The following is a 72,089-nucleotide window of genomic DNA, read 5'->3' on the forward strand; positions in this document are numbered from 1 at the left end:
AGTTGCATGTTCGCTATGCTAGGGACGTGTGATAGACGAATAGAGAGCGTATCCGTATTCGTCTCGTTTTTCTGAGCAACTTTCATGTACAAAGTATTTTCATCCGAGATACGGTTCATTTTATATTATTTTTCAGAGTTTTAATTCATTTTTGGAATTAACAGAATTAATTTAAATCAAAAAATATGTTTACTGCATCAGCATGACGTCAGCATGATGTCAGCAGTCAACAGTGTGTTCACTGGGTCAAACTGACGCGTGGGTCCCGTTTGTCATTGTCACATATTAACTAAACATAATTAATTAGTTTAACTAAGTGATTAGGTTAATTAAACAGAATTAATTAAGTTAATTAGTTAATTATTTGTTTTCCTATTTTTATTTTCGTTCTGGGGCTGGGGCGTGGGCCCTGAATGTCATAGGCTTGGGGCCATCCGGGGCGGGCTACCGGGCGCCCGTTCAGCGGGTTAATGGGGCAGACGAATGGGTGTGCACCCGACTCGGCGCCAGCCCGTGGCGAGGCAGCCAGCGACGGCGACCAGGTGCATGCGTTGGGGCGGGGCGCAGTGGCGCTAGGCAACAAGGGTGGAGGTGGTGGTGGGGCCGCGGGGGCGGAGCATTTGTCGGGGGTGGAGGGGCGATGCCGTGGCCCGTGCACGGCTAGCGGCCACGACCGGGGCTCCGGCGCGGTGGAGGCGCACGGGGCCGCAAGCAGGACGAGGCGGGGCGAGTGCGCGGGCTGGATGCGGCCAGGCGCGGCGGGCGGCACGGGCAACAGCTCCTAGTAGCTGGCGGCGGGGACGGGCGCGACCGAGGCGAGCAGCAGCGACAGCTAACGGCGCTAGCAGGGAGGAGCGACAGCGGCTGCCGGGGGATGCGGCGCGGTGCAGCGAGGAGCAGCCGGCAGCGGCCGGCGCGGGGAGCGGCATGGCGCAGGGGAAGCGGGTGGGCGCTAGGGTGGCGCGGAGCAGAGGCATGGAAGGGGAGAGGGCGAGGCCCTCACCGGCGTTGAAGGGAAGTGGGGCAGCGAGGCTGGAGGCAGCGGCTTGGGGGGAGACAGGGACGCGACGGGTGACGGCGGCCGTCAGTGACAAGGGCGGCGGGGTCGGGGCGCCAAGGAGCGGCGTTCGGCAATGGGGATCGGGGCAGTTGCCCGATCCAGATGGGGGGAGTGGGAGTCGTGGGTGGGGATTAGGGTTTGGGAGAGTGGGAGGGGATATGTAGTGGGGCGGGGCGGCTGGGCCAGTGGGCTGGCTGGCCGGGCCATTTGGCTCAGTTGGCTAGGGGGTCTTTCTCCTTTTATTTTTTTGTTTTGTCTTTTCCTTTTTCTTATTTTTCTTTTTCTTTTATTTTAGTTATACATTATTTTTAGTTTAGTGAAATATGACAATAACTCCTAAATTAATGTTTCACAATAACCCACCGCCATAAAAAGTTTTACCCCGAAATAAAATAGCTCAGTATTTTATAAAATATCAAAGGCATTTAAATCATTGTTTTTGCTACTGTTTAAAACATTTTAGTGCATTTAAATATTTTAACAAAGTTTGGTTTCTCCACCATAATTACCTATGCATTATCTAGCAAATCTTGAACATTTTAGTTTTAATGTTTGAAAACTTCTACCGTTTGACTTGACTTTGAATTTAAATTCGAATTGATTTTGAATCAACGCGAGTTTAACTACAGTAACCATGGTGATGTGGCATCCTTATCAGGGAATTACTGTAGCATAAGTATCCATGCGTTACAGCCCTGACCACCCACCATAACCGGGAACTCCGCGAAAATTTCGTCGCCCTCACTCCTACCATGATTATTTATGTCATGGACGGCCCAAAGAATGTCATGCAGGCGCGTCCCCGGCCCGCCTAGGACGAAAAGCCCATTTTCTGTCATGAGTTTTTTCATAGAAGTAGGAGCCCACCACATCTATGATGATACGTGTTTTCGTCACAATTTTCGTAATAGAAGTGTCATAACCATCACAGAAAAAATCGTTCGGGCCACAATGTCACGGATGTGTCTTTTTTTGTAGTGATAGGAGGCACATAAGGGTTAAGAGTATACTTGTTCAAATTATATTCATTGAAGATCTCAAGCATTTTAGTTTTCCAAGAGCCATAAAACTCCACATCAAGGATAGACACTCTATGTCTAATACTCCCAAACGTAGACACATCCATCTTCCTCCAATGGTGATTAAACCAAAGCAATGGAGACCAAAGGTCTGATACTAATTAAAAGATCGAAAAGAGGGGTCTAGAGGGGGGATTAGACCCTTAACAAACAATCGTGGTCGTTTTTAAAAATTCTTCAAGTTAAGGTTGAGTTTAGCACATGTTAAAGGGCACACAATACATTTTACACAATCATAGCAAGAGTATAGGCAACAGAAAGAGTAAAGCATGCAAGTGCAAGAATGTAAAAGGGATGGGAATTGGAATGAGAAAACACAATGGAGACGCGAATATTTTTGGCATCGTTCTGATAGGTGGTGCTATCGTACGTCCACGTAGATGGAGACTTCAACCCACGAAGGGTAACAGTTGCGCGAGTCCACGGAGGGCTCCACCCATGAAGGTTCCACGAAGAAGCAACCTTGCCTATTCCACCATGGCTTCCGTCTAGGAAGGACCAGCCTCACTTGGGTAGATCTTCACGAAGTAGGCGATCTCCTTGCCCTTACAAACTTCTTGGTTCAACTCCACATGATCTTGGAGGCTCCCCAGCGACACCTAACCAATCGAGGAGACACCACTCTCCAAAAGGTAATAGATATTGTGTTGGTTATGAACTCCTTGCTCTTTGTGCTTCAAATGATAGTCTCCTCAACACTCGATCTCTATCTCTAAGAATTGGCTTGGGTAGGAGAAGGATTGGAGCAGAAAGCAACTTGAAGAGGCTAGAAATCAAGGTTCAAATGGTAGGAATGGAATCTCTGGATCTCAACACATAATCAGGTGGTTCCCTCTCAGACAATGAATGGTGGAAGTTGTGTTTCATTCTGATGGATCTCTTAGACAGTAAGTGGTGGTGGAGGGGTATAAATAGGCAGCACCAAAAATCCAACCGTTACAAGCTTTTGACCTAACTCGGTGGGACCAAAGTGGTAACCTCGGTGAGAACGACTAGTGCAAAAGACTTGATTGTTAGCGTTTTTGGTGAGACCGATTATACCATCTTGGTGGAACCGAACTACAATGGAAAAGGCAGAGCCTCATTTCGATAATTCCGATCAGTTTCACTCGGTGATTCTTAAGTGAAGTGATTTCATCACAGAAACTTGGCAAGTCCATCTCGATGGACCGAGAGCCATTTCAGTCAAACTGAAATGTTAGAGTTTAGGTTGTGGCTATAGGAGGGTCATCTCGGTTGGTCCGGAAAGGATTGAATCGGTGGGACCAAAATGACGAATTAGGGTTTTGGAAATATGTGTTTTGGGAAAGTGACCGAGGGTTTTTGGAGAAATATCACTGAGCACTTTTGAGCAACAACCTCATCAACAATACCTCACCCCCTTTTAATAATATTGGCTTTCCTAAGGGACTCAATGTGATCTTGGATCACTTAACCAAAAATGTAGAGTCTTGGGGTAGCCAATTTTGTTCTTCACATCTTGAAAGCGCTCACATCTTCATGTCCTTGCCACACCACCACTGGACTTATCTGAAATATTCTAGGTAAAACTATTACTCCAATAAGGAATATGTTCACATTAATTACCAAAACCACTAAGGGAGCAAATGTGCTTTCAAAACCTCTTCCAAAATAATGGAATCATCATTAAATAAAGTCATGACCTCTCCAAATCGACTTCCATAATTATTCAAGAATATTCAACACCCTCCAAAATAGTGGGGTCATTACTTCCTAGGGTTGACACTCTTCCAAACCCACTTTCATCATTATAATCATCATAAATAGGAGGCATGCTATCATCATAATAAACTTGCTCATCAAAACTTGGGGGACTAAAAATATCATCTTCACCAAACATAGCATCCCAAGCTTATGAATTTGCATATCACTAGCATCATGGATATTCAAAGAGTTCATACGAGTAACATTGCAATCATTCTCAACATTCAAAGATTTTATGCCAAATATTTTATTGAATTCTTCTTCTAATAATTGAGCACAATTTTCCGATCCATCATTTTCAAGAAAGACATTATAAAGATGAATAATACGGTTGAGGGGTCTGTTCCAGAGGTGGTGGGTGCTTTCACCGTGCACCGGTTTTGCCGGCGGATTTTCTGCTTGTCTTCAGCGGTAGGGCAGCACACGATGTTGTCATGAATGCCGGCGAGGTTCACGGTCGTGACTTCTCCCAGAGGTTTTCCCCCTGGAACAGGCAACTGCAAGGAACTCGGAGGCCGTTCAACTACCGCATCCTCATCGACATGGAGGGAATCCCTCCCCATGTCTGGAGCCGTGATACAGCACAGATCGTTCTTGGCTCTCTGGCATGGGTGGAACGGCTGGGCATGATGACAGTGAACGGGGCAGATCTCCGGAGCTTTAAAGCTTATGCCTGGACCGACGATCCGTCTCTGCTTCCCAAGGACAAAATCATTCTGGTGGAGGAACCTGGCAAGGCTATGGAGGTAGAGCTTGCTGACGATCTAGTGTTGCCGGTGGATGCGCTCGTGCCGCTGGAGAAGAGCATGCTAGAATATCGGATCACCATGCATTTGGTTTCCACCGAGAACACAGCGAAGAGCTCGGGCCCATCGTCTGGTGACGATGAAGACGAGGATGAGTTTGACTACCCACCGGCCGACCCAGATGGGCCCGGCGGTGCGCGCCACACGCGGCGTCGGTTCACATACTACCGTGGCGAAGTGGATGGGAGAACCCAGACTGGCAGGTGGCAAACGCGGCGAGGGCGTGTGCCTGGACATAGGAGGGTGGCGGTAGGCTTGCCAATGGCGGTGGAGCCCTGGACTCTAGTGGCTGAGGGCGAGCGTGCCATGCAAGCTGGCGGTGGCTGATACGTCTCCATCGTATATACTTTTCCAAACTCTTTTGCCCTTGTTTTGGACTCTAATTTGGATGATTTGAATGAAACTAACCCGGACTGAAGCTGTTTTTAGCAGAATTGCCATGGTGTTATTTTTGTGCACAAATCAAAGTTCTCGGATTGACCTAAAAATTTATGGAGAATTTGTGTGGAATAAATAAAAAATAATGGCGCAAAAAGATACCAGAGGGGGGCACCTAGAGGCCACAAGCCCTGGGGCGCGCTTACCCCCCCCCCCCCCCAGGGCACATCTTCCTGGCTTGTGGGGCCCCCTGGACCGCCTCCGACCCTAATTCCAATTCTATAAGTACCTATTCACGGAGAGAAAAAATCAAGGAGGAGGATTCATCGCGTTTTACGATACGGAGCCGCCGCCGCCTCTTGTTCTTCATCGGGAGGGCTGATCTGGAGTCCGTTCGGGGCTCCCGAGAGGGGAATCCGTCGCCATCATCATCACCAACCTTCCTCCATCACCAATTTCATGATGCTCACCGCCGGGAGTGAGTAATTCCATCATAGGCTTGCTGGACAGTGATTGGTTGGATGAGATTTATCATGTAATCGAGTAAGTTTTGTTAGGGCTTGATCCCTAGTATCCACTATGTTCTGAGATTGATGTTGCTATGAATTTGCTATGCTGTCACTAGGGCCCGAGTGCCATGATTTCAGATCTGAACCTATTATGTTTTCATGAATATATGTGAGCTCTTGATCCTATCTTGCAAGTTGTAGACACTTATTATGAGTTATGATCTACATACTATTGGCAAACGTAGCATGCAATTTCAAAAAAATTCCTACGCTCATGCAAGATCTATCTAGGAGATGCATAGCAACGAGAGGGCGAGAGTGTGTCCACGTACCCTCGTAGACCGAAAGCGGAAGCGTTTGACAACGCGGTTGATGTAGTCGAACTTCTTCTCTTTCCGACCGATCAAGCACCGATCGTACAGCACCTCCGAGTTTTGCACGTTCAGCTTGATGACGTCCTTCGAACTCTTGATCCAGCAAAGTGTCGAGGGAGAGTTTCGTCAGCACGACGGCGTGGTGACGATGATGGTGAAGTGATCCGCGCAGGGCTTCGCCTAAGCAATACGTGAATATGACCGGAGGCGTAAACTGTGGAGGGGGGCGCCGCACACGGCTAGGAATCAATGTTGTGTGTTCTAGCAGTGCCCCCCCCCCTCATATATATAGGTTGGAGGGGAGGAGAGGCAGCCAAGGGGGCGCCCCAAGTAGGAGGAATCCTACTTGGGCGCCTCCCAATTTGGCCTCCCCCTTCCATATTCATCTGAAGGGGGAAGGAAGGAGGAGGGAGGAGAGAAGGAAGGGGGAGGCCGAATCCCTCCCCTTCCTTTCCCAATTATCCTCTTTCCTTCCCCCCTATTTCGGCCTACATGGGGGGCACCAGCCCCATAGGGGCTGTTCTGTCCCCTTCTTGGCCATTAGGCCCATGTAGTTGCCGGGGGGATGCCCGGAACCTCTTCCGGTGACCCAATACGTACCTGGTACCCCCGGAACACTTCCGGTGGCCGAATACTATCATCCGATATATGAATCTTTACCTCTCGACCATTTCTAGACTCCTCGTCATGTCCATGATCTCATCCGGGATTCTGAACAACATTCGGTCACCAAATCACATAACTCATATAATACAAAATCGTCATCGAACATTAAGTGTGCGGACCCTACAGGTTCGAGAACTATGTAGACATGACTGAGACACCTCTCAAGTAAATAACCAACAGCGGAACCTGGATGCTCATACTGGTTCCAACATATTCTATGAAGATCTTTATCGGTCATACCGCAATGACAACATACGTAATTCCCTTTGTCATCGGTATGTTACTTTCCCGAGATTCGATCGTGGTATCTTCATACCTAGTTCAATCTCGTTACCGGCAAGTCTCTTTACTCATTCCGTAATACATCATCCCGCAACTAACTCATTAGTCACATTGCTTGCAAGGCTTATTATGATGTGCATTACCGAGAGGGCCCAGAGATAACTCTCTGATACTCGGAGTGACAAATCCTAATCTCGATCTATGCCAACCCAACAAACACCTTCGGAGATACCTGTAGAGCATCTTTATAATCTGTTGGGGAACGTAGTAATTTCAAAAAAATTCCTACGCACACGCAAGATCATGGTGATGCATAGCAACAAGAGGGGATAGTGTTGTCCACGTACCCTCGTAGACCGACAGCGGAAGCGTTATCACAACGCGGTTGATGTAGTCGTACGTCTTCACGATCCGACCGATCAAGTACCGAACGCACGGCACCTCCGAGTTCTACACACGTTCAGCTCGATGACGTCCCTCGAACTCCGATCCAGCCGAGTGTTGAGAGAGAGTTTCGTCAGCACGACGGCGTGGTGACGATGATGATGTTCCACCGGCGCAGGGCTTCGCCTAAGCTCCGCAACGGTATTATCGAGGTGTAATATGGTGGAGGGGGGCACCGCACACGGCTAAGAGATCTCAAGGATCAATTGTTGTGTCTCTGGGGTGCCCCCCTGCCCCCGTATATAAAGGAGCAAGGGAGGAGGAGGCCGGCCCTAGGAGGGGGCGCACCAAGTGTGGAGTCCTACTAGGACTCCCTAGTCCTAGTAGGATTCCACCTCCCATATGGAATAGGAAAAGAGGAAGGGAAAAAGAGAAGGAAGGAAGGGGGCGCCCCCCTTCCCTAGTCCAATTCGGACCAGACCAAGGGGAGGGGTGCGGCCACCCTTGAGGCCCTTTTTCTTCTTTCCCGGCCCAATAAGGCCTAATACGTATTCCCGTAACTCTCCGGTACTCCGAAAAATACCCGAATCACTCGGAACCTTTCCGAAGTCCGAATATAGTCGTCCAATATATCGATCTTTACGTCTCGACCATTTCGAGACTCCTCATCATGTCCCCGATCTCATCCGGGACTCCGAACTCCTTCGGTACATCAACATACATAAACTCATAATAAAACTGTCATCGTAACTTTAAGCGTGCGGACCCTACGGGTTCGAGAACTATGTAGACATGACCGAGACACGTCTCCAGTCAATAACCAATAGCGGGACCTGGATGCCCATATTGGCTCCCACATATTCTACGAAGATCTGTATCGGTCAGACCGCATAACAACATACGTTGTTCCCTTTGTCATTGGTATGTTACTTGCCCGAGATTCGATCGTCGGTATCTCGATACCTAGTTCAATCTCGTTACCGGCAAGTCTCTTTACTCGTTCCGTAATACATCATCCCGCAACTAACTCATTAGTCACAATGCTTGCAAGGCTTATAGTGATGTGCATTACCGAGTGGGCCCAGAGATACCTCTCCGACAATCGGAGTGACAAATCCTAATCTCGAAATACGCCAACCCAACAAGTACCTTTGGAGACACCTGTAGAGCACCTTTATAATCACCCAGTTACGTTGTGACGTTTGGTAGCACACAAAGTGTTCCTCCGGTAAACGGGAGTTGCATAATCTCATAGTCATAGGAACATGTATAAGTCATGAAGAAAGCAATAGCAACATACTAAATGATCGAGTGCTAAGCTAACGGAATGGGTCAAGTCAATCACGTCATTCTCCTAATGAGGTGATCTCGTTAATCAAATGACAACTCATGTCTATGGCTAGGAAACATAACCATCTTTGATTAACGAGCTAGTCAAGTAGAGGCATACTAGTGACACTCTGTTTGTCTATGTATTCACACATGTATTATGTTTCCGGTTAATACAATTCTAGCATGAATAATAAACATTTATCATGATATAAGGAAATATATAATACTTTATTATTGCCTCTAGGGCATATTTCCTTCATAATCGCCCATATACGTTGTGACGGTTGATATCACACAAGGTATTCCTCCGGTATCCAGGAGTTGCATAATCTCATAGTCGAAGGAATATGTATATGACATGAAGAAAGCAATTGAACATATAAACCCTGCTAGGGTGCTAGGCAGACTCGCGCTATCCACGTAAGCTGTGAATAGTTGAGCGAAGCGAGGGCGGCATCCCCCCTCCCCCCCTCCCCCGCATCTCGTCTGCCCCGGGTACGGACGCGAGCTTCCCGGCGACAGCGGCGACGCTGGATTCGATCTGCAGGAGAGAGAGAGGGAGGTGTGCGGCGTCGGTTTTCCCCAACCCCATAGCCGTCACACGCCCGCGCCACTCCGCGCCCCCTCTTTGCTCCACCACGCAGCCTCCTCCTCCCCGCTCACCTCCGGTGCAGCTCGTCTTAGTGGAGAGCTATTATTTGGCGGCGGCAAGGAGAAGGAAGGGCGCCGAGGAGGTGACGCCGGCCGGCATCGTGCCTCTCTGCATCGTCGCCTCCGACCTCACCATGTAGGTAACCTCACCCATCTCCCCTCCGTGCCTCCTTCCACTCCATCCTCGGCCATCCCCTTCCTCTCACCTCATGCCCATTGTGGTGGCCTGTAGCTCCTGTGACGAGTAATGGGGATGGAAAATTATCAACAATGGGGTGTGCATTTGCTGCTGTCAGGGTTTTTTCTTTGACGCTGCCGCTCCTGGAGCACCAGCTCGAATTTTTCTCATACTGCTGTTCCCCGAGCACCAGCACAAGGCGAAATTTTGCAGGCCGTCTTGTTCAACACCCGCAGGTATGTAACCTGTTTGATGGAATGTTGTACCAACAGTGTTCTGGGATTTTTCATTGCTGTTTGAGTCGAGACATTGCTCGTCAGGTGGCAGCTGGAGGTTCCTTGGCAAAAGGGCTTACGTGAATGAATACTTCTTTTTGGCATTTGAAAAAAGTAGAGCTCCAAAGATGCTTCCATGGCAACATGGTGGAGCTGTAGGTGAGGGGGATGAGGCCGGCAACAGGAGAAGGCGCATGCCAGCGAGGAGGGAAAGCAGAAGGGCATGGTGGAGGATGATCAGGGGGAGGCGTACGTGCCATCGGGATTGGTCTCCTCCTCTTTTATATCGCTTTCATATCGAGCTTGCATGGCAAATCTAAATAGATGAATGATGGAGAAGGGATACATTTGGAGTTCTGAAGTTAATTGTTCGTGATGCTTGTGTTTTTGAAATATAATCGCTTGTTCTTTGTGATGTTTTTTAGGTGAGCGCTCAGGCCTGGGTTTGTATTGTTCTCGGCTTGAGTATATGGGACTCGAACTATGATGGATATCATGTGAGGAAAGAAGGTTTAGTATGCAATTATGGTGTACACCAGAGAAACATGTGTGTTTTTCCCTATGAAGACAACTGCTTCTTCAGATAATTGATGTTAGTTATGCACTTGCAATGCAAATAATCTCTCTCTAATTAGTAACTGTGTTATCCCAAATGATCCCTCTTTTTTTTGCATGTTTCAGGTTTCTGTACTAACCATCATCAAATAAGGTGAGAGTACTTTAGGGTTGAGTCAATGTTTCAGTTGGATGTTGGATTACCCCATCAAGAGAAGCTGGACAAAGAAGAGTGTTGTGGTGTTGGGAAAGTCAAATTTTGCGGCGCCTGCTTCAAACCACACTGGTAGGTTGCCGATCCCTGATACATGGATCAACTACACAGAAACATGCCAATTAGACCGTGCCACATGTATGATAGAAGCTCAGTGGAGCGTCGAAGCCATAAATTTCATGTTTGGTTTCTGTAAGTGTGGATGCTTCAATGTGGTAAGAATGCTATCATGCTACAATCATGGGGATTTTTTCCCCTAGGTTTGCTCTTAAGAGCTGATGTGTTGCATATGATATTTTTTTAGAATGTGTTGCATATGATTTTGCTGTCATTGAGATTGTTACTTTCATTTGGATCAATAATTCCCTGTCTGATAGTTTGGTTTCTCTTCTTTTTTAAACTAGAGGGGATCACACTACCATTTCCATTATAAAAATTCAGAAGTCATGCTTGTTTTGTCACTGTGTTTTCAATAGTTTATACTAATTTAGGCACCTCTACAACCATTTTTGGGAAATCAAGCGTCCGCACTATGGTTTCTATAAAACTGAGAGGATATTCAAACCCGTAATCGCCAGGCAGCTTGCATCCACAAGCGCCAAGCAACCCATCAGCCTAACAACGAACCATCGCCGCCTGCAAAGAACACCGGCAGAGGTTGCCACAGTTGACTGACGTGCCGTCGAGGTACGCCAGCAGGTCCAGCCCAGACAGCCATGTCGCGTGCTCTGCGGTGGCTCGGACGGCGAACCGGGCTCGCGACGACTGAACATTGTGTCCAGGCATGGTGGTCGTTTTTTTCGAACAAGGGGATCTCCCCGGCCTCTGCATCAGAGTGATGCATACGGCCATCTTATTAAAGAAATAAAAGGTTCCAACAAGGTTCCAAAGTCTCCAACTGAAAGTAATAAAAAGACAGCTCACACAGAGCTAAAGAGGCTGGCCACACAGCCTAGCCAAGATAAGACGCCACAACCGGCTGGCTAAAGATAGATAGGTAAACTAATTTCCTATCCTATTACATGACCGCCATCCAAACCGGTTGAAGATATCCCGAGCTACCATCTCCCAGCGGATAGATCCAGTAACCAAATGCTCCCTGGCCTCCATCGGAGTGAGTAGCGACCATGAACGGATCACGGCCGTGGCTCAGAAAATAACCTGCAAAAAGTGAATACGTGATGTTCTGTTAAAAACCAAATCATTTCTGCAAGTCCAGATAGTCCACAACAATGCGCAAACTCCAACACGAATATGTCTCGCTAATGCAGGCTCAATCCCAGTGAGCCATGTCCCAAATAACATAGTGACAGAATTCGGTGGAGTAATATTAAAAGCAATGTGAACCGTCCGCCAAAGAACTCTGGCAAGCGGGCAATCAAAAAAGAGATGTTTGATCGTCTCGTCCCGATCACAGAAGCTACACCTCGTAGGTCCTGTCCAATTACGCTTAATCAAGTTATCCTTGGTTAAAATAACCTGTTTATGGACAAACCACATAAACACTTTTATTTTCAAGGGAACTTTGACAGCCCAAACATGCTTGGAAGTAGGAATGGAGCTCGAATTAATTACATCAATATACATTGATTTAACCGTGAATACTCCAAACCTAGTCAGTTTCCAGCGTAATTCATCGGGTTGTTGAGAAAGATGGACATCCATTAGTCTCCGAACTAGACGGAGCCAATCTTCCCAACGATTGCCCACTAACGACCGTCTGAACTGAATATTAAGGGGGATGGATTGAAACACCGTAGCAACGAACACCTCACGTCGTTGAACAATGCGATATAAAGAGGGATATTGAATGGCCAAGGGTGTCTCGCCGAGCCAAGTATCCTCCCAGAAGCGTGTACTAGCACCGTTGCCAATAACAACCTTTGTCCTATTAAACAAAGACTGTTTGACTTTCATCAGGCCTTTCCAAAAAGGCGAGTCAGTTGGCCTGACTGTGACCTGGGACAAGGACTTTGTCTGTAAGTACTTGCTGCGAAGGATTTGGGCCCACATGGCATCAGTCTCAAAAGAAAGCTTCCACAGCCACTTGCTAAGAAGGCATCTGTTCTTAACTTCAAGATTCTCAATACCAAGACCCCCTTGGTCTTTCGGTCTACAGATGATATCCCATTTTGCAAGTCTGTATTTTCTTTTTAGATCGTCACCCTGCCAGAAGAAACGCGATCTATAAAAGTCCAGTCTTTTCCTAACACCAACTGGGACTTGAAAGAACGATAAGAGAAACATGGGCATACTCGTAAGCACCGAATTAATCAGAATTAATCGGCCTCCATATGACATGAGCTTGCCCTTCCAGCAACTCAGTTTCTTCTCAAACCGGCCTTCGATGCACTTCCATTCTCTATTGGTCAGCTTTCTATGGTGGATTGGAATACCTAGGTAAGAGAAAGGTAATTCCCCCAAATCGCACCCAAACAATTGCCTATAAGCCTCCAGTTCGTCTTTGGCTCTACCAAAGCAGAACAGCTCGCTCTTATGAAAGTTAATCTTTAACCCAATCAATTGTTCGAAGAGGCATAACACCAGCTTCATATTTCTCGCCTTGGCCGGGTCATGCTCCATAAAGATGATTGTATCATCAGCGTACTGTAGGATGGATACACCTCCATCAACCAGATGAGGTACCAAGCCACCCACTTGACCATTCTCCTTAGCCCTTCCTATCAAGATAGCTAACATATCAACCACAATGTTAAACAAGATAGGGGACATCGGATCTCCTTGTCTAAGGCCTTTATGTGTCTGGAAGTAATGACCAATATCGTCATTCACTTTAATTCCCACACTCCCTTTTTGCGTAAATGATTCAACCTGACGTCGCCAGGCTTCATCAAAACCTTTCATACGCAATGCCTGTTGGAGAAATGGCCATTTAACCTTATCGTACGCTTTCTCGAAATCCACCTTAAAAATGACTCCATCTAACTTCTTGGAATGGATTTCATGGAGCGTTTCATGAAGGACGACCACCCCTTCAAGGATGTTTCTATCCGGCATGAAAGCAGTTTGGGAGTGCTGCACCACAGAATGCGCAATCTGTGTGAGCCTATTAGTCCCGACCTTGGTGAATAGTTTGAAACTAACATTGAGTAGGCAGATGGGCCTGAACTGCTCAATTCTCACAGCATCCGTCTTCTTAGGAAGCAGTGTGATAGTTCCAAAATTCAATTGAAATAATTGAAGCTGTCCAGAGAACAGATCCTGAAACATAGGTAGCAAATCCCCCTTAATAATATGCCAGCACTTCTTGTAGAACTCCACCGGAAACCCATCCGGTCCGGGAGCCTTATTATTTTTCAACTGTGCTATAGCATCAAACACCTCCTTCTCCGAAAACGGGGCAACCAGAATATCATTTTCAGCAGCCGAAAGTTGAGGCACATCGTCAATTCTGGACTCATCGAGAGACACACAACTGTCCTCCGGAGGTCCAAATAACTGCCTATAATATTCGGTTATATATGTTTTTAGGTTATCCTGTCCTAAAATAGTGCCCTCATCTTGTTCAAGTTGGAATATTCTCTTCTTTCTGTGCTTACCATTAGCAATCAGATGAAAGAATTGAGTATTTGCGTCCCCTTGGACTACTTTGCGAACCTTAGCCCGCAAAGCCCACTTCAATTCTTCTTCACGGAGAAGTTCTTTCAACCTCTTCTCTGCTTCAGTTTTAACCTGGAGCTCAGCAGGCATCAAAATCGTGGATTCGGCCCTGACGTCCAGATTCTGTATAAGAGAGAGGAGCCTGTCCTTCTCAACCTTATATGCCCCACTAAGATGCTTAGCCCAACCCCGTAAGAAACTTCTCAAACTCCTAATCTTATTTTGCCAACGCTCGACCGCGGTCCTACCGCCTACACCCTTCGCCCATTCCCTAGCGATCAGGTCTAGGAACCCTTCGCGTTCAAACCAGGCCATCTCAAAAGAAAAGGTGTTTTTATTTCCCACGTGTTTCGGCTCCCCTGAGTCAACGAACAGTGGTGTGTGATCGGAGAAACCCCGCGAAAGAGCTTGAACCGTCACAAGCGGGAACTTCTGTTCCCACTCCACACTCGCAAGAACGCGATCAAGCTTTTCGTACGTCGGGTTTGGCAAAGAGTTAGCCCAGGTAAACTTTCTACCAGAAAGCTCAATCTCCCTCAGATCCAGGCTTTCAATAATAGTATTGAACATGAACGACCATCTGCCGTCAAAGTTATCATTATTCTTCTCCTCTCTTCTCCTAATGATGTTGAAATCTCCCACAACTAAGATTGGAAGCTGCTCGGATCCACAAATCCGAACAAGATCAGCCAAAAAATCCGGTTTAAGCTCGGGCTGTGCGGCACCATAAACCGCCACCAACGCCCAGTTGAAACCATCAACCTTAGACCTGACTCGAAACTTAACCGCGAAGTCTCCCATGACTACACTCCGGACTTCAAGCGAATCGCATCTCACACCCAGCAAGATACCACCTGATCTTCCTCGCGGAGGAAGGCAATGCCAATCAAAATCGACACCACCCGCAAGAGAGGAGAGAAACTGGGGCGCAAAGTTGCCTCTACCAGTTTCCGATAGAGCAATAAAATCTAAACGATGCTCCAGAGATGCCTCAGCAAGAAACCTTCTTTTAGCCAAGTCTTTTAGACCTCTGCTATTCCAAAAGATACCTTTCATCACTCATCATGAAATTTTTTAGTAGTCCGAATCCTAGCACTCCTACGAACTGCAGAATCGGGGTAAATTTTCCATTTCCACTTACGCTTGGGTTTACTAGGTCCTGACGCCCGATCCTCATAACCGGGCTCATCGGAGCAAACAACTGCATCAATCTCTATGGGCATATCATCGTCCTCAGACTCATGATTGGATGGTGCTAAATCCACACACATATTATGAAGCACTCTGACCCCTAATGCATCAATCTCATTGTCATTCATGGGTTTAACCGCTGCAAGATTACGAATAGTTTCTAAGGCACGTTCCACCTCCAAATCTAACAAATCATTCACCGAATTGGAAATCTCACTATCTGTAGCCCCGAGTGAAACTCCTAATTGGTTTGCATTATTTATAATCTCCTCATTAGAAAAATGCAATAAAGAGTTAGATATGTTGACTGACATAGCAGAAGAGGCTGCAGCATCCTGAAGCTTGGCCGCCCTCATAGCGCACCTCCGCTGCATATCATCCACCTCCGGGAGCTCGTGGAGACGAGCACAGAACCGTCTCCCCGACGAGACGGGGTCTGGAATCCCGCCAAAAGCAACGACCTCCTCCCTAGTAAAGCCTCGTGCTGAGTCCCTCAAAGGATCAACCAAGATTACCGGAGAAGGTGGCTGCGCGCTCCCAATCCCCCCGGCCACTAACCCCGCGCCGGGGTCCTTGGCCACGGGAACGAACGGATAAGAGAAGGCAGGAGCCGTCTGCCCGTGCCCTCCTCCTATCCCCCCTGCCGACGCAGAGGGTAGAGCCGTCGGCGTGAAAGCGGCGGTCCTCCTGACCGCCGGTGAAGAAGGGAGAGCCACGGCCACCTGCCCCAGCCCCCCCCCCCCAGTGCGGCTACTGGATCGGGAGTCACCGCGAGAACCGGAGAGGCAGGATCCGAGGCCGCCTGCCTCGGGCTCCCTCCCCCGGCACTGGCCAACCCCACCGTGACCGGCGTCACCACAGGAGAGAGGGCCAGGTCCACCTGACCCATGCGGCCTTCCCCACAGCCGACCATCGCCGGCGCCACCGGTGTCCCTGGCGCCAGACTAATAGAGGGAGAGGCCGAGGCCACCTGCCCCAAACCCCCCTCCCCAAACCGAACCTCCGAGACCGTCGACGCAATCCGGCACGAGACCACTGAGGTGGTAGGAGAAAGCAGCCCCATCTGAGGCTCCACCTCCCTAACCCCTCCCACAGCCGTCACCGAGAGTGTCTCCAACAAACCATCGTCCACAGGACAAGCCCCATCATCAAGCTCCAACGGCGGAAGCATACACTCAAAACTATCAGCAGACTCCACCCTGTCACTCCAGAGCCGGGGAGGAGCCGATGCTGGCTCGAAGGATCCGAACCGCAACGTGTTCATCGGTACCGCTGGAGCCGATGGAGACTCTACTCCAGAACCAACACCAGGCAACTGAGCAGCCGGACTCAACCCATTGGCCCTCTCGCGTCCCGCCTCATTATTCGGGCTCCCACGAGCATCGGGATCATCATCCCCCTCGTGCATATCCATATCAGCCCCGGGAACCTCATCGGCAAACAGCTCTGAATCCTCAAACTCTATCTCCAGTGGAAACACCTCTCCCCGATAAAACCAGTTGACCCTATCTGGGATAAAATCGATGTCCAAAACACCCACTAAGAGCCATGCCACCCCATGTGCACGGGTGAAAGCCATGTCCACATCCTCAGTCTTACCAACCAACATACCCAAACTCGCCACAACTCGAGCATCTGACAAGGACTCAGATGGGGCCCCTGAAAACCGCAGCCACACCTGAGTGAGCGGCTTTCCCTTAGGCTCCACCTTCTTCCACTCGTGAAACTCCAGGACGCACTTAGTACCCGGCACCTTGCACAACCCAAACTCAGCAGCTTCTGCAAATCTTCCACCGTTGGGAAATCAACCCGAAACACATTATCCTCAATCGGGACGAGCTCCCACTGAAAATCACCTGGAGCCAGTTCCTGAAGTCGCTGCACAATTTGAGCCTCAGAAACCACTTCTCGTGTAGCCTTCACAAGCCCAGTAGTCAAACTCTGAGGTTCAGCCAGAGTCTCCCTCGCCGCCGGAGACTCAAAGAACGTGATCTCGGCACAGTACACTCCATACATCGTGAGAGCAGGAGCCTGATCACGCATAACCGGGCAATCCCCCATGACATGAGCAGTCTTACCACACGAGGTACAAAGCTCCGCCATGCACTCAGCAATAAAGTGGCCCTTCTCCCCGCAGCGATAGCACAGCATCTTTTCTTTCTTACGCGCCCATTTGGACGCCCTCTCAGATTCAGCCCTGTCCCCTGCCTCCGCAGCCACTCCAGTAGAAGTAGCATCCACGTTGGCCAGAGCCGTCACGACATCCAATGCCTGGCTAGGCAGCTCAGTCGACTGCACGGGATCAACAGCCATATCCGAAGCCTGATGGTCAGCCACGACCGGTGGCGGGGGCTGCTTGCGTGCCCGACCACGACCGCCACCACGACCACCACGATGGCCACGGAATCCACCTCTCTGCCGGTTAATCGGGCCAGTAGTCCCTTCGACAAAACCACCCGTCGGACCAAGGAAAGGTCTTTCGGCAGAACCATCACTCTGCCACGCGTATCCGCGTCTGCCTCCCGTAGACGACGAACCACGGTGCTGACCCTCCCCATAAGCATCAAAACCATCATCCCCCCCACTGTCCTCTGGGCGGTCCATTAGCTCCACCATCCCCCGCGTCGATCCTTGTCTGCGATGTGCCCGAACGCTTTTGCACCGGTCTCGCGACATAGTGAGGCGGTGGCGCAGCTCGAGGCACCGTCGGCGCGACACCCCGCCCCACGGAAGCAGACACCGGAGGTCTTGGGGGAGGGGTCCCGCTCCCCGGAGCCGCAGCTACCGGTTTGAGAAGCCGCAGTCCTCCTCGCCCAGCGGTGGACAAAGTCCCGGTCGGCACCGCCGGACGCTGGATCGGCAGCCGGACACCATTGCCACCGCCCCGACACGTGGCAGCACTTGTAGCCGGATTTGGCGGGCGGAAGCCACCACCTCTACCCGCGGCACCGACAGGGGCCGGAGCTGGCGGCCGGATAGGAGCACCGCCACCGCGGCCAAGGGCGACAGGATTAGCGCCCGCCGGAGCAACGCCCCGGCCCGCCGCCGGCACTCCACGATGCGCCCCGGCGGAGCCAACAAGCGGTCCTACACCAGCACGGGCCGACCCGGCCGGCTCCGTCGAGCTCTTCCCCGCGACCCCCTGACCCGCCATGCGCAGTGGTGGGATACGACGGGCACGCCCTCCAAGATCAGTTCGACGATGAGGAGCCCGTCGGCAGGAAACCCTACGGCGCACTACGAGACCGGCGGGGTTAGAGGAATCGTTGCATGCCTCTCGCACGTAAGCGATGCTCTCGTCCACAGAGCCCTCCGAATCCGGCCCAAGAAACACTGGCCCACCTGCAACCGTTTCGACCTGGGCCTCATACCCAGCCGACGACGGCCCAGACTCGACCGGTGGCCCTGCAGCGCCAATCAAGGAATTCAAACGCGCCGCCCGAACATCAGCGATCGGGATCGACGCCGCCGGCGCCATCTGCTGCCGGCCGGCAGCCGCACGGCCGCCCTTCTTCCTTCTCACTACCACCGTCCATGCTTCCGGAGGGACTAAATCGAGAAGAGTAAGTTTTGGGAGACTTACCTTGGGAATAGGCCCCTTCCATGGCCGAAGAGCAGACGCAGCCGTCCTCCGATGAACCACCCGCCGGAGCACCTCCATGTTCTCGCCGGGCGGCAGACCGGACCTCGCCGGATCCTCTGAGGGGACCATCGCCTCCACCATCCCCGCCACCTCATCCTCGTCGTAGCCGATGGCAAAAGCTTCGCAAATCATATCGGAGGGAGTCGGAGAGTATTCCGCGGCGCCGCCGGACCGCCCGCCGTCTTCATCCTCATCCCCGCTCTCCTCCTGCTGAAAGGTGTAGGTGGCCTGGAGGAGAGGGTGCAGACTCTTCCATGGGTGTTAGCTGCTAACGCCATGGCCGCCGCCGTCGGACTTGGCTGGTTGATCCCTTGCTCGCCTGACTGCAGCTGGCGAGGGTCCTTCTTGGCTGCAGCTGTTTTGGTTGGGGCGTGTGGGTGGTGCGTCGGACGGATCAAAAAGCCGTGGATATGGAACTAGAGGCGTTCGTACTTCGTAGCTTCAGTGGCTATCAGAGTCTGCAGCTTGTGTTCTTTTTTTGCTTTCCTGAGGGGATGCAGCTTGTGTGCTGGCCGGAGTGTATTGAATGGTTATAATGCAACTACCGAACTAGGTATACCTATTTGTGCTTATGTGATCTGCGGAAACTTGCATTCGTACTATGAATCGGCCAGCCTACCTACAACATTCAGATGTTGTATCTGCTCGTTTCGAGGTAATGTTTTTAACTTTGTCCTACAGGCTTCTATAGTTCTGCATGTACATTATTTATTCGATGTTTCAGTCTTTTTCTCTTTGGGTTTCTACAGAATAGAGATATCTATGGAGCTTGGAAACAGTGTCTTGGGTTGGAGTGGACTGATACTGCAATAAAACGGCCTATACAGCCCAGTAAGTATGCAGTGGTCTTGCTGGGAGGTGAACATATCTAACTTTCGGATGCCAAGTTTTACCTTTACCCATGCTTGGGCTTAGATATGTCGTACCCATGCTTTGTTTTCTATGTACCAGAGCTTCAATTGCCTTTACAAGATTTTCTGTAGGCTTTGCGTTTTTTCAGACAGTAATGAAATCTTACTTTTTGTTTAGAGATATGTATCTCAATAAAACTTTGCTCTGTTATCGTGGTTTTATGTACCTGCAGTCTGTAGAACATCACACGGATGAGAAGACAGTGACTTCAAACAAAAGGGAGCAGCGTCGATGGTCGCAGGCACCAATGGAGATCGAGGTTGCTGCCTTCCCGACGACGATCTTCTAATCATCCATTAACCTTCCAACATGAATAATGTTCAGCATTCTTTCCCTTGTCAGCATCTTGTTTTGATATTAGTTGATGACCCAACTTGAGAAATATATTATGTTCTTTTGTCTCTCTGTTCCTTATGGTTTGTTATTACTTGCCTGACTCTATAGGAACCACAAAATGAAAAATAAAATGGCAGGTGATTATATCATTTCTTTGTTTTTAATCACCTTGTGATCTCTTGGATGTGCACGAGCGTGCTGAAATCATTATGGGACGTCTAGGAGCATGCTTTTTTCGAAAAGGAGGCGTACCCCCGGCCTCTGCATCTCTTGATGCACACAACCATTTATTAAGAAAAGGTATCTCGAAGGTTCCAACAAGAAGTCTCAACAAGAAACAAAGGTCTTACTAAACAAAGAAAAGCCACAAGCGGCCAAAAATAAAAATCACAACCGGCGCCAGAAAGACTAGGAGATGAAACGTCTATCCTATTATTGGACCGCCATCCAAACCGGTTGTATGTATCCCGTGCAACCATCTCCCATCGGCTGCACCCAATATCCATATGCTCCCTGTGGTCCGCACGGCTGAGTAATGACCACGTACGGATCCAAGTAGACGCTCTGAAGATGACCTGCAAAAAGTTGATAATGGTTTGTCTGTTAAAGGTAACGTCATTGCGACAGTTCCATAAAGACCAAAGTAATGCACATGCTCCCACTCGGATATGTGCCGCGGACTTTGGCTCCACTCCAGCCAACCAGTTATTAAACAAATGTGATATCGTGAGAGGTGGATTTATGTTGAAGGTAGCGTGGATAGTTCTCCAAAGCAGTTTAGCAAGCGGACATTTGATAAATAGATGTTCTATTGTTTCATCCTGATCACGAAAGCAACGTCTTTTACTTCCTTCCCACTTACGCTTAGCTAAGTTATCTTTAGTAAGAATGACACCCTTATGCACAAACCACAGAAATACTTTTATCTTCAAGGGCACCTTAACTTTCCAAATATGTACCGTCCTCGGGATAGTCCCGGTATTAATCAAATCCGTGTACATGGATTTAACCGAGAAGACACCTGACCTGGAAAGCTTCCATTGCATAGTGTCTGGTACATGCGAAAGGTTAACCTCCATTAACCTACGCACAAGATGTACCCACCTATCCCAACGCTCACCTATAACAGACAGCCTAAACTGTATGTTAAGCGGAATAGTACCCAACACTGTAGCAACAGAAACCTCTTTCCGTTGTGCACTGTTGTATAGGGATGGATACTGCAAGGCCAGCGGTGAATCTCCTAACCAAGTATCCTCCCAAAATCTAGTATCCCGTCCATTCCCGACGATAAATTTAGTCCTGTTGAAGAAAGCTACTTTCGTCCTCATAATCCCTTTCCAGAATGGTGAGTCAGACGGTTTTGCCATAACCTGGGCTAGTGTTTTGGCATAGAGATATTTGTTACGCAATAGCTGAGCCCAAACTCCATCTCTTTCTATGGATAAATGGTACAGCCATTTGCTGAGTAAACACCTATTTTTCACCTCCAATTTTTCAATTCCCAAGCCTCCCTGGTCCTTTGGTCTACAAATTACATCCCATTTTGCCAATCGATACTTATTTTTGTTCTCATCAATTTGCCAAAAAAATCTAGATCGATAAAAATCCAATCTTTTTCGTACCCCAACCGGGACTTCAAAGAAAGAGAGGAGGAACATGGGCATACTTGTAAGTACAGAATTAATAAGCACCAATCTTCCTCCATAAGACAAAAGTTTGCCCTTCCAGCAACTCAGCCTCTTTTCAAACCGATCCTCGATACATTTCAATTCTTTATTAGTGAGTTTGCAGTGATGAATCGGAATCCCTAAATACGTGAAGGGTAACGTGCCTATTTCACACCCAAACAACTGCTTGTAAGTTTCTTGTTCTTCTCTGGCGCGTCCAAAGCAAAATAGCTTACTTTTATTAAAATTAATCCTCACCCTGATAGCTGTTCGAAAAGGCAAAGCACTAACTTCATGTTTTTGGCCTTAACAAGGTCATGTTCCATGAAAATGATGGTATCATCGGCATATTGAAGAATGGACACCCGACCCTCAACCAGATGTGGGATAAGACCACCTACTTGACCGTCCTGTTTTGCTCTATTAACAAGAATAGCCAACATGTCAACCACAACATTAAAGAGGATCGGAGACATCGGGTCTCCCTGTCTCAATCCTTTTAGCGTATGGAAGTACTGACCAATATCGTCATTTACTTTGATGCCGACACTGCCTCCTTGTACAAATGATTCGACCTGCTTCCTCCAAGCCTCATCGAATCCTTTCATACGCAAGGCCTGCTGTAAGAATGGCCATTTCACTTTATCGTATGCCTTTTCAAAATCCACTTTGAAGACCACTCCATCGAGCTTCTTCAAGTGAATTTCGTGTAAGGTCTCATGAAGACCGACCACTCCCTCAAGAATGTGTCGACCTGGCATGAAGGCAGTCTGGGTTGGCTGTACCACAGAATGGGCAATCTGAGTCAGACGGTTTGTGCCAACCTTTGTGAAAATTTTGAAGCTCACATTGAGCAAACATATCGGCCTGAATTGCTCAATGCGAATCACTTCCGCCTTCTTTGGTAACAACGTGATAGTACCAAAGTTAAGCTTAAAAGGCTGAAGGTGGCCATTAAACAGATCCTGGAACATGGGCATCAAGTCGCCTTTAATAATACCCCAACATTTCTTATAGAACTCAGCTGGGAATCCATCCGGACCAGGTGCCTTATTATTTTCCATTTGGGATATCGCGTCAAACACCTCCTTCTCGGAAAAAGGTGCAGTGATCACTTCGTTCTCTTCATCCTTCAGTTGAGGAATGTCGTCCACCATGCTCTCATCGAGGGCGACATAATTCTCAGCTGGGGCCCCAAAAGATTTTTATAATAGTTGGTAATATACATTTTAAGATTTTCATGACCAACAATCGTACCCTCATCTTGTTCAAGTTGAATGATTCTCTTCTTCCTATGTTTCCCATTGGCAATCATATGGAAAATTTGAGTGTTGTTATCCCCTTGAACAACCTGGCGCACTTTCGCTCTACGTGCCCACTTTAATTCCTCTTCTCTAAGAAGCTTTGCCAGACTAACCTCAGCTTCTCTTTTAGACACTCGCTCATCCATATCCAGCGCAGTGCTTTCAGCTTTTATGTCAAGGTCATTGATAACCTTCAACAATCTTTCTTTCTATTTTCTATAAACACCGCTATTTTTCTTAGCCCATCCTCTCAAGAACTGTCTAAGATGTCTAATCTTATACTGCCACCGATCAATATTGGACTCTCCCCTTTGTTCTGCCGCCCATTCCCTTGTGATCAACTCAAGGAAATCCTCTCTCTTAACCACGCAGTTTCAAAAGAGAAAACATTCTTGTTTCCTTGGTGAGCCGCCTCACCAGAGTCCACAAGAAGGGGTGTATGATCAGATATTCCCCTCTGTAACGCCTGCACCATCACTAAAGGGAATTTTTGTTCCCACTCTATACTTGTGAGGACTCTATCAAGTTTTTCATACGTCGGATTTGGAAGAGTATTTGCCCAAGTAAATTGCCTCTCTGTGAGATCAATCTCTCGCCGGTCCAGGCTTTCAATAATCGCATTAAACATGAATGACCATCTGCCATCAAAATTGTCATTATTTTTCTCTTCTCGTCTTCTAATAATGTTAAAGTCACCACCAACAAGAATAGGTAGGTTGTCATCCCCACAAATCCTAACTAAATCTGCGAGGAAGTCCGATTTTAGCTCAGGCTGTGCCGCCCCATACACAGCCACTAAAGCCCACCTGAACCCGTCAGCTTTCGACCGCACATGGAACTTAACTGCAAATCCCCCCCCCCCAGAATACATCTAGCACTTCCAGAGACTCGCAGTTGACACCGAGGAGAATCCCGCCAGATCTTCCCCGAGGTGGCAAACAGTGCCAATCAAAGTCAAGACCACCTGAGATCGTTCCAAGAAATTGCTAAGTAAAATTATTCCTACCAGTCTCTAGCAACGCAATAAAATCAAGTTTGTAATCCCGAGAGGCATCCGCCAAAAACCTACGCTTAGCCAAGTCCCTTAGACCTCTGCTATTCCAAAAAATGCCTCTCATGAATCATCATGAAATTTCTTCTTAAACTTAAGCCTAGCACTTCGACGCACCGCAGAAAGGCCATACACCTTTTTTGCCGTTTACGCGTTGGTGCCTGAGGGAGGATCAAACAATCCGCATGACTAGTGTCCTCGGCAAGACCTACAGGTGAAGACAGAGTGGCCGCATGCCCCTCCTCTTCTAAGGTCTCCTCATGTAGAAGGTTCGCATGAACTAGATCCTCGCATAAACCCTCCAAATCACACATACCCAACTCATTAATCTCACTTTCTTGCTTCGGTTTGACCGCCGCTAAATTTTTAAGCATTACCATTGCTCTATCAGTCTCTAAATCAAGAAGCTCATTGATAGAAGTAACTACTTCACGGTTGTTATCACCTAAAGAAATACCCAATTTATCTGCCCTATGCATGATATCATTTTCAGAAAAATGTAAAACGGAAATATTGGTATTTAAAGACAGACCTGTAGAAGACTCCGTGTCGCGGATCTTGGCCATCCACATGGCGCGGCCGAGCTGAAACTCATCCGCATCCGGCTGCTCCTGAATACGCCGGCTGGGACGCCTCCCTCCCGACGCCGGATCTGGGATACCCCCAAAGGCCACCACCTCTGGGATAGAAATGTCCATCCCCCGTCCAGTGTGAGCCGTGGGAGGTGACGCCGGAACGCCCACCTCCGGCACCGGTTCCTGAACCGTTCCCACAAGAGGCGCCTCCACCGTCGTCGCCTCCTGCGACAACTGTGTAGAAGCCGTGTCCCCCTGCGGAGTCGGAGTGGAAGAGAGCCCAGACCCCTCCACCACAACATCCGCCTCCTGCGGTCGTTGAGGTGAAGGAATAGCACGCCGATATGTGACACCCGGATAAGCCGCCGCAATGATGGATGACTCCAGGAACTCCACCGAAGAGGGAAGAACTAAGGCCGTCTGCCTCGAGTCGCTTCCCTTAGGTGACACCGGCACCGCCAAAGCATCACCACCCTCAGAAAAAGAAAACCGGACTAGAGATAACGGAGGTAAGTCATGCTCAACGTGTTCATCTCTCTCCATCCGATCCCCCCACAGGCGCCCAGGTGCCAAGACAGCACCAAAGGACCCAAAGCGAAGTCCTGCCATGGGCATCGATGCGGGGGCGGGGTTCGTGCTCCCCGGAGCCGTAGGGATGGGGTCATCATCCTCCAGATCAGCTCTGTGAAGCCGAGATGGTGTCACCATCGCATCAAGCGCATCACGTCGAAGCCCTACCATGGGCGCCGAAGTGGAGGTCTTGCCCACTGGGGCCTCGGACTCCTTACCCTGCCCTCCGGGAGCACCAGATTGGTTAGCAGGCTGATCATGGTCCATGAGATCATCTTGCCTACCGTCCCCACCATCAGTCCCACCATCAGTACCCATGCCTTTGTCTGCATCTTGGATCATCGAAACTCCCTCAATCTCAATCCTCAGATCATAACTCATACCCTCATAAACCCAACCTAAGAAGCACGGTACCGCATCCACATCCAGAACTCCCACACGCATACGTGAAATGCCATGCATGCGAGTAAAAGTCATATCGACCTCCAGAGTCTTTCCAATAAGAGATCCTAGGCTCCAAGTCTCCAAGAAGTCATTAAGCGGTTCCGGGGGTAGCCCAAAAAATCTGACCCAAATCTGAACAAGCGGAACTCCCACCGGATCATTGCGCTTCCACTCATCAAACTCAAGAATACAAGCACTGCCAGGAACTTTACACATGCCAAACTCATTAATCTTGTCTAGATCAAATTTCGTAGGATAGTCAACCTTAAACGTCGTCTCATCAATCCGAAGGAGAGCCCACTGAACAGAGCTAGAGACCAATCTCTTAAGTTCCAGAATAACTTGGTCCTCTGAAAGAGTGCCCTTAGTCACTCGAATGATGCCAGTTTTAGCATTCTCCAGCCATGGTCTACAAGATCTCATTGTTGGTGTCTCAAAGAACATAAGTTTTTCATCACATACACCATAAAAGTCCACCACCGGCTTAGGAGCTGACAAAAGGGGGCACGCTTCCTCATGTTTCGGTCTCAAGTAAATATTACAAAGCTCCGTCGTACAACCAACCGCATAGTGCCCTGGTTCTCCACAACGATAACAATAGGTCTTCTCCCTCTTGCGCTGACCTTTGCTCAACTTATCAGTATCACCTTTGTCAGAAGCATTTTCCACCGGTGTCGGCGCAGCCGGAACAACCGCGTTCGCAAGATCCCGAACCACCGCAGCCGCCTCCGCGGGAAGCCGCTTATCTGCCGGTGCGTCAGCTACCAAAGTCGAAGCAGCCGCGTTGTCCTCCGCCGACGTTGTAGCCAAATCAGTAGTCGGCGTCGGGTCACGGCGAGGTGGTGGATCACGGCGCGGGACACGGGGACCATTCCGGCCAAATCTGCCCGTGCCGCCACGTCCGCCCCTGAAGAAGCCTCCCCGGCGAGGCACATATTGCTGAGAACCCGCCGGCCCTTGGACGAAACCTCCGGTCGGGGCACAGAAAGCATGTCCGCCGGCGTCACCACGACCGGCGCCGGACGATACTCCACGACCCTCCCCATCAAACTGGCGCACTGGAGCCCGATGGCCACCTCCGCTCGCCCCTCTGCGACCATCGCCGGCCACAAAGTTGTCGTAGCCACCGCGTCCATAATGCGCACCTCCGCCACCTCCGGCGGCGCGGCCGTAGCCAGCTCCACCATCTCTCCCCGCAAATCCTCCACGAGCATCCGCTCCGCCACGGTCACCGCCGTGGCCCGACCCAATCGCTCAACCGCGCCCGCCATTAGCAACGGCGGCAGCAGCCCGGCCCAGTCCCGATCCCGATGAACCAGCAGCCGCAGCCTGATCCAATCCCCTCCCCGCCATGAGAACAGCAGCAAAGGAACCTCTATCGAAGGGCGCCGTGTTTGCTCGAACCCGCAATGCCCGTCTGATCCGCAAGATCGAAAACCAGGCTTTGCCCTCGTCGGCCGAACCCTAGACATGCCCATGTCGGGTTGGGCCGCGATCTGCAGCTCGCACGGCCCATCCACCACCAGCTGAGCCGCATGCTTAGGAAAAAGAGGCTGGGCCGCATGCCCTGAGCCCACCTGGACCACACCCGAATCCCTGTGGCCCAGAAGCAAATTCAAACACTCCAGTCTTGCCTCCCGGATCGAGATCTGGCTCGCCTCCGCCTCCGGCGGCACCGCCGACCGCCGTCCCTTCCGTCGCCGTTGAACCTGCAACCAAGCCCCTGGGATTAGAAAATCACCAAAAGTCAGCGCTGGCAGCCTTACCTTGGGTATCGGCCCCCGCCATGGCCGAGACGAAGTACGGCGAAGCACCATCCGCCGGATCACCTCCTTGTGATCAGTTGTTGCAAGGCCGTCTCTCACCGGATCAGATGCCGGTACCAGAGTCTCGACCACCAGCTTTAAATCATCTTCGTCGTAACCCTAGTTCAACAGCTCGCAAATCAACGTCGACTGCGATCCATCCAACTCCGGTGAACTTGCCAGCACCGCCATGAACGGAGTCGTAGGCGACTCTTCCTCATCCTCACTGCCTTCCCCCTCATCTCCCTCTTCGGCCAACGCCCAGAACCGGCCTCCCACCCGCCGATCTAGCGGCAGGCGGGTTGCCGGCGGCATCCCAGCGAACGCCTAGGGAGTCGCCTAGGAGTCGCCTAGGGAACCCTGTTGTCACCGATGCCAGACGTGGCCGTCTATTTCAATTATGGACCACTAGTTTTATTATGGCATCCACGATATTAGGGTATGCTTTACTTAGGTTAATATACGTACTCTAGCTTTTCATACACAACAGGTTAATTGATTATATCTCCTTTTATCATTTTAATATACTTCATTAGTAATTACTAGATACTCTAAAGCGAGTTCAATGCTACATTTTGTTTGAGTCTATATTTTTAGATCATTTTCATATCTACATTTCTTACATAGTAAAGGTATATTGCAAAAACTAAGGTCTGGATGGTAATTTATGGTTGTTTCAGTTGCTGACCATGTGATTGTGGCAGGCTACAATTTGTTTAGTTGATTGCTTGATTTTTGCCTCGGAAAGGAGAGAGCCAGCAACACCTTTGAAATAAGCAGCGGCCATCCAGTCCCGAACAGGTATAAGTTCAGTTCTTGTTGCCTTCCATTTACTTGCCCGCAAACAACACCCATCTTTTCTTGAAAGAACTTTGTGGTTGCATAAATAACAGTCTCATGTTTTCCTGAGAGTCTAAATCAGTTTAAATCATAACAGTCTCATGTTTTCTTGAAAGAACTTTGTGGTTGCATAAATAAGTCGTGAGGAAGATTTGGATGCAAGCACCCATCTTTCACGAGAGAGACCTGTGTTGTACATTTGAATTCTTATCTGTTTATACTCTGCCAAGTTATCTCAAGCATATTATTTTACTTTGGTACAGGTTGATTATATAACTGGATGCATATCCATAAATCAGAGGATAAGCAGCGGAAGGGAAAGTTGTATTTGTCGAGATGTTCTCTTCTTTTTTATTTTACATGTTAAAGCATGGACCTTCTTGCTCAGGTTTCAGATTTCTCAATCCATACTTCCATGCAAATATCAATTCTTGACTCGTTATTCAGTAACCTCGCACATGTCCATTTTCTCTCTATATCGTCAGTATTAAACTTCATACGTAATTCCTTATATTCTTAGGTTTAGAACATTGCAAATCAGGGTGGGCGGTGCATTTGGAAAGTTCATATTCTATTCAAAAGCATTTCATCGATAGTCAAATGCTTCACAGTAGAATATGCTACCTCATTTTTTTGGTGTCCTAAGGTTCATATTTCGCTGCGCTATCTAAAGCAGCATGTTTTATTGTTTTAGTTAGCATTGCACTAATTGAAGACCACAAAAAATACACACGGGCACCCTTAAAGAACCCAATATTGTATGTAGATGTCCATCTGTACATAATATGTGGCCCATAGAATGTGATATGATCTTTTATCTCGGAACCAATTTATTTAGCGAGGCCGACGATTTGACTGTAACATTATTTCTCCTTTGATTGAATACTGCATCTTTTTAGCAATGCGTGTCATCGAAGCCAGTGGGAAAATATGTTGTGTCTTAAGATAATTATAACATAACTGAATATATCAAGCATGCTAATGGCATTAGATTAACTTTCGAGGAATATGACAGAAGGTTTAACCTTTAATGTTTTAGGCTTTCCTGATTTTCTGGCACCTTAGTAGGAGACGATGACCGCTATCATGAATAGGTTTAAATGTCGCATGGCTTCCATTGAACAAAACCAAGATAGAAAACAACTGTGCATAAACTTATAACATAAACTGCTGCTGCTTTGTTGGTTTTATCGAGGATGTTTTCTTCAAGCATGTGCTAATCACACGCTATCTTTTTTCACTTTCATTATTCCTCCGGCTCAAGTGATAGCCACATTATGAAAGGAGCGAGGTTTGACAACCTGATCTACAACAGCGACAATCCAGGTATGTACATATGTACTAAGCAGCACCGCCATTGTCTCTAAATTGTGTTGATGACATGTGTACTAAGTTAAATATTACATAGTGTGTCTGCAAGCAATCCATCACAGCGTGCTATTACATAGTGTGTAAATCCCTCTGCAACTTCTCTGGTCTTGTGTTCAGCTCTACTTATAAAGCCTTGTGAAGGAGAAATATCATCTATCATGTATTTCTGTGTTGACAGCCAGTTGCTTAATTGATCAACTATAGTATAAAGAAATGTATTAGAAGAGCATAAAGGTAAATATATACAAGTAGATGTTGAAATATAATTTAGTATACCATTATGAAAGGTATATACCTGTACATAGCTCAAAGGGCCAATACTTCTGTTCCTCCATTAGATGGTCTTTAGTAGAACTGAATGAAAGAGTTAATAGGTTGCTTATTGATTTGCTTATAATTAAGTAGGAAAATTAAAGTATTCTGTTTGTATTGGCTCGGTTAATATTTTTTGTCTTGGTCATTGTTGTAGTAAAGTAAATTAATATAAGTGCATGGCGAAGGTATTGTAAGGATAGTTTGGTGTGGGTTGTATAAAATTTGTTATGCCATCTGCTCTATTTTTTTATTTGTACGCATATGATCAAACAGGTCATCTCCATGACGAAAATTGGGAAGATCTACTCTGTTAAAAAATTTGTAGGCATAACATCAAACAAGTTATGTGCATTACAAAATTAGCAAAGCAAGCAAAACTTGGGAACTATTTAGTTGAGTTTACCAGACATAGTTTAATTCCCGTGAAAAATACATGCTTTCGAGCCTAATCACCGAGACCGAATAAAATATTTGCATAGCAAAACGAAAGAGCAGGAGAAAGCAAGGTGTGGGCAATTAGCATGAAGAAGATAATTGTAACTCACCTATGCTTTTCTTGATCGATTAGTATGCTGATCTTCAAATCTTAGGTGGAGCTGTAGAACAATCACTTGATTCTGTTCTTTAAGTTGGAGCTTATGAATTCTGTTCATATGAACTTCGCCCTATAGTAAGCCCTTTAGCTAATGCCAAGTCCGTTTAAACTTGCCTATTGTCCACTAGGTGTATCTGCTTGATCAATTGACTGTTGTATTTGCTAAAAACATGTGTGATTGTTTCCATCACAATTTACAATTAAAATCAGTAATTTTCATGTACCTATCATTGATCAAGTAAAATCTGGAAAACCTGGGCTTTCTTTTTTCTATTGCCAGTGTTATATACTTATTCGGTGCCTACTGTCCTCTATACCTGTTGATTCCCTGTTTTCATAACCTGATATTTTCATTTAAAGAAAAGAATGGTTGTACCTTTTTTTTAAGAATGATTGTACCCTATATTTGCTTCCCATAACCTGATCTCATAAATACTACAACATCAAGGGTGAGAAAATGAATACATGTTGATCCCCTGTTTTCATAACCTGGTATTTACATTTAAAGAAAGAAGTGAGACCTTCAGGGTCGCGATCCAAGAGGGGTGGAGATTTGTTCTGGCCGACAACCCACAGCGACAAGTGTGGCGCCGTTCACGGTGGCGCTTGTTCAGAGGCTCACAACACAGCTGGCTTTCTCTTGGATCTTGGCTTAGTGGAGACCATTTCTTCTCCTCTCCGGCGACGGCAGTGGTTGAAGTTTTTAGTCAATGTGTTGGTGGTTGGAGGTTTGAAGAAGAATTTTTCTGTAAATTTCCTTTTTTCGGAGTGTTTCCTGTACTTTCTCTTGGTGTGCTATTCCTTTGGATTTCTCCAGAGATATGCTACATTTGCTGTAATTTGCTGATATTATTAGTATAAGTGTGGCACTTCTCCTAAAAAACGAGTGATTGTACCTTAGGTTTAAAGAAAACAATGATTGTACCTTATATTTGCTTCAATAACCTGATCTCATAAATGTTGTAACATCAAGAATGAGAAAATGAAATATGTACCTTATATTTGCTTCAATAACCTGACTCCAATAATAGATACAAACTTCACAGCATCCAAAGACAACCATCTCAATCATGTTTTATCGCAGGTAAAATGTGTTGCTGACCCTCTTAGCGATACAACAACACAGTCTGAATATCATCTCCAGCAAACAAACCACTATTATTGGCGCCTGGACGATGATATCGAAGGAATTTCTGCTCTGAGCAATGCAGGCCATGAAGAACAGCAACTATGAAGACTTGCCTCAAAGAAATCGTTCTAAACATCCAAGATACATCTGTCTAACTTAGCTCTACCTATCCACATGTCTTGCTCATAACATTGTAAATGATCGTTCGTAAGCTTCTTAGAAAACATGTATCATTAGCAACCATCTATCTATCATCAATCCGTACGTATTTGCATATGTTTTCTTCTGTATCTACATATTTTGATGCACACTCTTTCAATTGTTGGCTTGCTCTCGGCCTTTGCGCCATGGGCGCAACGGGTCATCTAGTAGCAATAAAACTTAACGATCATTATGCTAAGCTAAAGGATGGGTCTTGTCCATCACATCATTCTCCTAATGATGTGATCCCGTTCATCAAATGACAACTCATGTCTATGGTTAGGAAACTTAACCATCTTTGATTAACGAGCTAGTCTAGTAGAGGCTTACTAGGGACACGGTGTTTTGTCTATGTATCCACACATGTATGAAGTTTACGGTTAATACAATTCTAGCATGAATAATAAACATTTATCATGATATAAGGCAATATAAATAACAACTTTATTATTGCCTCTAGGGAATATTTCCTTCAGTCTCTCACTTGCACTAGAGTCAATAATCTAGATTACATTGTAATGATTCTAACACCTATGGATTCTTGGTGTTGATCATGTTTTGCTCGTGGAAGAGGCTTAGTCAACGGGTCTGCCACAGTCAGATCCGTATGTATTTTGCAAACCTCTATGTCTCCCTCCTTGACTTATCACGCATGGAGTTGAAGCGTCGCTTGATGTGTTTGGTCCTTTTGTGAAATATGGATTCCTTAGCCAAGGCAATTGCTCCAGTATTGTCACAGGAGATTTTCATTGGACCCGATGCACTAGGCATTACACCTAGATCGGATATGACCTACTTCATCCAGACTCCTTCATTCGCTGCTTCTGAAGCAACTATGTAATCCGCTTCACACGTAGCTCCCACCACGACGCTTTGCTTGGAACTGCACCAACTGACAGGTCCACCATTCAATATAAATACGTATACGGTTTGTGACTTAGAGTCGTCCAGATCAGTGTCAAATCTAGCATCGATGTAACCATTTACGATGAGCTCTTTGTCACCTCTGTAAATGAGAAACATATCCTTAGTCCTTTTCAGGTACTTCAGGATGTTCTTGACAGTTGTCCAATGATCCACTCCTGGATTACTTTGGTACCTCCCTGCTAGACTTATAGCAAGGCACACATCCTGTCTGGTACAAATCGTAGCATACATGATAGAACCTAAGGCTGAGGCATAGGGAATGACTTTCATTTTCTCTCTATCTTCTGTAGTGGTCGGGCATTGAGTCTGACTCAACTTCACACCTTGTAACACAGGCAAGAACCCTTTCTTGATTGATCCATTTTGAACTTCTTCAAAACTTTATCAAGGTACATGCTTTGTGAAAGTCCAATTAAGCATCTTGATCTATCTCTATAGATCTTGATGCCCAACATATAAGCAGCTTCACCGAGGTCTTTCATTGAAAAACTCTTATTCAAGTATCCTTTTATGCTATCCAGAAATTCTATAACATTTCCAATCAACAATATGTCATCCACATATAATAATAGAAACGCTACAGAGCTCCCACTCACTTTCTTGTAAATACAGGCTTCTCCAAAAGCCTATATAAAACCATATGCTTTGATCACCTCATCAAAACGTATATTCCAACTCCGAGATGCTTGCACCAGTCCATAAATGGATCGCTGGAGCTTGCACACTTTGTCAGCACCTTTAGGATTGACAAAACCGTCTGGTTGCATCATATACAACTCTTCTTTAAGAAATCCATTAAGGAATGCAGTTTTGACGTCCATTTGCCAAATTTCATAATCATAAAATGCGGCAATTGCTAACATGATTTGGACAGACTTAAGCATCGCTGCGGGTGAGAACGTCTCATCATAGTCAACTCCTTGAACTTGTCGAAAACCTTTCGCAACAAGTCGAGCTTTGTAGATAGTAACATTACCATTAGCGTCAGTCTTCTTCTTGAAGATCCATTTATTCTCTATGGCTTGCTGATCATCGGGCAAGTCAACCAAAGTCCATACTTTGTTCTCATACATGGATCCCATCTCAGATTTCATGGCCTCGAGCCATTTTGCGGAATCTGGGCTCATCATCGCTTCCTCATAGTCCGTAGGTTCGTCATGGTCTAGTAACATGACTTTTAGGACATGATTACCGTACCACTCTGGTGCGGAACGTGCTCTGGTTGACCTACGAGGTTCGGTAGTAACTTGATCTGAAGTTTAATGATCATTATCATTAGCTTCCTCTCTAGTTGGTGTAGGCATCACTAGAACGGTTTTCTGTGATGAGCTACTTTCCAATTCGAGAGAAGGTACAATTACCTCATCAAGTTCTACTTTCCTCCCACTCACATCTTTCTAGAGAAACTCCTTCTCTAGAAAGGATCCATTCTTAGCAACAAAGATCTTGCCTTCGGATCTGTGATAGAAGGTGTACCCAACAGTTTCTTTTGGGTGTCCTATGAAGACGCACTTTTCCGATTTGGGTTCGAGCTTATCATGCTGAAGCTTTTTCACATAAGCATTGCAACCCCAAACTTTAAGAAACGACAGCACATGTTTCTTGCCAAATCATAGTTCATACGGTGTCGTCTCAACGGATTTAGATGGTGCCCTATTTAATGTGAATGCAGTTGTCTCTAATGCATAACCCCAAAACGATAGCAGTAAATCGGTAAGAGACATCATAGATCGCACCATATCTAATAAAGTACGATTACGACGTTCGGACACACCATTACGCTGTGGTGTTCAAGGTAGCGTGAGTTGTGAAACTATTCCACATTGTTTTAAATGAAGGCCAAACTCGTAACTCAAATATTCGCCTCCGCGATCAGATCATGGAAACTTTATTTTCTTGTTACGATGATTCTCCACTTCACTCTGAAATTCTTTGAACTTTTCAAATGTTTCAGACTTGTGCTTCATTAAGTAGATATACCCATATATGCTCAAATCATCTGTGAAGGTCAGAAAATAACGATACCCGCCGTGAGCCTCAACACTCCTCGGACTGCATACATCGGTATGTATTATTTCCAATAAGTCAGTGGCTCACTCCATTGTTCCGGAGAACGGAGTTTTAGTCATCTTGCCCATGAGGCATGGTTCGCAAGCATCAAATGATTCATAATCAAGTGATTCCAGATGTCCATCCGCATGGTGTTTTATCATGCGCTTTACACCAATATGACCTAAACGGGAGTGCCACAAATATGTTGCACTATCATTATCAACTTTGCATCTTTTGGCATCAATACTATGAATATGTGTATCACCACAATCGAGATTCAACAAAAATAGACCACTCTTCAAGGGTGCATGACCATAAAAGATATTACTCATATAAATAGAACAACCATTATTCTTTGATTTAAATGAATAACCGTCTCGCATTAAAAAAGATCCAGATATAATGTTCATGATCAATGCTGGCACCATATAATAATTATTCATGTCTAAAACTAATCCCGAAGGTAGATGTTGTTGGGAATCGTAGCATAATTTAAAATTTTCCTACGCTCACCAAGATGCATCTATGGAGTCTACTAGCAACGAGGGGAAAGGAGTGCATCTACATACCCTTGTAGATCGCGAGCGGAAGCGTTCCAATGAACGTGGATGACGGAGTCGTACTCGCCGTGATCCAAATCACCGATGACCGAGTGCCGAACGGACGGCACCTCCGCGTTCAACACACGTACGGTGCAGCGACGTCTCCTCCTTCTTGATCCAGCAAGGGGGAAGGAGAGGTTGATGGAGATCCAACAGCACGACGACGTGGTGGTGGATGTAGCGGGTCTCGGCAGGGCTTTGCTAAGCTTCTGCGAGAGAGAGAGAGAGAGAGGTGTTGCAGGGGAGGAGGGAGGCGCCCAAGGCTGTTGTGTGCTGCCCTCCCTCCCCCCCCCCTTTATATAGGCCCCCTGGGGGGGCGCCGGCCCCAAGAGATGGGATCTCAAGGGGGGGCGGCGGCCACAAGGGGGGAAGGGGTTGCCTTGCCCCCCAAGGCAAGGGGGAACTCCCCCCCCCCCCCTAGGGTTCCCAACCCTAGGCGCATGGGGGGAGGCCCAAGGGGGGCGCCCCAGCCCACTAAGGGCTGGTTCCCTTCCACTTTCAGCCCACGGGGCCCTCCGGGATAGGTGGCCCCACCCGGTGGACCCCCGGGACCCTTCCGGTGGTCCCGGTACAATACCGGTAACCCCCGAAACTTTCCCGGTGGCCGAAACTGGACTTCCTATATAAATTCTTCACCTCCGGACCATTCCGGAACCTCTCGTGACGTCCGGGATCTCATCCGGGACTCCGAACAACTTTCGGGTTTCCGCATACATATATCTCTACAACCCTAGCGTCACCGGACCTTAAGTGTGTAGACCCTACGGGTTCGGGAGACATGCAGACATGACCGAGACGCCTCTCCGGTCAATAACCAACAGCGGGATCTGGATACCCATGTTGGATCCCACATGTTCCACGATGATCTCATCGGATGAACCACGGTGTCAAGGATTCAATCAATCCCGTATACAATTCCCTTTGTCAATCGGTATGTTACTTGCCCGAGATTCGATCGTCGGTATCCCAATACCTTGTTCAATCTCGTTACCGGCAAGTCTCTTTACTCGTACCGCAATGCATGATCCCGTGACTAACGCCTTAGTCACATTGAGCTCATTATGATGATGCATTACCGAGTGGGCCCAGAGATACCTCTCCGTCACACGGAGTGACAAATCCCAGTCTCGATCCGTGCCAACCCAACAGACACTTTCGGAGATACCCGTAGTGCACCTTTATAGTCACCCAGTTACGTTGTGACGTTTGGCACACCCAAAGCACTCCTACGGTATCCGGGAGTTGCACGATCTCATGGTCTAAGGAAAAGATACTTGACATTGGAAAAGCTCTAGCAAACGAAACTTCACGATCTTTTATGCTATGCTTAGGATTGGGTCTTGTCCATCACATCATTCTCCTAATGATGTGATCCCGTTATCAATGACATCCAATGTCCATAGTCAGGAAACCATGACTATCTGTTGATCAACAAGCTAGTCAACTAGAGGCTTACTAGGGACACGTTGTGGTCTATGTATTCACACATGTATTACGATTTCCGGACAATACAATTATAGCATGAATAATAGACAATTATCATGAACAAAGAAATATAATAATAACCATTTATTATTGCCTCTAGGGCATATTTCCAACAGTCTCCCACTTGCACTAGAGTCAATAATCTAGTTACATTGTGATGAATCGAACACCCATTGCGTCCTGGTGTTGATCATGTTTGGCCCTAGGGAGAGGTTTAGTCAACGGATCTGCTACATTCAGGTCCGTATGTACTTTACAAATATCTATGTCTCCATTTTGAACACTTTCACGAATGGAGTTGAAGCGACGCTTGATATGCCTGGTCTTCCTGTGAAACCTGGGCTCCTTCGCAAGGGCAATAGCTCCAGTGTTGTCACAGAAGAGAGTCATTGGGCCCGACGCATTGGGAATCACCCCTAGGTCGGTAATGAACTCCTTCATCCAGACTGCTTCCTGTGCTGCCTCCGAGGCTGCCATGTACTCCGCTTCACATGTAGATCCCGCCACGACGCTTTTCTTGCAACTGCACCAGCTTACTGCTCCTCTATTCAAAATATACACGTATCCGGTTTGTGACTTCGAGTCATCCAGATCTGTGTCGAAGCTAGCGTCGACGTAACCCTTTACGACGAGCTCTTCGTCACCTCCATAAACGAGAAACATATCCTTAGTCCTCTTCAGGTACTTCAGGATATTCTTGACCGCTGTCCAGTGTTCCTTGCCGGGATTACTTTGGTACCTTCCTACCAAACTTACGGCAAGGTTTACATCAGGTCTGGTACACAGCATGGCATACATAATAGACCCTATGGCCGAGGCATAGGGGATGACACTCATCTCTTCTATATCTTCTGCCGTGGTCGGGCATTGAGCCGTGCTCAACTGCACACCTTGCAATACAGGCAAGAACCCCTTCTTGGACTGATCCATATTGAACTTCTTCAATATCTTGTCAAGGTATGTACTCTGTGAAAGACCAATGAGGCGTCTTGATCTATCTCTATAGATCTTGATGCCTAATATATAAGCAGCTTCTCCAAGGTCCTTCATTGAAAAACACTTATTCAAATAGGCCTTTATACTCTCCAAGAATTCTATATCATTTCCCATCAACAATATGTCATCCACATATAATATGAGAAATGCTACAGAGCTCCCACTCACTTTCTTGTAAACACAGGCTTCTCCATAGTTCTGTGTGAACCCAAACGCTTTGATCATCTCATCAAAGCGAATGTTCCAACTCCGAGACGCTTGCACCAGCCCATAGATTGAGCGTTGGAGCTTGCATACTTTGTTAGCATTCTTAGGATCGACAAAACCTTCCGGCTGCATCATATACAACTCTTCCTTAAGGAAGCCGTTAAGGAATGCCATTTTGACGTCCATCTGCCATATCTCATAATCATAGTATGCGGCAATTGCTAACATGATTCGGACGGACTTCAGCTTCGCTACGGGTGAGAAAGTCTCATCGTAGTCAACCCCTTGAACTTGTCGATAACCCTTAGCGACAAGTCGAGCTTTGTAGATGGTCACATTACCATCTGCGTCCGTCTTCTTCTTAAAGATCCATTTGTTTTCTATGGCTCGCCGCTCATCGGGCAAGTCAGTCAAAGTCCATACTTTGTTTTCATACATGGATTCTATCTCGGATTTCATGGCTTCTAGCCATTTGTCGGAATCCGGGCCCGCCATCGCTTCTTCATAGTTTGAAGGTTCACCGTTGTCTAACAACATGATTTCCAGGACAGGGTTGCCGTACCACTCTGGTGCGGAACGTGTCCTTGTGGACCTACGAAGTTCAGTAACTTGATCCGAAGCTTCATGATCATCATCATTAACTTCCTCCCCAGTCGGTGTAGGCACCACAGGAACATTTTCCCGCGCTGCGCTACTTTCCGGTTCGGACGGGGTGACTATCACCTCATCAAGTTCCACTTTCCTCCCACTCAATTCTTTCGAGAGAAACTCCTTCTCTAGAAAGGACCCGTTCTTGGCAACGAAGATCTTGCCCTCGGATCTGAGGTAGAAGGTATACCCAATAGTTTCCTTTGGGTATCCTATGAAGACGCATTTTTCCGACTTGGGTTCGAGCTTTTCAGGTTGAAGTTTCTTGACATAAGCATCGCATCCCCAAACTTTTAGAAACGACAGCTTAGGTTTCTTCCCAAACCATAATTCATACGGTGTCGTCTCAACGGATTTTGACGGAGCCCTATTTAAAGTGAATGCGGCAGTCTCTAAAGCATAGCCCCAAAATGAGAGCGGTAAATCGGTAAGAGACATCATAGATCGCACCATATCCAATAGAGTGCGATTACGACGTTCGGACACACCATTTCTCTGAGGTGTTCCAGGCGGCGTGAGTTGTGAAACTATTCCATATTTCCTTAAGTGTGTACCAAATTCGTGACTTAAATATTCTCCACCACGATCTGATCGTAAGAATTTTATTTTCCTGTCACGTTGATTCTCGACTTCACTCTGAAATTCCTTGAACTTTTCAAAGGTTTCAGACTTGTGTTTCATTAGGTAGACATACCCATATCTACTTAAATCATCAGTGAGAGTGAGAACATAACGATATCCTCCGCGAGCCTCAACACTCATTGGACCGCACACATCGGTATGTATGATTTCCAATAAGTTGGTTGCTCGCTCCATTGTTCCGGAGAACGGAGTTTTGGTCATCTTACCCATGAGGCATGGTTCGCACGTGTCAAATGATTCGTAATCAAGAAACTCCAAAAGTCCATCTGCATGGAGCTTCTTCATGCGCTTGACACCAATGTGACCAAGGCGGCAGTGCCACAAGTATGTGGGACTATCGTTATCAACTTTACATCTTTTGGTATTCACACTATGAACATGTGTAACATTACGTTCGAGATTCATCAAAAATAAACCATTGACCAGCGGGGCATGACCATAAAACATATCTCTCAAATAAATAGAACAACCATTATTCTCAGATTTAAATGAGTAGCCATCTCGAATTAAACGAGATCCAGATACAATGTTCATGCTCAAAGCTGGCACTAAATAACAATTATTGAGGTTTAAAACTAATCCCGTGGGTAGATGCAGAGGTAGCGTGCCAACGGCGATCACATCGACCTTGGAACCATTCTCGACGCGCATCGTCACCTCGTCCTTTGCCAGTCTCCGTTTATTCCGTAGTTCCTGCTTTGAGTTACAAATATGAGCAACCGCACCGGTATCAAATACCCAGGAGCTACTACGAGTACTGGTAAGGTACACATCAATTACATGTATATCACATATACCTTTGGCGTTGCCGGCCTTCTTGTCCGCTAAGTATTTGGGGCAGTTCCGCTTCCAGTGACCACTTCCCTTGCAATAAAAGCACTCAGTCTCGGGCTTGGGTCCATGCTTTGACTTCTTCCCAGTAACTGGTTTACCGGGCGCGGCAACTCCCTTGCCGTCCTTCTTGAAGTTCTTCTTACCCTTGCCCTTCTTGAACTTAGTGGTTTTATTCACCATCAACACTTGATGTTCTTTTCTGATCTCCCCTTCCGCTGATTTCAGCATTGAATATACCTCGGGAATGGTCTTTTCCATCCCCTGCATATTGTAGTTCATCACAAAGCTCTTGTAGCTTGGTGGAAGCGACTGGAGGATTCTGTCAATGACCGCGTCATCCGGGAGATTAACTCCTAGCTGAGACAAGCGGTTGTGCAACCCAGACATTCTGAGTATGTGCTCACTAACAGAACTGTTCTCCTCCATTTTACAGCTGAAGAACTTGTCGGAGACATCATATCTCTCGACCCGGGCATGAGCTTGAAAAACTAATTTCAGCTCCTCGAACATCTCATATGCTCCATGTTTCTCAAAACGCTTTTGGAGACCCGGTTCTAGGCTGTAAAGCATGCCGCACTGAACGAGGGAGTAATCATCAGCACGTGATTGCCAAGCGTTCATAACGTCTTGGTTCTCTGGGATTGGTGCTTCACCTAGCGGTGCTTCTAAGACATAATCTTTCTTGGCTACTATGAGGATGAGCCTCAGGTTCCGGACCCAGTCCGTATAGTTGCTGCCGTCATCTTTCAGCTTGGTTTTCTCTAGGAACGCGTTGAAATTGAGGACAACGTTGGCCATTTGATCTACAAGACATAGTGTAAAGATTTTTAGACTAAGTTCATGATAATTGAGTTCATCTAATCAAATTTTTAATGAACTCCCACTCAGATAGACATCCCTCTAGTCATCTAAGTGAAACATGATCCGAATTCAACTAGGCCGTGTCCGATCATCACGTGAGACGGACTAGTCAAGATCGGTGAACATCTCCATGTTGATCGTATCTTCTATACGACTCATGCTCGACCTTTCGTCCTCCGTGTTCCGAGGCCATGTCTGTACATGCTAGGCTCGTCAAGTCGACCTAAGTGTATTGCGTGTGTTCCGAGGCCATGTCTGTACATGCTAGGCTCGTCAACACCCGTTGTATTCGAACGTTAGAATCTATCACACCCGATCATCACGTGGTGCTTCGAAACAACGAATCTTCGCAACGGTGCACAGTTATGGTGAACACTTTCTTGAAATTATTATAAGGGATCATCTTACTTACTACCGTCGTTCTAAGCAAATAAGATGCAAAAACATGATAAACATCACATGCAATCAAATAGTGACATGATATGACCAATATCATCATGCTCCTTTGATCTCCATCTTCGGGGCACCATGCTCTCAGTTCAGTTTTTTTGTTCGGTTTATTTCGTCCGGGTTTTTTCGTGAAAATGAAGTATGTTAAAACCTATCAACATGGGATATGGTTTTGAAAAAATTGACGCAAGGAATCCAACGGTGAAAATGATTCAAGATTAGAACGTACCAACATGGGATAGTTTTGAAAAACTCGACGCAAGGAATCCAACGGTGAAAACGGTTCAAGATTAGAACGTACGGTTTAAGAGATAAAACGTTTTGAATAAACGGATCTACGAAAAAAAGAAAACTCCCAGGTTGCGACAAGTGCGCACATGCAGCATGCCACTTGTCACAACCTGAAAAGATGGAAATGATCTTTGCAAGGAGTACTTCTCAATTAGTGATTTCGGTTTCTAGTTTGTTATGTTGGGATTTTTACGAAATCGATAATTAAGGAGTACTCGTTGCAAAGAACACTCCACCTTCCTAAGTCACGACAAGTGGCGCACATGCAGCACGCCATTTGTCGCAACCTGGGAGTTTTCCCTTTTTTCGTAGATTCGTTTATTCAAAACGTTTTATCTCTTAAACCGTGCGTCCAAATCTCAAACCGTTTTCACCATTGGATTCTTCGCGTCGAGATCTTCAGAACTAGATCCTATGTTGATAGGTTTTGATGAACTTTTTTTATGAAAAAACCGGACAAAAAAACCAAACCAGGAGCACGGTTTTTCCTTTCCGAAAGAGGCACGCCCGTGCCTCTCGCGAAATCACAACCGTGCCTCTCGTGGAAGCAAAACCGTGACTCTCGTGGAAAGAAAAAAAAACAGAAAACACTTTTCTTTTCTTTTTTAAAAAAGGCACGACCGTGACTCTCGTGAAAGCACAACCGTACCTCTGGCGAAAGCAAAACCGTGACTCTCGCGAAATAAAAAAAATAGAAAACGCATATTTTTTTCACTTTCCGAGAGACACGGCCGTAACTCTCACAAAAGCACAACCGTGCCTCTCGCGGAAGCAAAACCGTGACTCTCGCGAAAGAAGAAAAAAAAACAAAAAACGTGTTTTGTTTTTCCTTTTTCAAGAGGCACGGCCGTGACTCTCACAAAAGCACAACCGTGCCACTCGCGAAAATAAAACCGTGACTCTCGCGAGAGAAAAAAAACAAAAAACGCGTTTTTTTTTCGAAAGGCACGGCTGTGACTCTCGCTAAAGCACAACCGTGCCTCTTGCAGAAGAAAAACCGTGACTTTTCATGAAAGAAAAAAATAAACGCGTTTTTCGCGCAAAAAAAAAAATTTTTTGGGTCGAAACGCTAACGAAGATCGGGGGAAAACCAAAACGTCAAAAAACCCGGAAAAAAACCGTTTAAAAAGCCGAAAACGCGTGCGGAAAAATAATAAAATAAAATCTGGAAGGAGCGTACAGAGCGCAACACGTGGCGAATGACTGAGAGCATGCCAAATGGCGCTGATCATTGCGAGGCGCCCGAAGGAGCGCTCATTAATTAGTTGCTCTCGGATTTTTATCATGCTCCATTTTGAATATCCGGGTCACTAAGCATTACGTGGAACATGATGAGCCCAAATACAAAACTACCATAAACTGCATACGATTCCAGTTCATCAATATCTTGTGTACCTCGACAAAAGCACCCAAAAGAAAACCACGAGAGCGGTGCAGATAAATAATTGGTAGCTACACAACCTCTACTTACATAAGCGGAAGTCACAAATACAAGAACAAAGATCAAACCAGGGGAAATATCACATTAATTTACTGGCAGAGATTGGTCTAGATATCACGACGGGGATACTTTGCAAGTGCCTACTTCTGCGAGTCGGAAGATTCCTCCTCTTTTTTTGTCTGCGAGTCGGAGGGTTCCTCCTCAAGTGCCTTCTGGATGTCTTTCTGCAAATTTGAGACCAATGCGTAAGAAAATACTGCATGATATGTGTGTGTGTGTGTGTGTGTGTGTGTGTGTGTGTGAGAGAGAGAGAGAGAGAGAGACCTCGAATGAAAATGGAGTGGTAGCAGTTGCGTATCTGTTGATTACTTTTCCATTCTTGTCAACAAGAAACTTGGTAAAGTTCCACTTGATTCTTGAACCAAACAAACCAGGTTTGCTAGCTTTCAGAAACTTGTAAAGCGGCGCAGCATCTGGGCCATTTACACGCACCTGCAATTTTCAAGTACAAGACTGACCCAGCTTTACAGATAAACAACAGTCCTGTAATTTCTAATTTGTACCCATGTTTATGTGATGGCCATGAACAGTACACCATACCAAAAACTCTGACCCCACCTAATGTATCCAAACTGAAATTGTTGCAAAGAAAAGAAAGTGTATACTTGTATGGAAGCAACAAAACAGGGCGTGTTTGGTAGCCCGCATAGAGGCCAGCCAGGTCCGCGCAGGAAGAACATAGGTTGTTTGGTTGCCTGCGTTCACTGTTGGGCCTGCATCGCACAAAACTTAAAGCAGCTCCCAGGCAGTTCCTAGCGGAACTGGCGAATCGGCGGTTTCCAACCAGCCAAGCTCAACCAAGCTGAGTTGAGCCACATCGAGCACATGGTGGGCCCCTTTGCATGAGAGTATACGAGTACGATGCTAGCTAGTATACAGCCTGTACTTGCTATCTTCTCCCACCTCCGGTAAGCTCCTCTCTAATCTCCTTTCTTCCCCATCCTTTCTAATCTACACAACGGTGCTTCGATTCGAGATAACATCTACACAAAAAAAGATGCACATCGATGTTATGGTTCCATTCAGGCGATCAGTTCGTAGTTTCCTCGGCCGTAAATGCTTGATTCATGTTCATGTTTTGAGCTATTTTGGACGAATTTTGTCAAATTTGTCGCGCACGGTCGACCGTTTGATATTTCCTTTGACCAGTAGCTTCATCTCGCTGTTTCACCCGACTTTTGTGTTGCATATTTTCTGTTAAGACGATCGTAGACAAGTAGATCTACATCTTCCTCATGAACTGTACAGATGCATATGTGTGATATGTTTTAATGGCACTCCTTAATCTCCTTCATTTCTTCTAATCCTCCTCTCCTGCGTCCTACTACACTGGCACCACCGCCGACGTTGTTCCTCTCTACCTCCTCTCCCGCGCCTTGCTGCACTGTCACCACCACCAGCGTGGTTCCTCTCGGCCTCCTCACCCGCATCATACAACACTGACGCCATTATCGGCGTTGTTCCTCTCGTCCTCCTCGCGGTGTCCTACTAAACTGGTGCCATCCCCGGCGTCGTTCCTTTCGGCCTCCTCTCCCTCGTCCTACTACACTGATGCTGCCATGGCGTGCACACTGCAATTTTTCTCCTCTGTCATCTGCCGCAGCGCCTTTCTATTCCTCCCTCCGCGCGGACTTCCTCTGTGGCGACGTCGGAAGCAACTAGTTCACCGCGCTGCCGTCGGACGCGATGGACTAGTTGCTTCCGTCGTCACCACCACCGTCCACCGCAGTCGCCATGGCACTGTGTAACTCTGTGTGTTATGTGTAGTTGTTAACTCTTAATCATATCCCGTGTATAGAACCAAACACCGTGTAGTTGCATGTGCCGAGCCAGTCCAGGACACCAAACGCCATGCCAAAATTGATCCCCTAATACAGGAAGCCTAGTAGCCTAGATGCGGGCAACCAAACGATGTGCAGATATTGGTTTATTTTTGCCAGTTTTTGCTCAGCCAGACTCAACTGGGCCAAGCATGCAATGCAGGCAAATTCGCAGATGACAACCAAACACGCCCACAGTGCATATCTATGTTGACATTTGTTTCTACCACGTAAACTCGTGTCAAACTTGCGATATGTTTTAAAACATAAGGCATGATATTTTCCCTCCAATTCTGTTTTGATTTTATCGTCTAGAAACCATGCTGAACAAGAAATAGCCAATGCTCTAGCTATGAAGAGAAAGTGACTTCAACTAAGCTTCATTAGTGGGAAAATATTAGACGCTTCTTGACAAACAGTTTGGGTATGGTCTTACCTTCTGAAAAACTGGATATTCAGCTTTGAATCTTGTGCATGCAAAGTCTTGGATCTGCTGGTCACTGCCTGGCTCTTGTCGCAAAAACTGGTTGCAGGGGAATGCTAATATCTCAAAGTCTGGCCATTTTAGAAGCAAGAGGAGTTAGTTTTCACCCTACCTAACATCTAAATCATTATATAATTTAGCATCAAAGAGGCAATCTATGGGTTACTTCCATACTGATATCACGCATAATAAGATTTTATGGCAGTGCATAAATGAGCTTACTACTGCTAAACGCATGATTAACAATCTGTCATTATAATTTTCTTCTAATCCAGTGTCCATTAAGTTCTAGAAGATTTATTTTTCCATAAAGTGTCCACACTTATATCTCACAACAAATGCTTGGCACGCTAAATCCTTCAAGGACTGAAGCTAGTACAATGGCAGAAATTCAAAATATTTCATAGATAAAAAGATGAGAAGTCCCATTAGGCAATGGGCAATGCGCCAATGCCATAGAAAAAAATATGGTTGTTGACCAGTGTTGCGAGGATCTCATGGCAATATTCATTATTTGGGGATTTAGGTACGGGATTTCACACATTGGAGGTTTAACCTAGGTTCAGGCCCCTTGTTCTAGGGGTAACACCCTAATCCAGCTTGGATGTTTTCTCTCTTGTATGAGCCGAATGATTAAAGAAGATTTGTCTAGCCTTTTTCTAAGAAGGATTTTTGTAATTCTGGATTAAGAGTACTTGGCATTCGATCACAGAAGCCGTTGACAGCAGCATAAATCACAAGAATTTGTTTTTCAATTGGAAGTGGTTCATATTGTGGTTGTTTGGGCACTTCTGTAAGCCTTGCACCTCTATTGAGTAATGCCTGAGTAGTGACTCACAAGGTAAGTTCTCCTCGATGCATTTCCAACACTCTCTTTTTCTACGTACACTTTTGATTCCTCAGTAGGTAGGGACAACGTTCGAGATCTCATCCGACCGTCTATTTCTCACTGATTGGGAGATTGGAGTGAGACAGAGGAGAGTGGAATTTCTTGTGTAGGGGTGAAATCCGTAGATCTACGAAGGAACGCCAAAAGCGAAGGCAGCTCTCTGGGTCCCTACCGATGCTGGGGTGCGAAAGCATGGGGAGCGAACAGGATTAGGTACGCTGGTAGTCCATGCCGTAAACGAGAAAGCAATCCGCATAGCCGGAGTCCAGTTGGATAGTTCAAGCTACGAAAGAAGACATGATGCCATTTCTCTTATCGATACAGGAAAATGAGCTATTAGTAGAAACTACCTGGAATTGCCGTGAACCATCCGAGAGTAACCGCGCACCCATATCGAGAGTTGATGGTTGACCGCCGCCCCCCTTGTCCTACCCCGGCCGGGGAGGCAAAGAGGATTGCTATCGTCACCCTTCCTCCCGGTGTATGTGAAAGAGAAAAAGTGACGCACTTTTTGGATTTTTGGTCTGCGGTTGGTTGGGCCAAAGAACGAGAGTCAGCTTCCTTAAGTTCGTTCTTCCTCAGTAGCTCAGTGGTAGAGCGGTGGGATTTATGTTTATACCAAAGCCTCTACTTTAGATATTTATGCTGATGAAGGAAAGCCTTGTTAAAGACTACTACTTTTGACTTCCTTTTTCGTACTCTTCTTTCATCCTCCTTACCAGAACGCTTTTCCTGGTTCAGAAGAATAAGATACTGAAATTGTGGCTTACATATAGAAAATGCCTTCGTCTTGAAGCTACCAATGCACATCACGGTGAAATCATTGTCAATTATCTATGTCTCGCACTCTTCTCACCTTATATACTACGATGAGAAGGTGGAGATACAAGGGTTGTTAAGAGCCATGATGTAATAACAGCCATAATGGTGGCTGTTACTGGTGGAATTACCATGTCGCCAAAAGAGCCATCTTGACGGTGCGGCGGGTAACGTTCATCTTGATTGATTGTGTCTTGGTCCAGTAAAATGAACATTGCGGTGCCTTAGCTGGATGGGCTTCGTGAGATTCAATAGGATGAGCTTTATCCATGCCGGACCAGCTGAGTGATTCTTCTGATGAAGACTGCCCTGCTGGGTCGAATCCTTGTCATGGGCCTACCCTGAGGGATCCCGCCGTCAGTAGCCACCAAGTCCTTCAAGGTATCGAGGATGGCGCCTACTCCTCGGAAGAGGAAGGTTCCTGTGGGGAAACCGACTGTGATCATCATCGGGTCACCCGAAGAGGTTAGAGGCTGGCAGTTTATAACAGACTTAGTGATACCCAATACACTCAGCAGGGAGCTTGGCTTGTGGCCGTTTGGCTTGTGGCTTATTAGGAAGCATATGATAAATTCCGAGTGATCTCGAGGAACGCACGGGTTTATCCAAGTAGGCCATTGCCAGCTTTGGACCTGAGGAGGCGCACTCCCTTCTATTTTCATCTTCAAAAGTAAGTCAACGGACTTGGGCATTTGGTTAGGAAACCAACTTGTGCCATTGAGGATGTCAAGTCCGTACTTTGCATTGGCATTGCCGAGTGATCTAGAACTCGCAGGAGTCGATATCGACGCCTTTTCCTCGAGAGCGGCGATTGCCCGATTGAATGGTTCAGCGCGGTGCCAAATGATGTTGTTGAACTGCGTGGAGGGTAGTGAATCCCGGCCTGGTTCGTCAATTGTGTGTCACGCCACCTGGTCTGGTCAAGTTTTTAGTCCAAGCAACTTTCAGACTGCATGACCGTTCATAGTCGTCAGATGGAGTCTTGACCGTAGTCTCCCATCGACTGCGCGCATTTAGTGCGAGCCATCGAGTGGGTCGATCTCAGAGGTGTTGTCCCGGGGTGAACGCTTCGGATTCCGCGCAAGGCGTGCACAGTGTGAACTGCTGCTGCGAAGAATGGTTGTCGCCTCTTCCCTGCCAGCCGGCTAGCAGGCTGGCAAAGGGGTGACGGGACAACATCATCGGCAGATGAGGAGTGACGGGTGCGGTATGCTTCCATCGGGATGATGGCCCCAAAGGATCAGTGTCAGTAGGGGAAGCCTTGCGAGGAGGCGGCACCAGATGCACAGGCAGACAAACACGTACATCGCACGCGTACATCACACGCTCTTCTTTTACGGCATTCAACTGCATCATCTGAACCCAAATGGGATATTGCAAATTGCTTGTTTTATCACCTTGTGTGAGCGCTTCCTGGGCACCAAACCACGCTGGGCTTTGTGGAAGCGAATCTTCGTGGCGGAACCCCGGACTGTGAAGGCAGGTGGGGCGATGTCTTCTTACGGTGGTGCTGGAATCCGACTTGTGTTCAGGGAAAGATATGTTTGGATTCCTTAAAACTCATAAACTTTAGCAATCCAATTAGTTCTATATCCAAGATATCCCCACACTGTCTGGCAATGAGGGTCTTCCTCCATACGCCAATGGTCCTCCAGCAGACTCGGATGGATGGAAACCTCAACTCATTGAGAAGGGGGCGAAGGAATCCAATCTCCTAACGGGGAGACTGCAGGTCGTCAAGGATCTGGGGCTCACTGGACCCGATCTGATCGCCACCTGGGTAAATCGACGTATCCAACCACTTCAGGCGAAAGCGCGCCCCAAGTGGTGTTATTAGGGTGCTGATGATCCTACCCAAGTCTCTCCCAAGGAATACACGGACGCCGACTACAGTAACTGGATGGATAATTTGACCAAAGGGAAGTTCCGCCGCGAGGTGCTTGTGCCTGCATTCGATGCCGACAATCAGCCTCCCACTATAAGTTGTTGCAGACTCTTGAGTAACGTGCTATTCTTGCCACTGCTCCGTGTTTGACCCAGATCTTTGTTTTTTTCATGATTTTTTGGAATTTCATTATATGCCGCCTCTCCCCGAAGATGGTCCGGATGCGCATGTCCCTCCGTAGAAATGCAGTCCTTTCTCGTGCACGGGCCAACCGCCAACTGTTGCTCTTGTCAACCGGACAGTTAGGTTGCGACTATAGTTGGGACAAAGAGTGGGCCTTTTATATGGCATGCAGTTACTTGACTTATGCAAAGAATAAATTCAGGAGAGAGCTTGTGCATTCCCTCCTTGTTCTGGATCAGCCGGAGAACTAGATCACCCTCCTTGAACGCTCGACCTCGTACTCGGCGGCTATGATAGCGGCCTCGTACTCGGCGGCTATGATAGCGGCACGAGTTTTGTTGGTATATGGGCTAGTGACAGTGAGCGAGTTCTCGGGCATCCTCCAGAAGGTCGACGGCATCTTGGCGCGCAGACTCGGAATCCACCTCCACGTACGCCACGACTAGAGGGGAGTCATGAATGATGTCACTCAGCATGGTGGCTTTTGCTCCATAGACCATAAAGAACAACGTGCAGCCGGTTGATCTGTTTGGAGTCGTCCATAAGCTCCATAGGAAAGGCGGTAGCTCGTCAAGCCAGCAGCTAAGAGTCTCTTTCAAGAGTCTTAGCAGCCGGGGCTTGATACCTTGAAGGATGAGACCGGTGGAGAGCTCCACTTGTCCATTGCACTGGGGTGCGCTACTGAGACATAATCCAGTCGGAGGCCGTGATGTTGCAAAAGCAGCGAAAAAGTCTGAAAGTGAAGTTCTTCCCATTGTCGGTGATGATGATGTGCGAGATGCCGAACAGATAGATGAGGCCTTTGATAATGCTGACAACTGACTGGCCATATTACTTGATGATAGGTTTGACTTTGATCCACTTCGTGAACTTGTCCACCGCGACAAGCAGATGAGTGCATCCACCTTTGGCAGTATTGAGCGGGCCCACCATATCAAGTCCCCACACGGCATGGCCATGTGATAGGGATGGTTTTGAGGGATGTACCCAGCATGTGTGGCTCCATGCTTAAATGCTTTGGCGACAAGGGCGCACGATGACACATGATGACTGCAGGTTCGAGAGTGAATTTCCTCAAGAATTTGTCGCCCTTCTTCTGGAGACATGCAACGTTGGAAGACTCCAATGATGTTGCCGTTGTAAAGCTCGCCATTGATGATGGTGTATGTCTCGGCATGGAGGATGATTTTCCGAGCTATGTCTCATCAGCCGACAACTCCCTTCGGATTAAGTAAACCAAGTACGGTTGTATCCAAGCTGGAAAGATGGGGAGGTCGGCCTTAGCGTCTGGCTGAATGGGTTCTTGTTCGAGCTCGGCCTTCGTCTTTGTTTTGATGAATGGTTTACATAGTTGCTCCAGAAAAACACCAGAAGGAATGGGCTCTATGGTGGAGCAAATCTTCGTGAGTGTATCAGCTGCTTCGTTCTACTCCTGACGAACATGATGAAGCTCCAAGCCCTTTAACTTTTTTTCGAGCTTGCGACTTCCTCCCGATATACGATCATGGAAGGATCCTTGGCATCACCATCCTTCATGACTTGCTGTACCACAAGATCTGAATCTTCGCCGCAAAGCAGCCCACGGAAGCCATACAACGATCCACAGGCCATGCAACAAGGCTTCATACTCCACAATGTTGTTAGATGCAGCAAAGTGAATATGCAGTACATATCTGAGCTTGTCGCCTTCGAGAAAAATAAGGATGACCCCAGCCCCCGAGCCTCTAAGCATCTTGGATCTGTCAAGTACATGATCCATTGTTCAGACTGCACCTAAGAAGGGACTGGGTTTCCATCCATTCAACCAAGAAATCAGCCAAGGCCTGAGATTTGATGGCCTTGTGTGCCTCATAGTTGATGTCGTGAGCCGCGATCTCAATGGCCCATTTGGCCACTCAACAGTGGCATCCTATTGCCGATGGTTTCTAACAAGGGCGCGCTACTGACCACCGTGACCGTGTGGGCTTGAAAGTAGTGGAGCAGTTTCCTGGACATCATAAAGCCGCCATAAACAAGCTTTTGGTAATGGGGATGTTGTTGCTTGGAGCCGAAGAGAACCTCGCTTACATAGTAAACGAATCGCTGGACCTTCTGCACCTTGCCTTGTTCTGCGTGCTCCACCACCAAGACAACGATGACCATGTTGAAGTGTATATTTGGATTGCCTAGCCCTTTCCATCAGTTCGGACTTTTGGTTGCATTGGCTAGTGCATGAAGCTTTAAATGGTATCAGGGCTAAGGTCCTAAGTTCAAGTCCTGGCTTCGCAATTTATCCAAAAGTCGTTGCCGCCCCCGTTGTGTCCATGTATAGGCCTCTTGAGCCATACCTCTGAGTCTATTCATGTGTTGACTTCTCGCATCACACTGAGAGGGCGTCTTGAAGTGTATATGTAGACTGCCTAGCCCTTTCCATCACTTCGGACTTTTGGTTGCATCGGTTAGTACATGAAGCTTAACAGCACTTGCTGGCAGCAACAATGTAGAGCAGCAAGGGCTCCCTTATAGCCGAAGCGGCTATAATGGTGTGCACAACGAATGCTTGAGGTCTCCAAAGGTCAGCTGGGCCTCATTAGTCCACTCAGGAATCAGACTTCTTCAGAAGTGGATAGAGTGGCACGCCCTTTTCCTCAGCCTAGAGATGAACCGGACAAGAGTGGCAATGCACCCAGTCAGTTGCTGCACATCCTTCAGATTTTTGGCTTGGACATCTTCAAAATAGCGTTGATCTTCTTCGGGTTTACCTCAACTCCGCACCCGAAGACAACGAAATAAAGGAGTTTTACCAAAGACACATTTCTCCGTTGAGCTTCATGTTAATCCACCTTAGATTGGCGAACGTCTCAGCCAAGTCGGCCAGGAGATCGTCTCCATGTTTGGACTTGACCACGATGTCGTCGATGTAGACGTAGAGACATTCCTGCTGATCTGGTCGTGCAAGCATTTCTGCATGCAACACTGGTAAGTGGACCTAGCATTTTTCAGAAAAAAAGGACATGGAAACATAGCAGTATGGCCCGAAGGGCATAATGAAGGAGGTCTTCTCTTCATCCGACTCATTCATCTTTATCTGGTGGTAGCCTGAATAGGCATCCAGAAAAAACACAGAGCAAGATTCTTGGGGCATGCTTTGTTGATCGGTCGATAGTCGATGCACATGTGGGTGGATTTCTTCGCCACCATGTCTGGGTTTGCCTGCCACTCCGTGTGGAGGACCTCTCGGATGAAGCCGAGTAGCCGGGCGATTTCTTCACTGATGGCCTTGCGCTTCAGTGAAGAGCCTGCTTGAATGCTTCGCGCCCTTGATACCATTGAGTTTGTGCTCGGGGAAGTCCCTTGCAACGTCTGGCATGTCAGCCGGCTTCCAAACAAAGATGTCCCAATTCTTGTGAAGTGCGCTCTTTCCTCCTACCTCCATCCAAAATTAACTGTCACTGAGATGAGTGCATCTAGACGCGTTTTAGTGTGTAGATTCACTCATTTCAGCGATAGTTAATTCCCGGACAGAGGGAGAACATCGGTGGCGATCTGCACGGTCTTGGATAAATCTTCCAGGCCCACTTGCACTTTCTTGGTGTCCTTGGCTGATTGGAAGGAGAAGACTATTGGATTTTTGCCGGCTGGCATCTGTTCCGCGTCAACCTCCTTCTGGATCTTGGCCAACTCTACAGCAGCAATCAGGGTCTCAACGATAGGCGTGTCGGCGTCATCGCACTCATTGGAGTGCTTGGGGTCGCCAGAGATCGTGATCACTCCGTTGGTGCCCGACATCTTGAGCTTGCGGTAGACATACCAGGGCCTAGCCACGAACTTGGCATCGGCAGGGCGCCCCAAGATGACCCCAAGATGACGTGATAGGCACTCCGGAAATTGAGAACTTCAAAGCAGAGGGTCTCGACCCCGAAAATTATTCTCTTTGCTGAAGACAACTTCCAGTGAGATTCGACCCATTGGCCGAGCAGCCTTGCCTGGCACAATTCTGTGGAATTGTATGTTGCTAGGCGACAACTAAGACTCGGGGATGCCCATGCACCTAAGGGTTGCGGCGTAGAGGATGTCGATGTTGCTTCCCCCATCCATGAGCACCTTTTGCAGCCGGAACCAGCCAACTTGCGGATCCATGACCAGGTAAGGAATGTGAGTTGGGTGATCGCTACAATCAAATCCGATCGACACCTCCGATGAGTTCAGCCATTGTGTAATGGTTGGCATGGTCACGTTGACCTCGTGGGAGCGAAGCTTGTGATTTCGCTTGGTGTCCAACCCCTGGAAGATGGTTACATCTCGCCTGCGGCCTGACCATGGTTCTCGTCGTCGCTGTTGTTGCTGTTGGCAACTGATTTCTCCGACCGGAGGCGCTTCACTGTGTTGCAATCCCTAGTGGAGTGCATGGATAACCTCTCCTTCGTGTCGTGAAACTTGCAGGGCTGATCAAGGATCTCATCAAATGGCAGCTTCCGATATTTGCATTGCTGCCACTGACGACTTGGCGGCCGATAGCCGCTGCACGGCCCATCGTGTTCCGCCACGGCAACCAGCTCTACTCCGCTGACGCTGTCACCACCATCCCCCTTCCACTTTTGGTTGTTGTTCCTTCGATTGAAGTCAGGACGATTTTTCTATCGAGAGGACTCGGCTTTAGGTTTGCCTTTGCCCTAAGCAGTCAGATCTAATGGGGGAGTGGGTTTTTTCCCGAAGGAATATCTATTGGCAGTCTCTATTAGTCGACTCATGGTCAACACGTCCGTGCGACCAAGTTTCTGCCTTAGGAGCTCGTACCTAACTCCATATTTGAGACCTGGATAGCTTAAGGCTCAACGACGTTCTCAATGGAGTTTTGGAGCCGATTCCAGCAATTGTTGTATTCACAAACCGACTCACCTTCCTTCTTTACATAGTTCCATAGGTCCCGTGCAAGCCGGGTCTAACGGATGTCCCTCAAAAAAATTGAGAAACACATCACATAGATCAGCCCAGACTCCTAGTCATGAATGTTGTCTTCGGGCAAGCTATTTAACCATGCCTATCCTGATCCCTCCAAAATCAAGGGAAGGTTGCAGATGGCGATGCGCTCGTTGCCTCCGCCGATATTGCAGGCCACAACATAGTCGGTCAGCCAAAAGTCGGGCTTGGCGGTACCATCATACTTGTTGATTCCATTAGCGATCCGCCGTTCTAGGAAAGGTTCAGTCTGTATGCACCAACTGCAACACAAAGGACCGAGTGAACCTGACCCAGTGGGACGATCGGCTTTGCCACGACGCTCGGATCGCTCCTTTGACGCACAGATAGCCTCAATGTCATCCCATGCGTCGCAGGCTCCTGATATCCGCTCCAGAGAGGGGCTGAGTCGGCGTTGCTCGGCGCGGATTCGATTGATGTCGTCTTGCGCGATGGGGCACCGATTGGTGGATCAACTCGGACAAGACGACTACATGGTGATGGGGCAGTTACGAGCCCCCAAAGGTTAGCACCGGATTGACTTTGAAGCCAGTCGGCCTTGCGGTGAAGTGGCTATATATTGTTATTCCACCGCAGTCTTGAACAGCGTGGCGAGTTGGATGTGGTCCTCTGCCGATGATCAACTAGTGGGTCAAGCCAGCTTGTTGGCCAATGCCGCGACAGTCAGCAGGTTCATGGCCGGAGTACGATGTACTCGAACGCCCTTCAAACCTTGGCTCACCTGTGTGCTGCATGCAACACGAGCCATATGTGTAGTCAAGGCAGATTGCTGAGGAGAACAGTGTGTGTTCCATGTTCTAGCCGCCTGAAGCTCAAGCTCTCGCGCCTCAAGATCCCACTTCACTTGGGTCAGGCACTTCTGCTCCTTCAGGATGGCCACCCGAGATTCCTCGAAGGCGACGGCCTTAGGGACGTTCCCCTGACTTGTGCAGAAGTGTGTCATCTTCTGTTCGTGTGGGCGCATCAATAGCGGCCGCACCATTGTTAGCCATGTACACATATGTCACAGAAGCAGAGTTGTACAAACTTTCATACACTACGGACTCAGAATCCAGTGTGGGCGGAATAGAATCAGAGTTGATTATCCCCACAAGTTGTGGAGTAGCATTGCTAACTTTTGAAGATACAGATCCCAGGGGATGCCCTAGACAACCTTCACTCGCCGACATCGAGTGGAAAACTGCAAGCACATGACTCCGGAGCGATCTACAGAGAAGTGCATGCTACCGATGCATGGTACAGTGCTCATGGGGAGTGCAGCGAAGACAGAATACCAGGCCGCATGGTTGGCATCGAAACGCAGTGCACCGGAACGCACAAACTACCGGGGCCTAAGCCCTCAACCAATGTCCAAAGATGATCCTGCCTGGACCATAGCTCCAGCACACGAGTGCCCCATGGTGGGGCGCCTACCCTCGCGGGGATTTCGTGACATTATTCATGATTCGGGGATTTTGTAGAGGCAAGGCAAACATGGAGGATCTAGGTATGGTATTTCACACAATGGAGGTTTTACCCGGGTTCGGCCCATGTTCCAGGGGTAACACCCTCCTCCTGCTTGAATGTTTTCTCTCTTTTATGATTGGAGTGATTACAGAGGATTTGTCTAGCCTGTAGAGTTGAGTGAACCTAGCTGTGTCTTGCACCGTTCTCACCTTTATATACTACGACGAGAAGGTGGAGTTACAAGGGCTGTTAAGAGCCACAATGTAATAACTGCCGTAAAGGTGGTACTTACTGATGGAATTACCATGTCGCATAAGAAATCGTCTTGATGGCGCCGTAGTAACATTCGTTTTGATTGACCATGTCTTGGTCCAGTCGGATGGACGTTGCGGCCTCTTAGCCGGATGGGCTTCGTGACGTGAAGTCGGATAGGCTTTATCGGTGCTGGCCCAAGTAAGAGATTCTCCTGATGAAAACTCAGCACATCCTTTTCATGGGCCTACCCCGAAAGGATCCCGCGGTCAACCAGAATCATATATCACGTGGTCTGTAGCTAACTAGGATGCCTCCCTTAAATTTTGGGCCTTGTTCAAGAAATTTTGGGGAAGCCACTAGGCCGTCGACAAAGGTTGTCTTTCCTTTGATGCAGCTCACAACATGGTGAATATGGAAGAAGGCATCCAGCTGGCAAGCCCCGTGCCTATGGGTTTAGCGGGGGGCAAAGGTCTCAATTTTGTTTTACCGACTTAATTTCGTGTTCTTTTCCTGTCCTTAAGGGGCTGTTAGCCTTCTTCTAGGCTCGTAGCTATTACTACTTTATGTCAATGCATCAAGACGCAATGCTTTTATGTGGTTTTTCGGAGGAAAAAAACATCAAGGAAGCAAATCTCTAGGGTATTTAGGGTCGATTAAGCTAGTAGTCCAACATACTGCGAAAATGAATTTCCCCTTGAGTTCTTCAAACCCTTATTTCCTAATTTATTCAAAAAAAAAATTCCTTAAATTTGTTAACATTGAATCACTGAAAATGCCAAACAATATTCTCCTTTTAAAGAAATAGGAACAAACAGATGTTCAGTTCTTCCACATATTGCTGGACACAGAATATTCTGAGACTATTGGTACTCCAGAAAACTAAAGACACAGATCAGTTACAAAGATGAACATGTAAACATATTTTTTATGGGAATGAACCTGTACATATTAACACTACTTATACCGTGGTGTGGTGTTTGTGTGACACGAAGGTAAAGCTAAAGTCACACTTCACACGGATGAGAAACTAAAGAAGCCGGTTGTTCCTCTACAGAATCAACCAATTCCAGCACCACTTAGTCCAGAAAAATGACATCCTATGATTTCGACAAACATCGGTACGCAATCTTCCTCTGGCCGTTTGAGCATATAATCTAGACGATGCACAAAATAAACCAAGAAGGGAAGCTGACCTTTCTCCCTGTACTTCTGATAAAGCTCCGTCAGCTGCGTGTAATTAGTCTCCGTGAACCCGCTGATGGGATGACAAAGAAGAATATTCAGTACTCCACACGCCAACATGAATGAAGCAAAAATATCCTAGGAAACTGCCACGGAGACGAGACAAATACCAACCATTTGGAGGCGACGTTGACGATGAGGAGGACCTTCCCCTTGTACGTGTCCAGGCACACCTCCTTGCCGTTGCAATCCTGCTCCCAAAATTTCCCCCGAATAAATTGGAGAAGAAACCGTTCAAAAAAAAATTGGAGAAGAAGAAAAATGATGCAGGGTGGCGTGATTCCGCGAGGAGATGAATCACCTTAACGGTGAATTCGTGTACGGAGGTCTCCGGCACAGATTCGGACGCCCCCATCTCGCCCTCTCTTCGCCTCCCGGACGGCGGAAGTCCTCCCGAATCCTCTGTCGAATTTTATCGTGTTTCTTTAGGAGAGAGAAATAGAGAGAGGATTTCCGTGTCTTTGATGCGCCAACTTATTAAATAGCGGCGGTGTGCCGGGACAGGCTGGCCGGCTGTCTCCGTCGAAGTTTCCAACCGGTCCGGCAAGCAAATGTGAATTGCTCTTTTGTCACGTGGGCCCTCAATTGCATTTATGGGGCGGCTAAAAAGGAGGGGAAAACTGATGCATTGTTGTTCTTGAAGAAAAAAATACCGTCTAGGTGTATAAGAGTATGTCTAGTAGAACTCTCAAACCCTCAAACCCTTAAAGCAGTTTTTAAGGGTTAAGAAGTGCCAGTTTTTGGCACTTTTAAGGGTTGAAAAACAGGGGCAAAGACTAGAACCCTCAAACCCTTAAACAGGAGTCGTTCATACCGCCATCGCCACGGAGTGTCACCTTAAAAAGTAGAGGACGCACCACGGAACATCCTCTTCCTCTCTGCGATGTCCTCCTTATAGTCCTTCCACCATTGCAATTGGTCTTCATCCATGTCCTTCTTGGACATCATCATGTGCTCCTTCTCTTCCATCATGAGTTCTTTCCATACCTTTGCCTCTTTGAGCTTGATCATCCTCTCCTCCAAGTCGGCCTTGCGCTTTGCTTCTTCACGCTTTGCTTCAACTTGTGCAAGCTTGACCTCTTTCTTCTTCTCGGTGATAAGAAGCTTCGTCTCCAATGTCTTCGTTGTCAATTCCTCTCTTGTCTTCATCATGTGCTCCATCTTCTCCCTTAGGCTTGACGTCTCTCCTTCCATCTTCGCCCTTAGCTTGCCCTTCTTGGTTCCCTCGGGCTTGCCCAAGTTCCTCTCCTCCTCATCTTCACTATCATTCATCCTAAGCATTGCCGACTTCTTGGGTGCGGTCTCTTGATCCCTCAACTTCCACTTGTCAAAGGTTTGAAGAATTGCCCAAACATGCTTAAATGGGAATGGCTTGCCCTTGGAAGCGGCCATCTCCTTGTACCTCATGCCGACAATTGTCTCCTATCAACCACACATAATCACATAAGAACCCACCAATAGCATAGTACACACACATAATCAAAATAGTGAAGAGATATGTACTCACATAGTCACTCTCCACGGTTCCCGCTATTCTTCGGCTTGATTCTACAATAGTTGTCCTCGATCCTTTGCCAATACCGTTTACTGGTTTCATCGGTGCCGGTGCTTGCATCCATCCCACAGCTGCCCAAGCACGAACCAAGAGGATATCTTCCGCCTCGGTGTAGTTTGTCGACCGCGCGTGTGGGCGGGAAGCGGCGATGAATGCCTCCTCCCCTATCTCGGCCACCTCCTCCTCGTCATCCCCTTCATCCTCCTCATCTTCCTCCAAGTCGTCACCAACCCTAAAGGGTTCTAGACGTGGAGCCCCGAGGTCCACCTCCGCGTTTTGGAGGAGGTCCATGAACGAGGATGGGGTTGCCATTTCCTCGAACACCTCGTGCGCGGCGGGACGAGGTTCGGCGACGGCGGCGGGCGGGGCCGCGGGCTTCTTCCGCGGCTTCTTCACGGCCTGGGACGAGCCGGCGACCTTGGAGGAAGCCCCTCGCGGCCCACGGGAGCCCGCCTTCGGCCGACTCTTCTTGGGGGCGGGCGCGGTGGGGGGCGGGCGCCGGGGCGGGGACGGGGGCCGGGGCGGGAGCCGGGGAGGCGGGAGGAGGCGGTGCGAGGCCCGCCCGCCGCCGCTTGGCCCCGACGTGGGTCGCCGCCACCACGTCGGCCACGGTCGGGTGCCGGGAGGGTGCGGGTGCGGGGGCGGGGCCCGAGTCGGGCGGGGCGGGCGCGGCGGCGGGCGGGGGCGCGGCGGCGGCGGAGGCCTCCATGGCCGGCGCGGGGCGAGGCGGCGGAAGGAGGCGGCGGGAGGAGCCGGGGATGAAATTTCCCTCCCACGCGAGAGGAAAGAGGAGTGCGGGTTGGGGGGAGTTTTTTCTCCCAACCCTCACTTCTACAGGTTGGGAAACAGTTTGAGGGTTGGACCTCTAATTTTTTTTACGGGTTTGAGGGTTTAGAGGTTCTATACTACGGCTTTTTTCGGCGAAAACTGTAAAAAAGCAGTTATTTTTAGGGGTTTGAGGGCTCTACTAGACTTGCTCTAAGTCATCTTATATGTTGTGCACAACAATCAAAGTGGAGACGCACGCCAGAAAGAAAAACACGCGTACAAGGGCTCTTTCTTGTTTTCCTCTCCTCCCTGGCGGCTGGAACCCTAGCCGCTGCCAGGGAAGGCCGATCTTCCAACGCCGCTCTCCGGCGGCTCCCCTCTGCCGGCGACCTCGGTCATCGGTGGTGAGGGGGGTCGCCGGGTCCACGCGTGGATCGTTTTTACTCTCTCGTAGTCTAGGTTTTTAGGTTGTTCATCGTCTTTGCTTCGGTGGCGACGATGACAATGCTAAATAAAGATTCTTCGAATCCTTTTTCGACGAGGCCATCGGTCCTATGGTTGGTGATGGATTTAGAAACCAGTCTGTTCAAGCAAGGATGGCGTGGCGGCGGTGGCATCCTCGTGGTGGACCTGTGTCCTTGGGCTCCGCCGTTGCGACGGCGGCGCGGAGCTTGGGAGGTAGTCCAGGAGCGGATGCAGATTGTGGTCTGCATCGACGACATCTGGAAGACGGAGCATGTGCTGGGCTCGTGGTTCGTGGATGGCAGATATGGTTTCCTCCTTCGGCGTTTTAGTCGTGGTGGGTGCCAGATCTGGAGTTCGATGGCGTGTCCGGGGTGTTGCCCCGGTCTGATTCGTTCAACGGTAAGGGCTTCACTTTTGGTGAGCCACCTTGGAGGTCCGCAAAGCTGCATATCAGCGATGGAGCCGCATCGAGCTCGGGTGAGGAGGTGATTCGTTATTCTTTTCTTCGGTGGCTGCTGTGGTGGTGCCGGATCAGGTGAAGGGCGTTGGTGTCAAGCTCAGAGATGTTCTGCTATCTTTTCAGTTTTGTCATATCGGTCTTTACTTGACTTGTACTTTGTTCTTTATGATATAAATAAGACACGTACTACCATGCAAAAAAAAGCAATCAAGGCGGAGAGAAAAACGAGAGAACTTAATGTATTTTGGCTAATTAATAGCATTGCATGCAATAAACTAATCATTGCATGTCATGTTTGGTATAATCTCAAGTCATTAAAAGCATGCACGACCCACATCTTTTATTGATTAATATGTCATAAAACAATAAAACGAGGAGGGAGTTAATATACTGTGTCTAAGTGTTTTGGGATTATTTGGTTTTCGTAAGCTGACTTACTCATCTAGATAGAGAGAGTACTACCCTAGGTTGCAATGCGAACAAGTCTAGAAGGTTGTTTGGATGAACAAAACTAGTACCCGTTTTAATAAAACGTGTTTCAATAGGATTTTTTAGAAAACCAATTTTACTAGTAATTCGGTTAGGAATGGATATGCACAAAATATTGTTTGGCTGAAATTAATCAATAGCCAGCACCTCAAGCGCTTGGAGTGAGTAGCAGCAAGCCAATCAACTCGGCGATTGCCTTCACGCGAGTGCTCTCTTATGTGCCCTGTCTCGTCTAGCGCGTGCCTGAGCTCCAGTTCGCCGGAACTCGTAGCGCCCGTGTCTATGGTTGCGTTGCGGCGCGCGCTGGAGCAACATCGTGGAGGTACTCATCGACGCGAACGACGCGGTGTCGTGACATGCCCGGGAGGAGGTCAGATTCCGCCGTGAGGCCGTGCTCTGGAGCTGCTGCCTCGTCGACTTGTGCAGTCACCATGTAGTGGGCATTTAGTAGGGCACGTGGTGTGTTGTGCATTGTATCCATATCGTTGCCGCATCACCCAGATCCTACTCGGACATTGTCCCATTCCCAATTGATGCGCCATGCCTCTGCCATGGTCACGTCCATCCAGCCCTATGTGCAGATCATCGACGCGGCGTTGTATGCGGTCCACGACATGGACACCGGCGCCTCCGCTTGCTGATCGGGTTTCCCTCGTCCATGGCTGATGCGGTTGTCGCTGAGCGCCAAGAACGGCGGAACATGGGTTGCACGTATTGCACTCGGACGCCCCGGCACCGAGAGCTCGCGCAAGCCCATCGCTATGCTCCGCGCGGCAAGAACCATCACCTCATGGGGCGTCATCCACCTCCAGCTTCTCACTGATCTCAACAGCAAGAGGTGGTTGATCGATACAGGAGACGGAGAAGACGCTAAAACTGGTTTGTAGAAAAACGTTGAATCATCGTTTTTCTAAAAACCCACTTTTTCAGTTTTACGGAAACTAAGTTTTACTTATCCTTGGATTTATTATGCTAACCAAATATAGTTTTGGTTAGTTACACCCGCAAACGAGTTTAAGGGGAACAGGTTTAGCGAAACACCCGTATCCAAACAACTCGTAGGGTCCGATGGCTACCAACACCAAACCTTTTTACAACATCGTAATGGCAACGATCAAGAGCATCTACAACTGTGATGGGCTAATTGGGCCCCTCAAACGTCCACAGACACTGACCGGGCGTGTCTCATATTTTCTTCTCCACATACACGTATCTCATATCCGGCATCCTGTATTCATACTACATATGTAATATGAGCTACTCTACGTGATCAAACAACGGGCAACAAAATCGGCTGCAAACGGACATTAAGCGAGCTTGCCATCATCGATAAGATCATTTGAGTTCGTCGCCGGACAAGTTCTTAAACATCAACAACCAAAAATGATATTATAAACATGAGGAGGAGCGGGATCACCACTTCTGTGCTGAGCCTTTGCCCTTCCGGTCACCGGCGCAACTGTACGCGTCCGCGACTATTGGGGTATCTTGGTTGTCGTCGAAGGAGGTGGAGCCGTCGTCACCGAAGGAGGTAAGAATCGGAGGAGGACGGGACGATCAGCCCCTTCATCCGGCAGACGGCTTTGTCCTGCTACCGCTTCAGCTTGGCGAGCCGAGCCGCCTCCGCCGCTGCCTCCTTCGCCTCCCGCTCCGACAACTCTATGGCTAGCCGGAGCGCCTTTGCATTCTTCCGCCGGAGGTGGCGAGCGTCCGTCTCCGCTGTCGTGAGCGACCGATGGCAGACCCATGCAAGGAGCCGCTCGTCCTCGTTGGGCTCCGCCGGCACCCCGCTGTGACGGCGCACGGACCGCTCCGACACTTCCCTCTCCCTTGCCCGCTGCCTCTCGCGGGGGGCAGCGCGTGAAGGAAATATGCCCTAGAGGCAATAATAAAGTTATTATTTATTTCCTCATATCATGATAAATGTTTATTATTCATGCTAGAATTGTATTAACCGGAAACACAATACATGTGTGAATACATAGACAAACATAGTGTCACTAGTATGCCTCTACTTGACTAGCTCGTTAATCGAAGATGGTTGAGTTTCCTGGCCATGGGCATGAGTTGTCATTGGATTAACGGGATCACATCATTAGGAGAATGATGTGATTGACTTGACCCATTCCGTTAGCTTAGCACTTGATCGTTTAGTATGTTGCTATTGCTTTCTTCATGACTTATACATGTTCCTATGACTATGAGATTATGCAACTCCCGTTTACTGGAGGAACACTTTGTGTGCTACCAAACGTCATAACGTAACTGGGTGATTATAAATGTGCTCTACAGGTGTCTCTGAAGGTACTTGTTGAGTTGGCGTATTTCGAGATTAGGATTTGTCACTCCGATTGTCGGAGAGGTATCTCTGGGCCCTCTCGGTAATGCACATCACTATAAGTCTTGCAAGCAATGTGACTAATGAGTTAGTTGTGGGATGATGCATTACATAACGAGTAAAGAGACTTGTCGGTAACGAGATTGAACTAGGTATTGAGATACCGACGATCGAATCTCGGGCCAGTAACATACCGATGACAAAGGGAACAACGTATGTTGTTATGCAGTTTGACCGATAAAGATCTTCATAGAATATGTGGGAGCCAATATGAGCATCCAGGTTCCGCTATTGGTTATTGACCGGAGACGTGTCTCGGTCATGTCTACATAGTTCTCGAACCCGTAGGGTCCGCACGCTTAAAGTTTGGTGACGATCGGTATTATGAGTTTTTATGTTTTGATGTACCGAAGGTAGTTCGGGGTCCCGGATATGATCACGGACATGACGAGGACTCTCTAAATGGTCGAGACGTAAAGATCGATATATTGGATGACTATGTTCGGACACCGGAAGTGTTTCGGGAGGTTTCGGACATTTACCGGAGTACCGGGGGGTTACCGGAACCCCCCGGGGAGTATATTGGGCCTAATGGGCCTTAGTGGGAGAAGAGGAGGGGCGGCCAGGGCAGCCGCGCACCCCCTCCCCCTCTAGTCCGAATTGGACAAGGAGGGGGGGGCGGCGCCCCCCTTTTTCCTTCTCCTCCTCTCTCCCTTCCTTCCCTTCTCCTACTCCAACAAGGAAAGGAGGAGTCCTACTCCCGGTGGGAGTAGGACTCCCCCCTTGGTGCGCCCTCCTTGGCCGGCCACCTCTCCCCCCTTGCTCCTTTATATACGGGGGCAGGGGGCACCTCTAGACACACAAGTTGATCTGTTGATCTCTCCCAGCCGTGTGCGGTGCCCCCCTCCACCATATTCCACCTCGGTCATATCGTAGCGGTGCTTAGGCGAAGCCCTGCGTCGGTAGCAACATCATCACCGTCATCACGCCGTCGTGCTGACGGAACTCTCTTGTGAAGCTCTGCTGGATCGGAGTTCGCGGGACATCATCGAGCTGAACGTGTGCTGAACTCGGAGGTGTCGTACGTTCGGTACTTGGATCGGTCGGATCATGAAGACGTACGACTACATCAACTGCGTTGTGCTACCGCTTCCGTTTTCGGTCTACGAGGGTACGTGGACAATACTCTCTCCTCTCGTTGCTATGCATCATCATGATCTTGCGTGTGCGTAGGAATTTTTTTGAAATTACTACATTCACCAACAGTAGCATCCGAGCCAGGTTTATGCGTAGATGTTATATACACGAGTAGAACACAAGTGAGTTGTGGGCAATACAAGTCATACTGCTTACCAGCATGTCATACTTTGGTTCGGCGGTGTTGTTGGATGAAGCGGCCTGGACCGACATTACGTGTACGCTTACGCGAGACTGGTTCTACCGACGTGCTTTGCACACAGGTGACTGGCGGGTGTCAGTTTCTCCAACTTTAGTTAAACCGAGTGTGACTACGCCCGGTCCTTGAGAAGGTTAAAACATCACTAACTTGACGAACTATCGTTGTGGTTTTGATGCGTAGGTAAGAACGGTTCTTGCTCAGCCCGTAGCAACCACGTAAAACTTGCAACAACAAAGTAGAGGACGTCTAACTTGTTTTTGCAGGGCATGTTGTGATGTGATATGGTCAAGGCATGATGCTATGTTTTATTGTATGAGATGATCATGTTTTGTAACCGAGTTATCGGCAACTAGCAGGAGCCATATGGTTGTCGCTTTATTGTATGCAATGCAATCGCCCTGTAATTGCTTTACTTTATCACTAAGCGGTAGCGATAGTCGTAGAAGCAATAGTTGGCGTGACGACAACGGTGCTACGATGGAGATCAAGGTGTCGCGCCGGTGACGATGCTGATCATGACGGTGCTTCGGAGATGGAGATCACAAGCACAAGATGATGATGGCCATATCATATCACTTATATTGATTGCATGTGATGTTTATCCTTTATGCATCTTATTTTGCTTTGATTGACGGTAGCATTATAAGATGATCTCTCACTAAATTTCAAGATAAAAGTGTTCTCCCTGAGTATGCACCGTTGCCAAAGTTCGTCGTGCCGAGACACCACGTGATGATCGGGTGTGATAAGCTCTACGTTCATCTACAACGGGTGCAAGCCAGTTTTGCACACGCAGAATACTCGGGTTAAACTTGACGAGCCTAGCATATGCAGATATGGCCTCGGAACACTGAGACCAAAAGGTCGAGCGTGAATCATATAGTAGATATGATCAACATAGTGATGTTCACCATTGAAAACTACTCCATCTCACGTGATGATCGGACATGGTTTAGTTGATTTGGATCACGTGATCACTTAGATGATTAGAGGGATGTCTATCTAAGTGGGAGTTCTTAAGTAATATGATTAATTGAACTTAAATTTATCATGAACTTAGTACCTGATAGTATTTTGCTTGTCTATGTTGTTGTAGATAGATGGCCCATGCTGTTGTTCCGTTGAATTTTAATGCGTTCCTTGAGAAAACAAAGTTGAAAGATGATGGTAGCAATTACACGGACTGGGTCCATAACTTGAGGATTATCCTCATTGCTGCGCAGAAGAATTACGTCCTGGAAGCACCGCTGGGTGCCAGGCCTGCTGCAGATGCAACTGACGACGTTAAGAACGTCTGGCAGAGCAAAGCTGATGACTACTTGATAGTTCAGTGTGCCATGCTTTACGGCTTAGAACCGGGACTTCAACGACGTTTTGAACGTCATGGAGCATATGAGATGTTCCAGGAGTTGAAGTTAATATTTCAAGAAGATATGAAGTCTCCAATAAGTTCTACAACTGCAAGATGGAGGAGAATAGTTCTGTCAGTGAACATATACTCAAAATGTCTGGGGTATAACAATCACTTGATTCAATTGGGAGTTAATCTTCCGGATGATAGTGTCATTGACAGAATTCTTCAATCACTGCCACCAAGCTACAAGAGCTTCGTGATGAACTATAATATGCAAGGGATGGATAAGACAATTCCCGAGCTCTTCGCAATGCTAAAGGCTGCGGAGGTAGAAATCAAGAAGGAGCATCAAGTGTTGATGGTCAACAAGACCACCAGTTTCAAGAAAAAGGGTAAAGGGAAGAAGAAGAAGGGGAACTTCAAGAAGAACGGCAAACAAGTTGCTGCTCAAGAGAAGAAACCCAAGTCTGGACCTAAGCCTGAGACTGCGTGCTTCTACTGCAAGCAGACTGGTCACTGGAAGCGGAACTGCCCCAAGTATTTGGCGGATAAGAAGGATGGCAAGGTGAACAAAGGTATATGTGATATACATGTTATTGATGTGTACCTTACTAGAGCTCGCAGTAGCACCTGGGTATTTGATACTGGTTCTGTTGCTAATATTTGCAACTCGAAACAGGGACTACAGATTAAGCGAAGACTGGCTAAGGACGAGGTGACAATGCGCGTGGGAAATGGTTCCAAAGTCGATGTGATCGCCGTCGGCACGCTACCTCTACATCTACCTTCGGGGTTAGTTTTAGACCTAATAATTGTTATTTGATGCCAGCGTTGAGCATGAACATTATATCTGGATCTTGTTTGATGCGATACGGTTATTCATTTAAATCTGAGAATAATGGTTGTTCTATTTATATGAGTAATATCTTTTATGGTCATGCACCCTTGAAGAGTGGTCTATTTTTGTTGAATCTCGATAGTAGTGATACACATATTCATAATGTTGAAGCCAAAAGATGCATAGTTGATAATGATAGTGCAACTTATTTGTGACACTGCCGTTTGGGTCATATTGGTGTAAAGCGCATGAAGAAACTCCATACTGATGGACTTTTGGAATCACTTGATTATGAATCACTTGGTACTTGCGAACCATGCCTTATGGGCAAGATGACTAAAACGCCGTTCTCCGAAACAATGTAGCGAGCAACAGATTTGTTGGAGATCATACATACTGATGTATGTGGTCCGATGAATATTGAGGCTCGCGGCAGGTATCGTTATTTTCTCACCTTCACAAATGATTTGAGCAGATATGGGTATATCTACTTAATGAAACATAAGTCTGAAACATTTGAAAAGTTCAAAGAATTTCAGAGTGAAGTGGAAAATCATCGTAACAAGAAAATAAAGTTTCTACGATCTGATCGTGGAGGAGAATGTTTGAGTTACGAGTCTGGTCTACATTTGAAACAATGCGGAATAGTTTCGCAACTCACGCCACCTGGAACACCACAGCGTAATGGTGTGTCCGAATGTCGTAATCGTACTTTACTAGATATGGTGCGATCTATGATGTCTCTTACTGATTTACTGCTATCGTTTTGGGGTTATGCTTTAGAGACGTCTGCATTCACGTTAAATAGGGCACCGTCGAAATCCGTTGAGACAACGCCTTATGAACTGTGGTTTGGCAAGAAACCAAAGTTGTCGTTTCTTAAAGTTTGGGGCTGCGATGCTTATGTGAAAAAGCTTCAACCTGATAAGCTCGAACCCAAATCAGAGAAATGTGTATTCATAGGATACCCAAAGGAAACTGTTGGGTACACCTTCTATCACAGATCCTGTTGGAAATATGCCCTAGAGGCAATAATAAATTGGTTATTATTATATTTCCTTGTTCATGATAATCGTTTATTATCCATGCTAGTATTGTATTGATAGGAAACTCAGATACATGTGTGGATACATAGACAACACCATGTCCCTAGTAAGCCTCTAGTTGACTAGCTCGTTGATCAATAGATGGTTACGGTTTCCTCACCATGGACATTGGATGTCGTTGATAATGGGATCACATCATTAGGAGAATGATGTGATGGACAAGACCCAATCCTAAGCCTAGCACAAGATCGTGTAGTTCATTTGCTAAGAGCTTTTCTAATGTCAAGTATCATTTCCTTAGACCATGAGATTGTGCAACTCCCGGATACCGTAGGAATGCTTTGGGTGTACCAAACGTCACAACGTAACTGGGTGGCTATAAAGGTGCACTACAGGTATCTCCGAAAGTGTCTGTTGGGTTGGCACGAATCGAGACTGGGATTTGTCACTCCGTGTAAACGGAGAGGTATCTTTGGGCCCACTTGGTAGGACATCATCATAATGTGGACAATGTGACCAAGGAGTTGATCACAGGATGATGTGTTACGGAACGAGTAAAGAGACTTGCCGGTAACGAGATTGAACAAGGTATCGGGATACCGACGATCGAATCTCGGGCAAGTAACATACCGGTAGACAAAGGGAATTGTATACGGGATTGATTGAATCCTCGACATCGTGGTTCATCCGATGAGATCATCGTGGAACATGTGGGAGCCAACATGGGTATCCAGATCCCGCTGTTGGTTATTGACTGGAGAGTCGTCTCGGTCATGTCTGCATGTCTCCCGAACCCGTAGGGTCTACACACTTAAGGTTCGGTGACGCTAGGGTTATAGAGATATTAGTATGCGGTAACCCGAAAGTTGTTCGGAGTCCCGGATGAGATCCCGGACGTCACGAGGAGTTCCAGAATGGTCCGGAGGTAAAGATTTATATATGGGAAGTCTTATTTTGGTCGCCGGAAAGGTTTCGCGCATTATCGGTATTGTACCAGGAGTGCCGAAAGGGGTCCGGGGGTCCACCAGCCCCGGGGGGCCACATGGGCTGTAGGGGTGTGCGCCTTGGCCTATATGGGCCAAGGGCACCAGCCCCAAGAGGCCCATGCGCCAAGAGATAAGGGAAAGGGAGAGTCCTAAAGGGGGAAGGCACCTCCGAGGTGCCTTGGGGAGGATGGACTCCTCCCTGGCCGCACCCTTCCTTGGAGGAAGGGCCAAGGCTGCTCCCCCCTCTCCCTTGGCCCTATATATAGTGGGGGGAGGGAGGGCAGCAATACCCAAGCCCTGGCGCCTCCCTCTCCCTCCCGTGACACCTCTTCCTCCCCGCTTGTGCTTGGCGAAGCCCTGCCGGGATCCCGCTACTTCCACCACCACGCCGTCGTGCTGCTGGATCTCCATCAACCTCTCCTCCCCCCTTGCTGGATCAAGAAGGAGGAGACGTCGCTGCTCCGTACGTGTGTTCAACGCGGAGGTGCCGTCCATTCGGCGCTAGGATCATCGGTGATTTGGATCACGACGAGTACGACTCCATCAACCCCGTTCTCTTGAACGCTTCCGCTCGCGATCTACAAGGGTATGTAGATGCACTCCTTACCTCTCATTGCTAGTAAACTCCATAGATTGATCTTGGTGATCCGTAAAAAATTTTGAATTTCTGCTACGTTCCTCAACAGTGGTATCAGAGCTAGGTCTATGCGTAGTTTCTATGCACGAGTAGAACACAAAGTAGTTGTGGGCGTCGATGTTGTCAATTTACTTGCCGTTACTAGTCTTATCTTGATTCGGCGGCATCGTGGGACGAAGCGGCCTGGACCGACCTTACACGTACTCTTACGTGAGACAGGTTCCACCGACTGACATGCACTAGTTGCATAAGGTGGCTAGCGGGTGTCTGTCTCTCCCACTTTAGTCGGATCGGATTCGATGAAAAGGGTCCTTATGAAGGGTAAATAGAAATTGGCATATCACGTTGTGGCTTTTGCGTAGGTAAGAAACGTTCTTGCTAGAATCCCATAGCAGCCACGTAAAACATGCAACAACAATTAGAGGACGTCTAACGTGTTTTTGCAGGGTATGCTATGTGATGTGATATGGCCAAAAGGATGTGATGAATGATATATGTGATGTATGAGATTGATCATGTTCTTGTAATAGGAATCACGACTTGCATGTCGATGAGTATGACAACCGGCAGGAGCCATAGGAGTTGTCTTAATTTATTGTATGACCTGTGTGTCAATGAAAACGCCATGTAATTACTTTACTTTATTGCTAACCGTTAGCCATAGTAGTAGAAGTAATAGTTGGCGAGACAACTTCATGAAGACACGATGATGGAGATCATGGTGTCATGCCGGTGACGAAGGTGATCATGCCGCGCCTCGAAGATGGAGATCAGAGGCGCAAGATGATATTGGCCATATCATGTCACTTTATGATTTGCATGTGATGTTTATCATGTTTACATCTTATTTGCTTAGAACGACGGTAGCATAAATAAGATGATCCCTCACTAAAATTTCAAGAGACGTGTTCCCCCTAACTGTGCACCGTTGCGAAGGTTCGTTGTTTCGAAGCACCACGTGATGATCGAGTGTGATAGATTGTAACGTTCGAATACAACGGGTGTTGACGAGCCTAGCATGTACAGACATGGCCTCGGAACACATGCGAAACACTTAGGTTGACTTGACGAGCCTAGCATGTACAGACATGGCCTCAGAACACAAGAGATCGAAAGGTCGAACATGAGTCGTATAGTGGATACGATCAACATGGAGATGTTCACCGATGATGACTAGTCCGTCTCACGTGATGATCGGACACGGCCTAGTTTGACTCGGATCATGTATCACTTAGATGACTAGAGGGATGTCTATCTGAGTGGGAGTTCATTAAATAATCAGATGAACTTCATTATCATGAACATAGTCAAAAGGTCTTTGCAAATTATGTCATAGCTTACGCTTTAGCTCTACTGTTTAAGATATGTTCCTAGAGAAAATTTAGTTGAAAGTTGATAGTAGCAATTATGCAGACTGGGTCCGTAAACTGAGGATTGTCCTCATTTGCTGCACAGAAGGCTTATGTCCTTAACGCACCGCTCGGTGTGCTGAACCTCAGCGCTGTCTGTAGATGTTGCGGAACATCTGAAATACACGTTTTGATGACCATGTGATAGTTCAGTGCGTAATGCTAACGGTTTAGAATTGTGGCACCAAAGACGTTTTGAAATGTCACAGAACATATGGGATGTTCCGAAGACTAAAATTGGGATTTCAGACTAGTGCCCACGTCAAGAGGTATGAGACCTCTGACAAGTTTATTAAGCCTGCAGACTAAGGGAGAAAAGCTCAATCGTTGAGCATGTGCTCAGATTGTCTGAGTACTACAATCGCTTGAATCAAGTGGGAGTTAATCTTCCAGATGAGATAGTGATGGTTCTCCATAGTCACTGCCACCAAGCTATTAGAGCTTCGTGATGAACTATAACATATCAGGGATAGATATGATGATCCTTGAGCTATTCGCGATGTTTGACACCGCGAAAGTAGAAATCAAATAGGAGCATCAATTGTTGATGGTTGGTAAAACCACTAGTTTCAAGAAGGGCAAGGGCAAGAAGGGATACTTCATGAAACGGCAAATCATTTGCTGCTCTAGTGAAGAATCCCAAGGTTGAACCCAAACCCGAGACTAAGTGCTTCTGTAATGAGGGGAACAGTCACTGAAGCAGAACTACCCTAGATACTTGGTAGATGAGAAGGCAGGCAAGGTCGACAGAAGTATATTGGATATACATTATATGAATGTGTACTTTACTAGTACTCCTAGCAGCACCAGGGTATTAGATACCGGT

General features: G+C 47.5%; 2 protein-coding genes and 1 long non-coding RNA gene across 4 annotated transcripts; 1 reads left to right on the plus strand and 2 right to left on the minus strand.

The window, feature by feature from the left end:
• Positions 1-9,056: 9,056 nt before the first annotated feature.
• On the plus strand, positions 9,057-32,204 carry LOC120962927 (uncharacterized). Of its 2 annotated transcripts, XR_006662539.2 has the most exons (4): positions 9,057-9,633; positions 19,147-19,578; positions 19,673-20,094; positions 28,694-32,204. It is a non-coding gene; the product is annotated as an uncharacterized lncRNA (long non-coding RNA). The 2 variants fall into 2 exon arrangements; XR_012181896.1 differs by having other exon boundaries at positions 19,147-20,094.
• On the minus strand, positions 20,440-28,687 carry LOC120962926 (uncharacterized). The gene is made up of 2 exons (XM_040387061.2): positions 24,729-28,687; positions 20,440-20,746 (listed from the first exon to the last, which is right to left on the minus strand). The coding sequence occupies exons 1-2, from the start codon at positions 26,227-26,229 to the stop codon at positions 20,604-20,606; spliced, it is 1,644 nt and encodes a 547-aa protein (XP_040242995.1). The 5' UTR covers positions 26,230-28,687; the 3' UTR covers positions 20,440-20,603.
• An 11,164-nt stretch (positions 32,205-43,368) lies between the features above and the next one.
• LOC109778968 (probable glutathione peroxidase 4) lies at positions 43,369-58,094 on the minus strand. The gene is made up of 6 exons (XM_020337549.3): positions 57,821-58,094; positions 57,634-57,710; positions 57,471-57,532; positions 45,794-45,912; positions 43,802-43,969; positions 43,369-43,701 (listed from the first exon to the last, which is right to left on the minus strand). Exons 1-6 carry the CDS (start codon positions 57,872-57,874, stop codon positions 43,618-43,620), a joined length of 564 nt encoding a protein of 187 aa, XP_020193138.1. The 5' UTR covers positions 57,875-58,094; the 3' UTR covers positions 43,369-43,617.
• Between the last annotated feature and the right edge of the window lie 13,995 nt (positions 58,095-72,089).

Source organism: Aegilops tauschii, chromosome 4 (genome assembly GCF_002575655.3).
Source record: "Aegilops tauschii subsp. strangulata cultivar AL8/78 chromosome 4, Aet v6.0, whole genome shotgun sequence".
Lineage (NCBI taxonomy): Eukaryota > Viridiplantae > Streptophyta > Magnoliopsida > Poales > Poaceae > Aegilops > Aegilops tauschii.

Bases quoted from the DNA above. Each gene is read 5' to 3' on its own strand.
- LOC120962926 (XM_040387061.2), bottom strand. From the start codon at position 26,229: ATGTTCTTTGAGACACCAACAATGAGATCTTGTAGACCATGGCTGGAG. The intron at 20,747-24,728 runs GTCTGTCTTTAA...AACTTTTTGCAG, and splicing joins CGACACGGAGTCTTCTACAG to GTCATCTTCAGAGCGTCTAC.
- LOC109778968 (XM_020337549.3), bottom strand. From the start codon at position 57,874: ATGGGGGCGTCCGAATCTGTGCCGGAGACCTCCGTACACGAATTCACC. The intron at 57,711-57,820 runs GTGATTCATCTC...TTTTGGGAGCAG, and splicing joins TACACGAATTCACCGTTAAG to GATTGCAACGGCAAGGAGGT. The intron at 57,533-57,633 runs GTTGGTATTTGT...TCATCCCATCAG, and splicing joins GTCAACGTCGCCTCCAAATG to CGGGTTCACGGAGACTAATT.